This window comes from Notolabrus celidotus, chromosome 2, assembly GCF_009762535.1.
Source record: "Notolabrus celidotus isolate fNotCel1 chromosome 2, fNotCel1.pri, whole genome shotgun sequence".
NCBI lineage: Eukaryota > Metazoa > Chordata > Actinopteri > Labriformes > Labridae > Notolabrus > Notolabrus celidotus.
In genome coordinates, this window is record NC_048273.1 from 7629551 (window position 1) to 7684284 (window position 54734).

A 54734-nucleotide genomic window follows, 5' to 3' on the forward strand; every position below is an offset into this window, starting at 1 on the left:
TTGGCAGTCAAACAGACCATTGGTCACACTCAGGAATTTCACTGCTGCAGTCTCACTTAGTCTGGTGCAACCATTACTTGATGATGGCTAATGTTGGCTTAAAGTTGCAGATATGACTGAATTACTGGCTTGTTCTATTTTTAAGATGAGTTTTTTTGAGGTATTTTTGACAGTTTTACTCACAGGGGGTCACTCATATCAAAATGAACAATATATAAGAGCAGGGGAAAGGTCAAGTTGAGCCGTACATCATAGACCTGAACATCTTATCAGTGCGCTGCAGCTGGAAGGACACGTATAGTTTAGTTTAGTTTGAATTGTGCAAAACCAAATAAGTTATTGACAGCCAAGTAAAGCTCTGAAAAGTACCTGATGTGAACATTTACACCGACATTAGAGGGTTGGAGTTTCTCAAACTTCTCTAAATTACATTGTACAGTAGAGCTGGCCCAGTCTGCAGCGGTTGATAACTTAGCTTCTTCTTCCAGCTGTGTGAAAATGTCTTGGTATTTTAAAGAAGTTGTGTCTTACTGTCACTTGTTTTTACAGCTAATACATGCACCAACCACTTAAAGATCTTCATGACACAAGGCAAACAGGTTTCATCCACAAAGTCAGCCACATCAACGCTGAGTCAGAGTTCCTGACAACACAAGATCACTCAGAGGTTTGAGGGGCAGTTTAGCCGAAGCAGTCACTGACTCAGTGATGTAGGTCAATAGACTGTATAAAATATGGACGTAGTATCCGTGACGTCACGCATCTGTTCCTGAGAGCTGTGTGGAAGCCAATCGACGGCGGCAGCCATATTGGAAATGCAGAACTCAACCAGGCAGAGTGTGACGTAAAGGGGCGGAGTTTGAGCGTCCTATGTGTGTCATGTCCTTATTTGGGCAAAAACTTGTAATCTTAAAGGTGACATATTATGCTCTTTTTCATCAAAATATATTGGTCTAAGAGGTCCCCAAAACATGTCTTTAAAGTTTATTGCTCAAAAAACACTTTGAAATCAGATTTTGGCATGCCTGAAAAACCCTCTTCTTCAACCCTATTCAGAACGGTCTGTTTTCCCTCTGACCACGCCCCCTCAGGAAGTGGATGTGGCCTCAGCTCTCCAGCACGTTGATCTAATGTTTACATGTTGGCTGAATATACAAACTGCTTACAAACCGCGCTACTTCAACCCTCTGAATGTGATCCAGAATCTGATCCTGATGGAGAGGCGCCTGCAGCAGGACCTTTCTGAACCATTGGTCACAGATTTTGTGTTTCTTGTTGTTTTATTTGTCAGTATGTCGACGTATGTCTTGGTACACAGCTACGAACATGTAGCTATGTGGCTATGCTAACTAGCGCTAGCACTTTTCCATGAAAAATAAAAATCATCCACTAGATCTTCAAATCTGCAGACGTGGGGAGCGTTGATAGAGAGATTAGCTTTGTAGAGCCAAGCCGTTTTTTGAACCAGGCTGTAAACATGTTTATTAATGCTGCAAAGATCGTCTTTTCCCATCCTTGTCTATGTGGTTTCTGGTGTTTCTGCAGCCAGCCTCAAGCAGATTCTCGATGTATTGCAATTTACAACACTTCTGCATGGGCTTCATCGTCTGAGACTGGAGGTTGCCCCTTGTGTAGGTCACAGTTTTGTGTTAACATTACTATAAATACAGAGGTTATTAAGCCAGACTGAGTCCAGTTGCAGCAGCAGAACCTCCAAGTGTGGAGACATGGACAATGGTGTGTTACAGTTGCGCAGAGATTATATTTTTAAACATTAAAGTGGAATATATTGTGTTATTTCTTATCTTGCATAGTGTCACTTTACCTTACATAAAGAAGTTAGATAGTGACCTAAATCTCACATCAGAAATCTGTAATATTGGGGCGCTGTTGGCCTAACGGTCGAAGCGTCCCACATACAGAGGCTACTGTCCTTGTCGCAGGGGTCGCCGGTTCGATTCCCGGCCGGTCGACCACTTCCTGCATGTCTTCCCCCGCTCTCTACCCCCTACATTTCCTGTCTCTCTTCAGCTGTCCTATAAAATAAAGGCAAAAAGGCCAAAAATATAACTTAAAAAAAGAAAAGAAAACTGTCATATCAAACCTCTCCCTACAGCGATGTAATGTATGGAAAGCAACTTTCCTAATCCACAAAATTCTGTGCAGCCAATTTTCTAGATTTGTCAATTCAGACGATCAGAGTACAAAACAGTTCAACTTTTTAAAAGGAAAGATTTTAAGAGGACTTTCTTCAATTTCTGGCCTGAATTTCATCTGCATGAGCAGCTCGAAGTTCACTTTTCCATCATCGAAAAAACTGTGGTTCTCTGATTCTCTGTCAGACAGACAGAGATGCATGCAGAAGCAATGATGCACAGATGCAATAAGATGCACTGATCTGTAACTGTATGCTGATGATAATGAACATCAGTCTTGTTGGTTTAATGTGCAAAAGGTCACATTTTCTCCTGCAGCTCAAGGTCCACATGTGTGTTCTGGAAAAAGAAGTCTTTAAAGTTTTTCAGTGACTGTTTCATCCTCTGTTTTCTGGTCAAAGCTTTGTGGTTAAGTTATCATCTCCAATCAAAAGTACCAGGTTTGTTCTTATGCAATCCTAATTTAAGTGTCTGAGTCCATAAAGTCAAAACGCAGTGTGCTCTTTCATCTGCGAGCCACGTCTGTTGTTGGCAAAAGAACATGACACCCAGGGTGACAGAGGGATTACTTGTTCTATATTTAGTGTTTATGTACATGAATATTGGCAGGACAACTCTGTACATGTGACACACACACAGTGATACAGTGATAATAACACAGATCTGCAGCACAGAACACATTTACAAGATGGGCTCTAGAGCAAACACCGGCTGAGATACACAAGGGAATGTCCGAACTACGACAGCTTCCTCATAAAACTGGAATTTCCTCGCAACAGTTATTATTGTCATCAATAAAAACAGACAATCAAAAATAGACAAAAAGTATGAAATAATTTAAATTCCTTCTAAAACATGTAGTGAATATGCAGAGAGAGATCTATACAAAGCAGGGAGCTCCTGTATCTCCTCGGGTCAACGTGATCTGAAACTGAAGGAACACGCGGATATGACGGACAAAAGCAAATGTCATGCAGCAACAAAGCAACGTACGAGATGAAAGATGATCTCTGAAGTTCTGCCTCCCCGGTGGCGACGTGATGTCAAGGCCTGGAAACGAAGCACCTCACGCTACGGGCCACCCAGAGGTGCCACGATGAAATGTAAACATAAATATACAGGTTGATTTCTCTCTCTACAAACAGTTCAGTCACTGCCACAGGCCCGTCCGCTGTGTGAGTAGTCAGTCTGTATACACTCTTTAGTAGAATATCACTTAGAGTTAAATAAACTTATTTAATATATATATTTATAATAGATTTATTCTTTGCAGAGTCATTTAGCAGTATTTCCTTGTTTTCACCAGTTTGCTCTGGTATTTCACTGAGTGACCGCTGTGTCCCACCACGTAAACGTCCAGCAGGTAGGTCTTGCCCGGCTCCAGACCTGTAATGGTCTCTGTGGTCACAGCCTTCTGCAGATTCGGGCTGTGGAAATACTTGCACAGGACCTTTTCTGACTTCCTGCGGGTCTCTGGCCCGGCACACTGGTTCTGTTCCCGGCGTCGCTGCTCCTCGCCATAATTGTCAGCCACCTCCTTGCGGTAAATGCAGTATTTGTTGCGGTCCTGTGTGCCCAGCCAGGCCACGGTGGCGGAGGAACATGTGCGCAGCTTGTCGAAGGCTTTGATTCGTGTATCCTCTGGTAGTGAAGGGAAGGGCTGCTTGCTGCTGGGCCGTGTGGTCGCCAGCACCTTCAAAGTAGACGCGCCTTTCCTGCTGCCTCTCAAGCGGATCAGGTACTTTGCTTTTGGCTTTCCCCGCAGCTGGAACTGCCGAACCCCCTCCACGTTCTGGGAGAGCACCAGCTTGCCGTCACGCCTCACCTGCACCTGCACGGCGTCCAGACACGTGTGGACAAACAGAGTGACCCTCTGGTGGGAGGACACAGGAGCAAAGCGCAGGAACTTGCTGCCCTTCCTCTTGATGAAAACGTCTGATACTTTGCCGTCCTTCAGCTCCACTGTCTTCTGCCGGGCCTCCTCTTTAGTGCGGGCGAATGTTCCCACGTACGCCGTGCTGGTGTTGGTCGCAGAGTTCACGGCAAACACGTCAAAGTAGTACTGCGTGTCCGGCTTCAGGTCGGACACAGTGAAAATGTTCTTGTTTCCAATGCACAGCTTCTGAATGTCTGATGCTTTGGGCTTGATCGTGTACGACCGTGAGATCTTGTTGCTCACGAGGCCTCTGTCTTTGCCAAAACCGTTATCAGGAACAAACCCAAAGTGTGCAAAGTCAAACGGGCTGAAGTCTCGACCCGGCTTCGGAGCCAGCATGAATGCATCATCAGTGCTCATCTTGGCCTCGGCTGCACACATGCTCTTGAAGTTGTGCTCCTTGTTGATGACGACACAGTACTGCACCGGCTGACCCATCAGAGAGCCGGTTGGCGTCGGCTTCCAGGCCAGGGTGACCGTGGTGCGTCCCAGCGCGGTCACATCCACCCGAGGGTCGTACGGCAGCTCCGGGTAGGGCTGGTCTGACTCTGGAGTGGTGGTGGCGTACACCTTGAAGTTGCTGTCCTTTTCTGTGGACAGCAGCTCCAGCTGGTAGAGGCCTGAAGGCGTGCTGGTGGCAACGTAGGACTCCACATCGTTCCCCTTGTAGGTGAAGAGCTCCGTGCCCTCGTCTACGGTCACCTGCTGCTTCTGCTGGTCTAGAGGTTCAGGAACTCCTGCAAGAGGAACATAAAGAAGGAACAACATAAGCACTTTGATACAACTCAAACTGATCTTGCTTTGAGCTGGTCGTCACAGGTTTGGTTCAAAACAAATGAACAGAACTAAATCTTTGGATGGAGATCTGCTGTCTTGAGTTCAACAGTTATTTAGCTTTGTTTAAAATGAATCATTTATTATCTCTAAGAGTGCAAAAACATTGAAGGTGACTATATCCTGGACCCGTGATCTAGAAGGACAAAACCTCAAACTCCATTGGGACATTATTTGGACCAATATATTTATCTCTTCAAGGAATCCTGCCCACCAACTCATTCATTATAAGTTTGTCCATAAATACTATGCAACACCTTACAGACGTTTCCAAATGAAGCTTGTAGATAGTCCAAACTGTACTAATTGTAACCAAGGTACTGTTGGCACATATGTCCCGTGGTATTTAATCTTTGGTCTAAGGTGGTTAAGTTCCTTGAAAATATCTTAAAATTTCCAATCCCAATACAACCATCATTACTTTTATTTAATAATGGCTCTGCTCTCAGAGATACAACCAGATTGGCCTTAAGGAAAATCATATTTGCAAGTTCAACTGCTGCTAAGAAGACCATAATACATTCCTGGTTCTCTACTGAACCTCCATCTCTAAAACAATGCTTTAAAGGTGACATATTATGCTCTTTTTCATCAACATATATTGGTCTAAGAGGTCCCCAAAACATGTCTTTAAAGTTTATTGCTCAAAAAAACACTTTGAAATCAGATTTTGGTCTGCCTGTAAACCCCTCTTTTTCAGCCCTGCTCAGAACAGGCTGTTTTCTGTGTCTGTGCCTTTAAATGAGAATGAGCTCTCTGACCACGCCCCCTCAGGAAGTGGATGTGCCCTCTGCTGTCCAGCACGTTGATCAAATGTTTACATGTTGGCTGCATAGACATGGCTGCTCACAGACCCACGTTACTTCAACCCTCTGAATTTGATCCAGAATCTGATCCTGATGGAGAGGCGCCTGCAGCAGGACCTTTCTGAACCATAGGTCACAGATTTTGTGTTTCTTGTTGTTTTATTTGTCAGCATGTCGACGTGTGTCTTCGTACACAGCTACGAACATGTAGCTATGTGGCTATGCTAACTAGCGCTAGCACTTTTCCATGAAAAATAAAAATCATCCACTAGATCTTCAAATCTGCAGACGTGGGGAGTAAAACCGACCTTTGTGTTTATTAAGACAGCCTACAACTAGCATGCCTCCCTCCTAAGCTCCTTGTTAGCACACATGTGTGCAGGTAATGAAAAACAGAGGAGGAGTTGAGGGCTGAACAAGCTCTGAGCTCTGACTTCCGTTACAGACCGGATGGCGTTGTGACGTATGAAAAACACTGAAAACTGAAACGGCTCATTTCAGCACACATTTATAGAAAGGTGGAGAAATCAGAACAGGGGCAGAATGGATTTTTTTCATTTTCGGGGGGTTTGTAGACATGCCAGGGACACATATTTCAGGTAGAGAACCATTAAAAAGTCAATTTTGCATGATATGTCACCTTTAATTACTTTAGAGATGTTGCTCTCATAGAAAGGTCACTGGCTGTAATTCATGAGCATCCGCTGTTGAGTCGTGGGATCTCCTTATTACTTCTCTTTCAAATGTAAAGCTAAGACTGATGGGTTTCTTGTGTGTTTTTTTTTTATTATTAATATATAGAATATGAAACCTACACACATGAGCTATCTTATTGATGGATATATCCTTTCAATCCTCTCCCTCTTCTATTTTATTTGTTATTTGTATTTATAATTTTTTTAATTCCAAATGTATGGATGATGGTGTGGCCTTGTGTCACTTCTCTCTAATTTACCTTTTCGTTCTCTGTCATTATTTTTGATTTATATTATCTTTATAACACGGCATTGGTGATATGTAAATAGTTTGTTTGACGGCGATGTCATCTGCTGTGAAAAAAATTAAATAAAAATTTTGATCACAAAAAAAACAATCATTTATTTAAGTGAGATCAATATATTGCATTTAAAATATAACTTTAAAGGTCAGATTTGTTGCAAAAAGGATGCATTTCCTTTCATTTCGGCGATAGGATATCACTCTTTCCCTAGCGCCCAACAAGAAATGGACTCAAAGTTTAAGTTCCTCACACTTAATTTAAACAAAAAACAATTGATTTAAAAGTATGTAATCCAGGATTGCTGTAATAATAAACAAAATAAGCTTTGTGGAGATGTTTCAAGTTCAATAAATGTGATTATTTTGGCTGGTCATGGTTGTAATTTCATGTATTTTTTCTGTAATCGTGCTGTTCTTATCTTGTTTTATATATATTGTACATTTGCAGATGTTTCATGCATTTGTTGTGTGCACATGTCAATATGTATTCCTAGTAGGCAGTGGAAGTTTATGTTGGTACTTTATTGTTTCTATGTTGAGGTTTTTTTGTGGGCAAGGCGTAAAAAAAAAGGTTGAAACTTGCGTGGAGAGGTTTGAATAACAGGAACTATATCAATGAAATGCTCTGAAGTAATGAAGCACATCAAAAAGTTGAATGTGTTGACGCTGTGAGGTCACGACGCTCTGTGCGCCTCACGGACGATTAGCCTCTCACATGGCAGCCATGTTTTTACTCCAAACATCCCCAAAGATCACAGAGCAGCATTCACTCGGTTTTCCGGGGGGAACTGTGCTACAAAGATGTTCTTGTAGCTTCATCCGTGAGAGAGACGGTCCAAGCATAATATTATGTTTGTCGACCAGAGAGTGTGCTCAGAGGCGTACTAAAAATTAACGATCAAAGATCTAGTCCCACGGCAGGCGTGGAGCAAAAAGAGCTGGAAAGATGGGAAGTGGTTCATGTACTCAGCTCTGAAACCTCTCTCAAAGGCTGACTTCTACTCATGAAACCTCTGCTGAGTCTAAATGTGTTAATATCCTTCAGCTTACACTTTTATTTACTTGTATTATGAGGCAACATCTCCATGTTCACAGAGATGAGAAGTAATGAAGCAACGTCTCTGTTACTGAACTTTAACTTACTGTGCAGACTTTGAAGCTGGTTATAACACAAAATAAAATTAGTACTGATGCAATAAAACCATCCTTTGAAAGCAAAAGATATCATCAGCTAGACCATTTAGCTTTTTAAGAAAGTCTAATTGAGCCGGTAAATCACATGCCTCATGTGCAGATACTTTAAGCAGGCGGCCTGAGTTCAACCTGACCGGCGGCCCTTTACCCCATGCAAAGAGGTCATCTGTACAGATAGGTCAACAGGGGTCACTGATATAAACACGGATCCAAAGTTCTGTGTTTTACTTTTAACCCCCTACATATTCTTTTAATATGTGACCTTTTTACTCCTTAAAGCTGGGGTTGGCAGTATTGGAAAACTAGCATGAATTTGAATGTAGCATTTCCTCAGGACTCCGTCTAACCCCTCCCCTCCTCCCTCAGAGCTCCTCCAAAACGACAAACATTGATTGTTGTTTTGTTGGTTGTCGTGATCACCGCCGACAGTGACCGGTTATTACAACTAAACGTGTTCACGAATCGGCTCGTCATCCCTACAGCGTCCGGACGTACGCTACAATACATCTACATTTTCTGTAGGACTTACTAAATGTCATTAATTCTTCTGCTTGTCAGAGCCCCCGTGGTGAGAGCTTTTTAGACTCTGATCCGGACTACAGTCCTGAGCAAAGCACCTCATCGGGTCAGAGGGGACAGGCCCGAGGTCGAGCGAGAGGGGCAGTCAGTAGAGTCAGGGGAAGCAGAGGCAGGAGACGGGGACGGAGAGTGCACGCCGGGGAAATGTAGAAATGTACACGCAGGAGGCGGGCAGAACAGCAGGACGGGATTTGAATGGTTTAAAATTTTGGCACCCAAAAACGGTGATTGGTTGGTGTTCTCCCAGGTTTACTCCGGCTTTAGATAGCAGCTTTTCTTCGCTCTTTTTTAAGAACACATTATGTATTGATTGCCATCAGGACATAAAGATCATTTTAACCAGTATGACAAAAAGTGTATCTAAATCTGATTACCAACCCCAGCTTTAAGTAAAACCTGGATAACCCCTCTCACCTTCTCTATGATGAGCTGTGGCTGATGGGGAGCTCGTTCAGTCAGCGCATCATTCCACCACGGTGCAAGACTGAACGCTTCAGGCGCTCCTTTGTGCCCAACGCCATCAGGCTGTTAAACAGTAACGGAGGCCACAGACTGCACCCCCCCCCCCATGAACAGATCCATACCATCCCTGTATCGTCTGTCACACTCCATCGTCTCATCCCAAACTGACTCTCTTGACTGCAAATGGCATTATAATGCATAATATATTACATTATATTATCTTTGCCATATCATATTATGTTATAATTATTATTGTTTACTACAACTCACGGTCAAATTATATACCCATATTTATTTTTATTTATTGCTTAATCTGACATTACCAACCATAATCACACCATGTCAACCTGTCACTACTGAATCATTTTTAATACTGCCTGTAATTACTGCTTTTTAATCTAAATTCCATTTGTAACATTGTATATATCTAAATTGTGTTCTAGCTTTATTTATCTATTTTTATTTTTACTTATTTTATTTTATTTTACTTATTGGACCTTCTTTCTTGATTGTACTTCTGTCTGGGTTGCTGTATGTCTGGGGGATCAATAAAGTAATATCTTATCTTATCTTATCTTATCTGAAGATTTCCTGGGGAAAAAAATACTCCAGCTTTGATGCACTATAGGGAAATACGTTTTATTTATCACTCTGCATCTTCGCCCCTTTCCAAACTTTCCAACCTACGTGGACGGACAGCTTTATCTAGTGTATCTCTTTCCTGTATGCTTTTCAACTTCTGAGAATATTCATCAGCAGCATGTTTTATAAAGACCCCCAAATCTTACGACTCATGTTCTCAAATGTCTCACTTGATATTACCTTATTGCAACAGGCGATCTGCATGTGGACAAGCCTTGTTAGTGACATAGCTCCTTGGTATCGTATCTTGTTGTGTTGTATCCGAAATGGCAAATGGCAATTGTACTTATATAGCGCTTTTCTAGTCTTCCTGACTACTCAAAGCGCTTTTACACTACTAGTCACATTCACCCATTCATACCCATTTATACCCGTTCACTCACTGATGGTAGATGCTGCTACAGTAAGGGACCATCAGTGTTAGCTAATCTCATTCGTTCACATTCACACACCAATGAAAAACAGAGGGAGCGACCGACTCTACCCACTGAGCCACAGCCGCCCCTATAGAGTTGCGTGGTGTCATTTGGTTTCATGTTGTATCATATGGTGTCGTGTCATGTCTAAATGTCGTGTTGTATTGTATCTTGTCATGTCGTATCCCATGATGTCGCGTTGCGTTGTGTTGTGTCGTATCGTATCCTTTCATGTTGTGGTGTATTGTATTGCATTGTTTGTATCATATGTTGATTTTCTTTGTTTTGCATCCTGATCGATCAGCAGATGAATTCAGAACAGTTCTTAGCAGTTGGTAACCCTCATATCTGCTCTGTTTTAAGCTTGAATTGATGAGGAGAGAAAACGATCCACCTGGAGTCCAAGCAGGAGGGACATACTGGACCTCACTTTCTCTCAGATAATCTGCAGAGTGTCAGGTGCTGCAGGTTAGATCGTGTAGTTCATTAATTACCCATGGCAATCTTATACGGATAAAAGGAAAACTTTTTAGACTTGAGCAACCCACCCTGGGATCGTCTATGTGTGTGAAACACTGTGGTGACACAAAGGAGCCAGTTTTCACAACAGAGCTATGTCAATTATTGTACTATATTGTACGATATTATACTGGAAACGTTTTATTAAAACTATCAAGAGGTAAGAAGTGTTTTGGTTTGATAGTCTCGCTGATATGACAAGAGGTTTAGTTAGATCTTTGCAGAAACAGCAGGTTCAAATATCCTTCATCCTATTTCTTACTATTATGCAGTTTAGACATTTCTGAGTGTGTACTCTTTTACTTTGATGTCAGTAAAGACGCTTATCAGTACTTCGATCTTCATCAAGACCTAAGAGAGTGTGTATTTTTGACCCTGCTGGTCTTTAGCAGTGGCGGTTCTAGACCAATTTTACTGGGGGGGTCAGGCTGGGGCCAAGGGTGTTGTCAGAGGGACACATTCAACCCTGACTAAAGAGACTGAGAAGGGTGAGGACCAGCTGAGATCAAACTGGCAAAACATCAGTGCATCCCTTTATACTAGACACATATACTACTGTGTACTATATCAAAATGCAGACTGACAGCAGCTGTTTGGCTGTTTACACTCAACATGAGTCCCTTAGCGCTCTAAGGGACTGGAACCAAGTGCCACACGCATGTGTTCTGCCTGTAACATCGGCGCGATACCGAAGCTTTTTTTTAGTGTATAATATTATTTTGGTGTGGAGGGGGGGCCACAGGGGGGTCCAGGTTCAGTTTTACAGGGGCACAGGCCCCTGTTGGCCCCTCCCCAGAACCGCCACTGGTCATTTGCACCAGTAAATCATTCCGGGATATGAGAGCTGACATGAGCACAGACACACATGTGCAGGTGTTCATGTGTTAGTATTCAAATATATGCTCACATCATGCATGTATGATCTAAACCACAGCTTCAGTATCCTGTGTTGCCAGGACTCCTCCAGATGGACAATGTTTAGATAAAACTGAAGACATAAAGGTGGAAAGGCGAAGAGGAAGACCGACAGACAGCTTAAGTAAAGGGATGTAATGTCTTTGATTCAGCAGGGTGTCTAGAGTGGAGCCCTTCTCTGAAATTATAGACGTCAGCCTGGGCCGAGTCAGACATCATAAGTGGTCAGACTAGACTCTACGACTGAGACTTAATTAAAACCCACCAAAACACAAAGCCTAACATCACTGCGTTGCTTAATTGTGTGTGGGGGATAGTGATATTTCCACAGAACGTGTCATTAACCTCTTCCACTGCTGCCTGATGTCAATTATACCTGATCCCTCCCCGCTGGCCTCCTCTGGCAGCTCCTGCAGGGTGAGTTTCCACTCCAGAGGAGCGTCACAAGGTGTCACGGTCACAGACAGGGGTGTGTTGTCTTCCTCCACCACAAAATAGTACCTGTGAGTGGAAATAACAGGTTAAAGGAGCTGATATTGACACTGCTTTGACGTTATCCCAAATATTATGCTGGGTAAATGAATGAGTAGTTTCGGTGAGCTCATCGGTCTCTCTTTCTCTCTAAGCTCTCGATTACACCGACACCACTTTCTCATTTATTATTTACTTTTTGCATCAAGATAATGGATCACGTTTCAGAGCCACATCTCATGTCTCCTATCTGTTACAGTAAGTGATCCTCCACAGCCGGCACATGCTGGACTCCGCTGCTTTTTATGCTCATACTAAAACAACACGTTGACAGTTTTAATCACTGGGATTGCGAAACTCATTCAGCCGCTGTTTGACTTACCTCTTGGGTGTGTCCCTGAACAGGTAGCCACTGATCTCAGCTCCGTCCGGGATGACGGATGAGTCGTGGAAGAGCGTCTTGTCTCTGATCTGCATCTGGAAGAGGCCTTCGTCTCTCGTGGGCAACTTCTGGGCCGAAGCTCCCAGACCCAGCAGCACGAGCAGCAGCGCGCTCCAACCTTTACACTGCCTCATTCTGAAAGACACGGGGGGGAATAACTTCAGTTACATTCACAGGAAACAGACGAACAGTTTCATCATAAAACTGGGCTTGATTTAAAGGACCAGTTCACTGAAAACTAGAGCTTTTTAAAGAGTTGGTAGACCGAACTATTCGGGATGGTTTGTCCAGTGTAACAGTGTCTTTTCACTGTCTGTTTTTTCCCTTGTTCTTTGTATGAAACTTTTTTTGTTGCTGTCTTGGCCAGGACCCTTTTGCAAAATACATTGTTCTTCAATGGGAAAATTCCTTGTAAAATAAAGGTTAAATTGAAAAACAAGGGTAACTCCCTTATTTGCCTTCTTACCGAGAGCTAGAAGACGGACAATTGAAACACAATGTTCATAAATATGAATCTAGATCCAGTAGCTGACTAGCCTATCCCAGCATTAAGTTTTAGAAGAACTGAGCTGCCTCTTTCCAAAGACATGAAGAAGAATCAGTGGCCACATGGAGAACAAACTGCCCTCACCTAAGCTGTAGTTCATCATAGAACCTTCACAAACCAAAAACTTTGTTGTATTAATATAATAAATGAGATGCAAATGTGACAAGGAGCTTACTTTGAGGGGTTAAAGGCTTGTTTTTCAACTGAGGAGGACAAAGCCAGGTTAGTTGACTCTGTAGGTTTCAGCCCTTTTCATATCGTGAGTCTGCAACAGCGCAGTTAAGAAGCTCCGCCCTCTTTCCATCTTTCAGCTTCTTTTCTGATATCACAATGTCGAAGTATTGGTGTCACAGTGTTTGATTAAAATTCTGCACGATTCTCACCCTATTTTATAAATAAGAATTGCATTTTCCCATCCCCTTTTGCTGTTTTGGAGGGTTGCCGTTAGCCCTCTTTGGGAAGGGCTTGTGGCACGATGCCTTGTATATGTTTACCTCTTTGCCAGTGTGTGTTTTGCTACTTGAGCGGAATGTGCTATAGGGTGTTGCTGTCTGGTTGTGAGTCTTGATCTGGGGGCTGTCGGGTTATTGTCTTCTTGTCTTGTTTTGTTTGTATCTTGTGGATTGTTTTGGTGTTCTGTCTTTTTCGTCTTTTATCTTCTTTGTCTTGTACTGATGTGTGTTGTTGTTGTTGTTGTTTTGTTGTTGTTTTTATGTCTTTCTAGTTTCTGTTTTTTGTTGTTGATGTTGATGTCCACTTTGAAAATTAATAAAAATATATATACAAAAAAAAAAAATCTGCACGAGAGCGTGCACTTCATATAAACACTAAGCAGCAACCTCCAGAGACGAGAAATGAAGCTGATGCGAAAGTTCTAAAAACTGCAGTACCTCTGGTGTCCACTAGAGGCTGGCTGCAGAAACACCAGAAACCACATACACACCCATTCAGAGAAGACGATCTGTACAGCAGAGTTAAACATGTTAACAACCTGGAATAGACCAGAACCCCCTCCACCAGCCACATCACACCTGTCCTGCAGCAACTCCACTGGCTTCCAATTAAATTCTGCATCATCTTCAAGATTCTGTTCCTCACCTACAAGGCCATCAACAACTTAGCTCCTCAGTACCCCATTGACCTCCTCCACACTAAAATTCCCACCAGTAGTCTCAGGTCCTCCTCTTCCATCCAACTCACCCTCCCACCTGCTGGCTTGACCACCATGGGGTCGAGAGCCTTCAGCCGCTCGCCCCCCCGGCTCTGGAACTCTCTCCCCCTGGACGTGCAAAATTTCACCTCTACCACCACCTTCAAATTCCGCCTAAAAACTCAACTCATCCGCCAAGCTTACACACTCTAATCCATCTCCCTGGGACTGAAAGGACTTCCCCTCCCCCCCTTTCATTTTTTTGTATTGTATCTTTATTCTAATGTATGTATTTTTTACTGTTGAGTGTGGCTTTTATTTTGCTATGTTGTAAGGTGACCTTGGTTGTCCAGAAAGGCGCCTATAAATAAAATGAATTATTATTATTATTCTTAGTGTAACGCCGTACCTTGTTTAATCTCTTCAGATCTGTTAAACTGTTACTGCGTTAACTTAAAACTTAATTAAATATATTTCAGGGCTGTGGGGAAGAAATAGCACGGGACAACTTCTGCTCTGCGTCGTGATGCCTTTAATGACCCTTCAACAACGTTGGACAACTGCACATCAAACTTGTGACACATTTACTTAACCTCAGACAATATCACCCTGAGCAACCTTAAAGAAGCAGTGCAATATATGAAACAGTAGTCTTTCAAACTTCATTAAAGACTTAATGATATAAACACTTAGACCAAAATAAAATCTCATCTTACATTAGCTTATGTTTCTATCAGCACACATTGTACGGGGCTGAATTGTTTTAGTACTCTGTAGTTTTGAAGATATTAAGATGATGGGTTTTGCGTAATTAGAGGCGTGGCTGACTTGACTGATAGATGGGGACACTATAGTTGTTGGCAAGTAGGCCAAAGGCTTGCAACTCTACCACTTTGCCTCAGGCTGAGTTACTGAAGTTAGGTTGAGTCAGCATTTCCAATGTGGCGACTGCGGACAATAAGCTTAAAAAATCCACTTGGGTGATATAGAAACACTCAGATATGCACGTCTTACCCATGTAAGACCAAGGCTTCCCACCGCTGAGCAGGCATTGAAGGTAGCAACAGAGACAAGACTAGAGTGAGGTGGAATCCAACAGTGATGAGTGTGTGTGTGTTTACAACATAGACTGTAAAAACATGGACGTAGTCTCAGTGATGTCACCCACTGGTTTCTGGAGAGGCGTAACGAAGCCAAACTTTTAACCTCCCAGTAAACAGCTACATCCTGCCCACCTGTCTGTCAACACTACCAGACCTTCAACTAAACACATTCATGTATAAGTTAAAAGTGTATGAGTGTATGTACGAGGTCCTCCAAGGTGCCGGGTCAAGCAAAAACACCAGAGCCAGAGCCATGTGTGAATCTGTGTGAATCCTTTTGATGCTATGTACACATGAGCAAGTGTTTAAATCTGCAGAAATAACTCAGGTAAACAATCTGTGTGAGTCTCTCCTCAATGCACATTATCAATCACTACACATGGCAGCTGGCCTACACGTCACAAATGTCTATTTTTGCTGTGGAAGCTCTGAATTGCGTTTTTTCCCTTCACTCTGGTGTTAGCTTCAACACAATCCAGCTCTTAATGAGAGCTCTCCCTGGCAACACTGAGCTCTGGCAACAAACAGTACAGTGTTTTAATAGCTTTTTCCCCCACTACATATTTTATTTTATGTCTTAATGTGTTTTCTTTCCGTCTTTTCCTTTTGGATTTAACCTCAATTAACATTTAAAATTAAAACAGGCGACGCCACAGATACCACCTCGGAGTAAATCACCGAGCGAGAGAGACAAAAAGTACAGGCAGAGCGAGTAAAGTCCTCCGGGCCAGAGAGAGGAAGGGGAGGATGAGGATTAGACTTAAACAGACGTGTGAAGGAAAAGACATCGCTAAAAACTGCAGGGAACCGCACTATTTCATAAAACGCTTACCATAAAAATCCCCAAATCCATGTCATTTCAGTTTTACGGCTGTGAATATAAAAATGTTTAGCAGGCAGTCCACAGATGGAGCTGCGGTTGGGACGAGGTGCAGCTGAGAGCCTCTCACGTATCCCCTGTCTATTGATTTTGCCCCATTGATTGCAGCTGATGGGAACAGCAAATCCCCAGTGATTTAATCAGTGTAATGATGGCAGATTAGCCAGATACTTTACTGCCATTTACTGCAAGTGAGATGTGTCCTTTTAATGACCCCTCTCTCTCTCTCTCTCTCTCTCTCTCTCTCTCTCTCTCTCTCTCTCTCTCTCTCTCTCTCTCTCTCTCTCTCTCTCTCTCTCCCTCCCCCCGCCTGTCCCTTTCTGTTGATCACAGTTTTCATCAACAATTAATCTCTTTCTCTTTCGCACTTGTACACAAACAGTATCCCTCTTTAACTCCTGTCCCTCTTTGCATTTCCTCCTCACGCACTCACAGATAAGTGAAACCAGAGGACTCGGTCCTGCACGAATCTCCACCTAACAGACCCGGCTTTCTTTATACGTCATTGTTCAGCAAGCAGTGAGCAACAGCAAAATCCACATGAGCCTTTAAACTGTAGGATTAGAGCTGTTGTTTCTATTAAAGTAATAAAACTAATTCTACTGAATTGGTAACTGTAAACTTTCCTGATCTTTGGTTTACATTGGGCAGGGTTTTCCTCGGTTATGGTTACATCATTTATTCTGGGAGTCACATGGTAGCTGTTGGCTACTCATGCTCAGCGTTAGCGTAGCTTCTCCATGCCTTCATGTAATGCTAACAGCCTTGAATGACCACAGTTTCCTACTTTCACTGCAGGAGCTTAAAGGGTGCTTTGATCTAATACTGTCAGTTTTGATTCAGTAAGAATAAAGCATGCTACAGAGTATTCATTTGGTGTTGCAATAATATCTTCAGCCCCGTTCACACATGCACTTAACTCTTGAAATTTCCCTACATATTCCGGGTGTGCGAAATGTGTGATCAGTTAAATCTGTTCATAATAAGTCCCAGAGGAAAATGTTACTGTTCAAGGCTTTCTCTTCTAAGTCTCCAGAGACAAAATTGAGATTCTCACTTCAGCTTCATTCAAGTTTCAAATTGTTCTCATTTGTTTCTCATTAGTTTCTCCTAAAATTCACCAGGAGAAAAAGTTGAGACCATGACATGAGTCTTATTTGAGACTTAAATGAGAGATCTCATTAATGGCTCATTTTCTTCTCTTTTTTAAAATATATTTTTGCCTTTATTTGCCACAGCTGAAGAGAGACAGGAAATGTGGGGAGTAGTGAGCGGGGGCAGACATGCAGGAAATGGTCAACCGGCCGGGAATAGAACCGGCGACCCCTTCGACGAGGACTGTAGCCTCTGTATGTGGGGCACTTAGACCGCTAGGCCACCAGAAGTCGGGGTGAGTCGATGTGTGAACTCAGCAGGCATCAGTCAGGAAAAGTTACCTCTACCGTTAAGCAAAGTTTCTCTACTTTATACTTTTCACTGCTCACTTTTACCGTCATTTTTCTAAAGTGGAAGCATCTTTAAACATGTTGAAATGATATTAACACAGATAAAGTAACCCTCAGTGAAGACACCTCCTTTTCATGCACGTTACAAAGCCTGAATGTGTGAATGTCGAGTTCTTGAAACATATCTGGGCCTGCTGGAGATGAAATGATCTAGAAAGTGTCTGAAACAAAGTAGCTTTTAAGCTAACGTATGGATATACACTACCAGTCCAAAGTTTGGACACACCTTCTCATTCAATGCTTTTTATTTATGTTAATTATTGTCCACATTGTAGATTAATACTGAAGACAAAAAACTATGAGATAATCTGGTTTTGGCATAATCTGGATTACAACAGTAGTCAAATAGGGCTATCCATTGTGTACTAACCCTACCTCTGAACAACACAACTGATGGTCTCAAACACATTAAGAAGGCAAGTCATTCTACAAATGAACTCTTGACAAGGCTCATGTTAATTAGAAACCATTCCAGGAGACCACTTCATGAAGCGGACTGAGAGAATACCAAGAGTGTGCAAAGCTGTCATGAAGGAAAAAGGGGGCTACTTTACAGAATCTAAAATATAAAACATATTCTGCTTTGTTTAACACTTTTTTAAAAATTAAATAATTCCATATATGTTCTTTCATAGTTTTGATGTCTTTGGTATTAATCTACAGTGTTTACAATAATTAAAATAAATACAAACCCTTGAATGAGAAGGTGTTTCCAAACTTTTGACTGATAGTGTATAGCAGGGGTGTCCAAATTTTTTTCAAAGAGGGCCGCATATGATGTTGTCAGAATACCTCAGGGCCAGTGAGTCCTACCGAGACTTTGGAATCATAAAAGTTCTATATGAAATCTCCATTCAATAACAATTATTTTACATTTGTTCTCAATAAATCAGTAACTAGGAAGTACCATGTAAAGATTAGCAAACTTCATCTTCTTCTGGAGGAAAATGTTTTCCATTAGGGTCGGGCAATGTGGGAAAAAATAGTGTCTCATTATTTTCCTATGGCAGGATCACGATCTGGATTTCATCACACTTCTTTTTCATGTTGTTTTAAAGACTTTTCTGACCAGCAGACAACAATTTAATAACAAAATAATTATTTTCCTGCGTTCTGAACTGTTTTTATGCACCAAATTTTGCCTTTTCTGCACAATTTCATAATTTTGATCTTGTCTTGTGTTCTCTTTTGTGTCTTCTGAACTTTTAGTGTTCACCAAGAACATTTTCACATCATGATAAAAACATTAATTTGAAAACCTGTCAACTTTGGTACAAGAGTTCTTGTGTTTCTTCTTTATTGTCATCTTGCAGAATTCCCAGAGCTTTGGCTTTAGAGAGGTAGTCCATATGCCAATGTACAGATGATTCAGGTGGTGATTCATTTCTTTGCTATAAATAACACAATTTAAGATGGAAGCTTGGGGCCATAAATAAATGGACCTTGGGCCGTGATTGGCCCCCGGGCTGTACTTTGAACATGCCTGGTGTGTAGGGATATGCATAGCAGTTTTAAGCTCAACATTTATTGACTGATTAAATCTAAATCTTTCAGATAACATATTATCAGGTACAAAATGTCTCCACAATGATTGTCACATGAATCACTGATGTGCAGATGTCAAATAAATATAACCAACCCAAGAAAAATGGACTGAAGAGCTGCATTTAGAAGTTTTTTTTAAGTAGTTTTGTTTTATTTTCTATCAGATTTTAGTAAATGCATGATGACACTCTCAACTTTTACATTATGTGTCCATTGTAACTATTAAAAACCACATTCCCTGAGACTTTAAGAACACAAGCAGAGAAAAAAAAGGCCCTTGACAGCTCCTGTCAGAGTCTCTGTCTGTGCCGTTGTCTCAGCCGGCCTCCCGCTGCACCGCCAAACTTCAGAGAGCAGAAGGAAAGCCGCCTAAGTGGTACTTTGAGGTTTTGACTCACACAGAGAGGGAGATCCTTATCGCCTCAGCTTGTCCCATTCCACTTCAGAAGCGTGTCAGTTTGAACAAAGACATGTCTATTAATACCCAAGACAGCGGTGTGAGGTGGTGTGTACAGAGCCGCTCAGAAACACAGCGAGGGACACGTCCCCCTGCCCACTCCGTCCACCAATTGATGTCATCACACATAATGTCTGCTATCAGTCATACAGTCAGGGTTTTATCACCACTGTCATTAGCACATTTGATGTGTGCTCTTCACATGTGACACCGCTGATTTAAACCCTATGACTGAACCCTCTGCTTCTCCCACATGGACCAAACCACTCAGCCTGTACTGACAGAAAATACTGCCGCGAGATGACATCTGAATTCTAGAGCAGTTGTGTTGGGTCGCTGCGGTTGCATGGAACAGCGCAGAGTCAACATGGTCACACAGGCTCTGCTCTGGATCTGCTCTAACATGCACACAGAGTTCCCTTACCAAAATAACACATCAAACAGCCGCATCTGGAACAAATAAACTCTAATGTTTAATTAGAACGGGGGAAGAATGTATGATCGCAATTTGAGGAACGGATAATTTTAAGGCAAGGTCAGCCGCAATCGTGTCAACTTTGTTTTGCTGTTGCTTTTTATCTGTTATTTATAAATCTGAAGGTTTTTGTTTCACTTTTTGTGGAATTTGCCGAGGATTTTCTGGTGGAAAGCATCTCGTATATTGGAATTGGCAGGCTGTGGAATCTGCGTAATAGGATTAAAGGACGAACGCAGCTTCCACCAGCAGAGGAAATGGTGATGATCATTTTTCCCATGAGTCTTTGACACATCAAGAGTCTGAATCCTCCACATAAAGAACCAGAAAATGACCGTGCAGAAAATCTCCATGCCTTTTGTGATCTGCATTACCTCTTTAACAGCTTTGACCCTGCTCTCATTTTGGGTCATTACAGGCAAATCATGTGCAAAGCCAAACTAAACGTTCACACTGGGTTTTACATCCCCCAGCTGGACGCTTTGTTTTCTCTCACATCAATCAACCGCAGGATTAAAATCATTTTCTATCTCGCTGTGATTAAAGCAGAAACTAATACCAGTTACATGCGGCAGCTCAGCCACCTGATCAACTCAGTGCTTGCCTCTTTCAGCCTCTAACTACAGGAAGACAGTCATTATAAGCATGATTCCCATGTATGGAGATGCAGCAGAACCATAGACTGGAAAATAAAGGACATAGCCTCCATGGTTTGTAAGCTGCGTTCCATGGCCTTGAGTTCAGCACTTTGCTCATTAGCATGTTGCTTTTCTGGAGTCAGAAAATAAGGGTACGAAAGAGATGCAGAATGTGCTTGTGGCTGCTGGATTAGCTGATGAGATAGTTGTTGACTATTGCGTTTCTCATGGATTAAGACTTTATTTGTGGTTTCACTTCACAGATATCATTTGTAATGAGACTAACGAAGCTAAGGGAGAAACTTGGCCCTCACTCGCCCACTTATCCAAAGGAAAACTGGGTGCAGAGTGAAAGAAACAAACTCCTTTAACTGGAGAGGCCAACACCAACTCTAACTCCTTTGCACGAGCCACCACAAATAAACGGATGTATGACAAACACTGAACAAGCTATCAAACCGTGTCTAATGAGTGCAGACACAGATTCCTGCTCAGTAGTGCTAACATATCAGAGAATAAATCTACTCCAGACAGTTTGTTTTAGCAGCAGAACATTGGTTGCATTTGGCATCTCGGCTCAGACTTCATCACTCCTTGCAGATTTATTGGGGAGTGGTGAGATGATATCTTAAGCCCACCAGCTGGGTCCTGCAGGTGGATGCTGGTGAGGTGTCGGAGTGGAGAGTCTGTGCACGGCACCCAAAGGAGGGAATGGCAGAGAAGAAGTAGTGACCCCGAAATCTTGCAACTTCATTAGATCGCCAAATTGATAATTGTGAGAATAATGCATGCTAAAGTGAAATCAGTGCAGCTCAAGTTGCAGGCCATGCTCCATTTTTGGGAGTTCCTGGACGCCAGTAAGAACAATTAACCGCAAAGTAAGACATAACTTTATCAATATTTGCAAGAAAAAACTGAAAAAAAGTCGCCAATGTCAAAAAAGTGTGCTCTAAAGTGCCTTCACCTATAACATGTATAACTTTGAGCCTCATATAAATTCAAAGGATGAGGTATTTAAAAATTCACCCTCTTATAGTTGTTGAGAAATGAGGAATGAGTTACAGAGACCAAAGTTTCTTTTTGTAAGAGGCTATATATGTGTTTAATTCCTCTGCAGAGTGTGACATGTTAACACAGAGCTCTGTGGGGATCGACTCACTTTCAGAGCCAGCCTCAAGTGGACATGCAAGGAACTGCAGGTTTTACACTTCTGCTCCGGCTTCATGTTTCAGTCCCAGAGCTCGCCGCTTGGAGCTGAGGTTCAGCAGAACACAAACTTACATCCCAGCTATACTGTGTGCGTGTGTGCAACCCAACTGCCCCTGACCTCCCCTCTTCTCCCCTCACTTTATTTAACCGCGCTCGTTCTCTCTCTCCTTCCCTCCTCCAGCTTCTTGTCAGGACGGATAAGCCTCCTGCCTGCTGCCACATGGAGCTCATTAACAGAACGGGAGGGAATAAAAGACAGTTTAATTTCAACACAAATAAAGAGACATTCGGATTCAACCCAACAAGACGCCTGGCAGGACCTAAAGCCTCTGTGTGTGTTTTCTTTAAGGAAACTCTGATGGCAGGTTTATGGAGGGTCCTCAGCAGCAAGCTCCATCACTGCTGTCACTTCAGGGCCAACGTAGGGAATAGAGTGAGTAGGGGTACATAAGAGTGGGTAGAGGGGGCAAGGAGCCAAGGATGGAACCACACAGGACCTGGACCTGTTCTATAGGAAGGCCAGAATCAGAAAAAGAGTCTGGTGCTCTTGGACAGCTAAACAGCTCATTAATGAGTTGGTAGAGACTGTGGTGAAGGCCCAAGTCCAAGAGTGGAGATTTTTATCTGGTGTGTGCGTCCAAACCATCAAATTCCTCCTCTGCAGAGTCTAAATCATCACTTCGACCCGTCTCCTCGCCATCCACAACATCACTCACAGTTTGAGTTTCTGAATCATCACAACCACCAACGCTGGCACAATAGCATGATGGAAAAGAGGAGCCCAGTTTCCTTCTCCTCTCTCCCCCTACTCCTCCCCTCCCTGCAGCCTCTTTATAGTCCATCTCTGGAGCTTGCATTTAGCGTTGCATCCTGGAATGTCTCTGAGAGGAGGGTCAGGTCGCAGGGCCGCTTTCTGCGTAAAGAGCATTCAGATAGAGCTGAGGGGAGGGGGCTCTGACTGATGTGCTGGCATTGTGGCTTTAAGGGCTGATTAAAGATTAGAAGGGGAAAATGCCCCCATGGGAAAGCCATCCACCCACTGCCCATCATCTAGGGCACACACACACACACACACAGAGACGCATGCACGCTCGGGCCTGCACGGCTGCATCGTGGGAACAGAGTCCATCATGCCCCGTTATGTTGTGCTTGAAGGGGAAGCCTGTTCAGCAGCAAGTGTGAGCCGCTCTGCCTCCTGCTTGTGTCCATCTGAGAGGAGCACAATGAGGGGCTTTGCGTAATGAATGCGCCCGGGGAGCTGGGAGGAGAGGTGTGGATATGATGAATAATTTAACAAGGAAGGAAGTGCAAAACTTAACGTCCTTAATCTTCCACCACTGACTCCGAGGGTGTGTGACAAAAGGCAGCGCGGAGCAGACAGTATATACACCGCAGCCTGTCACTTCTCTGGACGCACACGGCCGCAGCAACACTGGCGGAATTCTTTCAGCCACAGAGTTTTCATATGCAAATCACGGTTTAGTTACGGTATGCGACGCAGACCTTCCCATTTTAAGACTTTTTTTGTTCATGATTCATTCTCCTGAGAAAGTAGAAGGGAGGCAGTGTGGTGGCTTCACCCAGCTACTAAATACAGTTATTCAAATCCCCACTCCGGGTATGTCTCTCATTAAACCCAGAGGAAAAAACACGGCTTTCACTCAGAGACCGGAAGATGGAAAACAACTCCCAACATGAGCTGAAGTGTCATTAATCTGCCTTTAATCATTTACATTTAAACATCTGAGGCGGTGTTTCCAAACTGAGTATGTCACAACTTAACTTAACATTAAAAAAAAAACATCCTCTTCATTAAGCGCTGCTCTCACAGGTGCGTAAAAGCACCCAATGGTGAAGGAATGAGACTAACATTTATCCACATAATAAAAGTGGATGTTTGACTTTACGCACGGATGGAGATCCTCGCGCAGAGCCCGTCACTAACTGATTGATAAATCGTCTTATTGGATGCAGTGTCACCCCTGGGAGCATGGGAACACTTTTCAGGCACAAAAGCAGGAGGATTTTTCTGAAGATCTTCGCGGAGCTCATCAGCAGCACCGCTCCATGTGCTGAGATATACATCCCAAACCCAAATAACACGAGATTCAAAGAGCATGCGAGTTTGGACTTGACTGAAATGTGTTTGAAAGTTTTTAGCTTCCCGGAGTTGTAAACCGCAAACCTTCCCCTCTCTCTCTCCCTCCCTCTCTCTCACCCTCTTTCTCTCTGGCAGACGATTCAAAGGCACCACTTTACTCCGGGAGTCCGTCTCTGAATTTATTTGGAGCTTTTACGCACATTTAAAAAATAAAAGCCGGAGGAAAGTTACACAAAAGGAGAAATTAAGTTTTTTTTTTTTTTAATGATGTAACTATTTCCTAGAAGCCCGGGATCAGAGGAAAGATCATGCAAAAAATATCTACATGTTACTCACCTTCCAGAGTCTCAAACTGCGAAGTTATCAGAAGGATGGCGTCCTCAAACCCGCTCTGATATCGCCACGGGTTTCTGTAAAAAAAAGTGTCTCTCAAGTACAGCGATTTCACAGGAAAATGAAAACACAAGTTGTCCTCTGCAGTGTCCGGTAGTTCCCTCAGTTTTCACTTCTATTGTTGGTGCCTATCAATCGGATTAGGCGACCGCTCTGGTGCGTGTTTGCAGTTTTCTTGCGGATTTAACTGGTCTCTAGTGGGCAGGAGTGTGTGTGAGAGTGTGTGTGAGTGAGTGAGAGAGAGAGGGGATCCTGAGTGCTGGCAGTGCGTCCCTCCCCTGCCGCGCTGCTGCTATTGAAACCTCCTCTGGATTGGAGGCAAAAAAACTGGTGCGAACTTCTTCCCTCTGCGCGCTCAGTAGGAAGAGTCCAAGACTCAGAACCAGCCCACTTCTTCTGCACAGCACTAAAAAAAACAAACCAGGGAGCAGACACATTCACTCTGACTCTAAAACTTTAAACACTCACTTCTTAGGTACTGATCTGCCCCTCAGAATCCCTCCTATAGCTTTTATTTTTAGAGTCAAAAACAAGTTTAAACTTTATTTTGGAGCAGCCTGAGCTCTGTGTTGCTGTTCAAACAAGATGTAACCAGAGTATGAATCTGCAGACAGCGGGGTTCCCCCCCTCTCATCTTTTATTTCCTAACTGTTTACTCTGATGCTCCCTGCAAATTATTACTTTGGGGAGTAATGCCTTGAACAAGTCACGCAACCCTCGGGGCTATACAGTGAGTAGGCAAGTTTTGTCACGGGCCCTGATACCTGTGTATGCAAAACACAATCAAAACACACCTTTCTCTTCACAGCAGCTTTAAGGAGGCGAGAAAAGCGCAGAGAGCTGCCGCTAAGTGGAGTGGATTTACGCACAAAGGCCTTTCACTCATGCAAAGTGCTGATCAGCTGTGGAAGTTCCCACAGAGACATCAGTGTTGTTGTGTGTCCCTGCGCTTCAGCAAATATTTATTCAAGATAAGAGCCATTGAATGCCACGGAACTGAATTGCCCCTGAATTTATGGCTTGATGGGGGTCCAGTGCAATCTAGATTTAGAGGATGCTGCCGTTTCCTCCCAGGAGCATGAGAAGGAGGAGGAGGAGGTGGACTGTCTTTCATGTGGTGTGAAGCTGCAGGTTTCTTACGCATGAGCGGCTGCAGGTTGCATTGAGCTTCGTGTAGGAGCAGCACAGATACATCAGTTCAAGCAGACTCGGGAGCACAATATAATGTGCTTAAATCTCTGATTTAAAGAAGTATTGAAGGAGAGGTGAAACATTTGAGTAAAGCTACAATACTTACAAAATGACTCTTGTAGCAATGATTTTAAAGAGAAGGAAAAAGGAAACAAAGAAGAAACACAAAGTTCCATATTTTAGAATAAACACATAAAATAATATTTGTGTACTTTTTTTTAAATGTAGGCCTACACACTTGAAAGTGCCTTTTACTATCAGCAGCAGTAGATTTGTAGGACAGCAGAGCGTGTTCTCTGTCAAAGTCTTGGTGCAACAGCGTCATCTAGTGGCCACAGAGAACACTGTGCAGCATTCACTGAGGATTTTTCTGAATACAGCTTTTTTTTCCAGAAAAGTGATGATTTTTTGTTTCTTTTCTACATTTTATTTGTATTGATTTAGATATTTTAAATGTTTCTACTTCAGAATTTGTTTGACTCTCCATACTGGGCATCATCAGTGGCGGTTCTAGACCAATTTTACTGGGGGGGCCAGGCTGGGGCCAAGGGTGTTGTCAGAGGGACACATTCAACCCTGACAAAAGAGACTGAGGAGGGCAAGGATGGCTGAGAACAAACTGGTAAAACATCAGTGCATCCCTTTATACTAGACATATATATTACTGTGTACTAGATCAAAATGCAGACTGCAGGGGGGCCACAGGGGGGGTCCAGGTTCAGTTTTACAGGGGCACTGGCCCCTCTTGGCCCCTCCCCAGAACCGCCACCGGTCAATCATAAGTCTCCTCTTTGTACTTTTTGTATCTTTTTCTCCACTGCAGTTTTTGCCTTGTTCCTTTTCATTTTGTCTTGAATGTACCTGAATTATTTTCCTTGTTTTGCACTTTATAAAAAGGGTTGCTATGTTTTATATTTGATTATTACTTTGGGCTTGAAAATACTGTATAACAAGTGCTTGAATTCTTGAATTGTGCATCACAAACCTCTTCTTTCAGTCAGCCTGATTGCTCGTCAGCCTCAAACACACTCAGATCTTTTTATTCTTTAATGAATTCTATGACTGGAAACTCCTGCATCCATGTAACCCACACACGCTGGAACATGTGTGTGTGCGTGTGTTAAGGTTATTGATGCCTGGACTCGTGATTAGTGCTGCTGTGACTTTCACATCCTTGGGATTAAAATAGATGCCAAATTGAATCTGCTATTAGCCACACCAGCAAGCTGTGAAAACGAATCCTCTCCGGGGACATGTACACTCACAATGACCCGCACACACACGCTCTCACACACACACACGCTCACACACTCAGTGACCAAGCTTGATGCCAGAATGTTGAAAATGTATCCACACCAGGGACAGTTTAGTACAGATGGAGGGAGGAGGTGCAGAGCGCTCCTGTAAAGTTAATCCCTCTGCTCTGTTTCACTGCAGGGACACAAAAATCTCATTTTAACAGATTTATTGAAGAAAACTCACAAAACACATTTTGACCTTCATTCTTCTTGAGCCAAACATGCTCTCTTCCAGAAACACAGTCACACACTGAACACGCACATCTGGATCTTCATGCTGTCGGTCACTGAGCAGATCCAGCGGAGAACCAGGGGGGAGGAGGTCACTGCTTTGCTCAGAGTCAGTGTGATAGTTTATAAATGACACATGTTACAGATAGAAATGTTTTTGTGCTTTTGTAGAGGGAGAGGGTCTCTGAAGGGTTTACTGGAACTACAGTCTTCTGAGCAAAGAGTCCATGTAGCCGTGTTTCCACCAAAAAGAACAAGAACTTTAAGTCCCAGGAACCTTTGTTGTTTGCCTTTCCACGACGGTACAAAGACATGCAGTTTTGACAAACAGTCTCATTTATAGCACAGGATTCTGCCGGTTACACCCATGAGTGTTGTGTTTGGATATAAAAAAGTTTCATTTTATTTATAATAAAATAAAATAAAAATTTAATTTATGGTTGATCCAAAGCTTGCCTGCCGGTCCTCTGGGAATTTTCTCATTAAAGGGGAAGAGCTAACCGGCACGCATTGTGGCTAACAGGAGCAATGGTGATACTCTAACTCAGGGGTGTCAAACTCATTTCAGTTCAGGGGCCACATACAGCCCGAGTTGATCTGAAGTGGGCCGGACCAGCAAAATCAGAACATAACCTATAAATAACGACAACTACATTCTGAAAATGTTCTCATTTAATAAACTATCTTTCTTTTTCCATGATGAGTCTCATAGTGGGTCGAATATTTAACTCTTTAAGCCCTGAAACCTGCTGCGAACACACCAAACACACAGGTTACCCACTCACCTGACACACACAGTGTACTGTTTACTGAGGTAGAACAGAGGTTATAATAATGAAGAAGGTAAAGTTGATTATTTTGGACCCCTCAGCTCCATCATGAACAGTGTGCTTGCTGGACAGTGTTGTATGCAGGGGTGTAGTGCTAGTGTTAGTAGTTAGTGGATCATCTTATAGTGCTCTAAAAAGTCTTTATGAATCGACCCCCAAAGGACACATTTGAAGTATTAGTTACTTTTATTGAAAAATTGCAGTTAATGTCTTCTCTGTCATTTTTTCACTTTGCAAAGTTGTTCCGCGGGCTGGATTTGATCCTCTGGCGGGCCGGTTTTGGCCCGCGGGCCGCACGTTTGACACCCCTGCTCTAACTCATATGACACCACTTAAAAAAACTGAAATATCCCTTTAATTACAAGTAGCGTTGTGCAAAATTCACTGGGAGGAGTGATAACGTCGGTCTCTGTTTTAAACTCACTCCTGCTCGCCTTAGATGTCTGCATGTTTTCTATTTGTAGAAGTAATCACTCTTACAAAACAATCATCCTCATGCACGCTCTACCCAGCCTATCTTTCCTCCCCAACTTGTTTCCAACACAAGGTGTGTTTCAAATTGTGCATGTCGGACTCAGATCATCTTGTACTTTGCATGTAGGAACAGCAAGTTCCTGGCAATCTCTGGACCTGAACGTTCTGAAATAGTTTGGAAAATGTCAGGAGTTCATGTGTGAGAGGTTTTTAGATCCTGACTGGAAGTGAAGGAAGTGATTGAAATAGATAAACATTTCAATCTCAGTGATTTTAGTGTCTTATTTGAAACGCAGGTCCACTCTGTTTAATGATTGAATTTAGCAAAGTGAGTGAAATGTGTTTGGTAATTTTGCCACAGCAGGCCTTCATCTCAGAGATGTAACCTGTTAAAGTGACTGATGTTGTACAATCAGAGTGAAACATGCAGAGATTGAGGGTTTAGGTTGTTTGGATATGAAGTCAGCGACCTCTTGTTTTGTTCCTGGATTATTTGACAGCAACTCTAATCACAGATTGCATTTTCCAGCTGCATGCGTTTGAATTATGTGGAAACGTGTTTGCTGTAATGCTGTGTTTAAATGTTAGCAGGTCAGAAAGTAACAACAGATGCATGCTGGGAGTCATTACACACTTCAGTGTGTTTGCTTTGAGGGATAAATGTCGCTGACTGCGGCCTCACACACTGATCTGCTTACACCCCCCCACACACACACTCAGGTAATCCATTAAAGCGGGCAGGATGGAGAGTTATATCTTATTGAGCTGGAGCACATTCATACGGCACTGAGCAGAGCGAGGAGGTGTAATCTTCATCACTCTCCTCACATCCGTTTACTGTCGTCACAGAGGCTTTCTGTCTCTCAGAGAGGAGGATGAGGTGGGCTTTTAGCAGCAGAACACCGAGTTCATCATTAACCAGCAGAGCTCAGAGAGAGAGAGCTGCAGGCAAACATCCGCTCTGTAAACATTTCTGCATCAGTTTCTCCCCCTGATGTCTCCGCTCTGAGGGGGGAGGGGAGGGGAGACAATGAGGGAGCGCTGACCCAGCTGAAGATGCTGAAACCTTAACCAGTGTTTGGAGAAGTCAGCTCTGTGTGCAGAAACTGAGTCTGAGAACATTTTCAAACTCTCTGTTTCTTCATTTGCTCTGTGATTCAAGTTAAGGTTCTATTTTTGCAAATTTAATGTTGACAAGTGTGGAAACTATTGATTCTTTTCAAGCAAAGTACACTGGAAAAAAATGCCCCTCAAAAAACAAGAGAAAAAACGTATTTCAAGGGACTTTTACTTTGAAATAAGCAAAAAAATCTGCCAATAGAACAAGTAACAATTAGCTTGGTAAGATTTCTTAAAATAAGACATAATATTTAGAAAACTGTGATCTTAAAATTAGCAGGGAAAACTTATTTTAAGCAATATTTTACCAGTATGTTAAAGCTTAGTGTCTCAGAATAAGACAGGAATGATAACAATTAGTATTTTTCACTCAAAAAAATATTTTTGCACTAATACATTTCAAGTCAACTTCTTAATTTGAGTTGTATTATAGCAGCACTTCTCTAGGTTTAAGACCATCTTGTACTCGAAATAAGATTACAAAGTTTAATTTGAGTATTTTGAGATATAATGTCTTCTCATAGTGAGCTGGATATACTAATATTCAGTCATGTTGTTTTTTAGGATAAGCCAGCTATGCTCTAAAGGAGGTGTTTCATTGTGTGCATGTAGTTTGAGGATGTATATTTTTATCTGATTTAGAAGAAACAGTGCCTGAAAACTGAAACCCACCCTTAAAAACAACAACTTTTCTTTCTTTTATCAATGGAGCTGTTTTCTGATAGATTCTCCAATAAAATGCATTGACTTAAATCAAGTAAAGCTTTTGTCTTAAATCAAGATTATCCGTCTTCTACAAATAAGATCTCAGCTTGAAAAATGTCTGAAATGTAAAATAAACCTTGTTTCTTCTAAATTAAAACTCAAAACAAGATCAATTCAAGATTGTTTGACTTCACAAGATATTTAAGATGTCTTAAATCAAGCCCCTCTATCTTGCTCAAATGTTACTTGTTAAGTAAATGTATCTTAAATCAAGTGGGAGAAGACATTTTGACTAAAAATGAGACAATTTCACTTTGTAAGATTTTGAGTTTTTGCAGTGTGCTAGTCACATACACATGAGTGGGAAAAAGCTGATCTTTACAGCAGAAATAAACATGTTTACAGCCTGGTACAAAAGACAAGTGTAGTCTGGATAGCTCATTTCTCGATGTGCTCTCACTGTGAGGGGGGTGAATTTTTTTCTAATGTGCCAATTTCAAAGATATTGAGATTACTAGTCTTCCAATGAGAGGCACAGCTGCCTGCGGGAACTCTGCATCTGTTGGCTAGGAGGCTCAGACTCCGCCTCTTTACGTAACACTGGCTCCACAGCAGCAATATGGCTGCCGCGGATGTCGAAGAGGCATTGACCTCCACACTGCTCCAAGTCAACCCATGACCCGTTTTGTTGGTTAGTTAGCAGGCTTAAGTTAGTTGGCGTCTTGGAGCTGGCTTCCCACAATGCATAGTGCGACCAGTATGCATGTGTTTGTTTTCCTATGCTGTAAGAAAAGGAGGCCTTGACGTCACAAAGTAAGGGCAGCTCTTTGATTGTGGAAAAATGCAACAATTCATCATCTGAATCAGAGCAAAGCAAACAACCTACAGGTGTGAAGCCCTCTCAGTTAACCACAGTAGATCTCTCTCTCCTGCAGACTTGCTTGAGTTGAACTTTTCCCCAGTTCCAAGTCAGCGGCTGCTTGTAAAGCTGTGATTTTAAAGCAGCTTCTCCAGCACTGCTCATGCGTGCCATCCTGTCCCATGGATCCACTGGACTGAATGTGCTGTTTTCACACCGCAGTGACACTGAAGGCATCATCCCTGCGAGATAGGGAAGGAGGAGAGGCAGGAGGTTACAGTTCAAGGAAAGAATGAGGGAGGGAGGGATGGTGATGGGAAGCCGGGCTGTGTGAGGGGAAATCCTGTGTGAGGATTGAGTCCATTGTGTGCCCACCTGGCCCTCAGCAGATACCTCTGTCAGCTAGGACAACATCAACCTGTGAGGGGAGATAAGGCCTGCCTGGAGGGGTTGTCCCTTTAGAGTGTTTTTAAAGTTTTACTGTTTGTGCGGTGGAGATAAATACAGATAAACACACAGAGGATTTTCTAAAATGACTCCACAGGCCGTCCTTTCATTCACTCATCCTGCTTCTGTCTTCAAAAGCTCTCTGGCTCAAGATAGAGAGAAAGAAGGACTAAAAGCCACAATTGAAACCAGATGAAAGAGGACGAGAGTGAAGAGCGCATGTCGTGTCAGCGTCTAACTTCCTCTCATTATCCAATAAGAGAGCAGCAGTGTCAGCGTCCAACCTCATCCCATTATCCAGAGAGGGAGCGGCATGTCAGCGGAGCTTGAAATACTCCGGGGACAGGGAGACGTAAACAAAGAGAGCAAAGTTTAGATTCACACACACACACACACACTCAGAGGAAGACTCAGACAGGAGTGTGTGCCAGGCTTTTTAGTGAAACTCTAGATGGAGCAGCTCCAGGCGTGGTATGCTGATGTAAACACAGCCGGGAGGAGGAGGAGGCAGAGAGGAGCGGAGGAGGATCTGCTCACTCTGCTTTCTGTCTGCAGGAGAGGAGGACACTCTAACAGAAACATTACATCATCATCCGTAACACACCGAACCACTGACAGTCTCACATTTACTATCCAAACAGAGAGTTACAGTGATGAGCAAACACACCTCTGATTCTTTCCATTGTAGCCTTTTATATTCATTTAATGTTTTAAAAGTTACTGAACTCAACTTTCACACCCAGATTTCAGAAGCCTTCAACATAAGAAAACATGCACAAGCTTCCTATGACATTATTTCAGCCCAAAGTCAATGAGTTGTTCCTCAATGACTACTACAGGGCTGTAGCTTTGGTTAAAGGCTACCATCATAACGCTCTAAAGCTGTACTACCAGGATGTAAAGGAGCACAGGTGATGATGTCATCAGGTAGCACAGCGTGGTTTTTAGGGGTGGGAATCGAAAACCGGATCCGACTTAGAACCGGTTCCATCCATCCAGTATCTTGACCGCTTATCCCGTTAGGGGTCAAGGGGGGCTGGAGCCTATCCCAGCTGGCTACGGGCGGAGGGTACACCCTGGACAGGTCGCCAACCTATCACAGGGCTAACACAGAGAGACAGACAACCATTCACGCACACACTCGCACCTACGAGCAATTTAGAGTGATCAATCAACCTGGTGAGCATGTTTTTGGACTGTGGGAGGAAGCCGGAGTACCCGGAGAGAACCAACGCATGCATGAAGAGAACATGCAAACTCCACACAGAGAGGCACCTGCCCGACCGGGGATTTGAACCAGGAACCTTCTAGCTGTGAGGCAACAGCACTACCCACTGTACCACCGTGCAGCCCAGAAACGGTTCCAATTCATCAATTCCATCGGAATTGTACACACCTCAATATCGATTCTTCTTAACGATTCTTTTCCCAGCACATCGCGGTACGTTGCATTACCTCACACACTCTGCGAAGTAGAACTCCTTCAACCACGAGCAAACATGAAAAAGAAGAGCGTTTTTCCTCTCCAAATTCAAAGTCTTTTCCTCCAGGCTCCAGGATGTCCAGGGCGCACGGTCGGACTCACGTGGCTGAAAATGAGGCACAGAGAGCGGGTAAAATACCTCCGCAATGACCCCCAGAGGAAAACCTTCTTTCCTCTCCAGATTCAGTCTTTTTCTCCAGATCCTGACACGCAGCCGAGATGAGGTCAACCTATTATTCAGTATGTTCAAGTTGAATATGTTCAGTAGAGTAGAGCCACTGCTCCTCAGCGTCGAAAGGAGTCAGCTGAGGTGGTTCGGGCATCTGATAAGGATGCCCCCCGGACGCCTCCCTTTAGAGGTGTTCCGGGCACATCCAACTGGGAGACTGGTAGACCCAGAACACGGTGGAGGGATTATATCTCCCGCCTGGTCTGGGATCGCCTTTGGATCCCCAGGAGGAGCTGGAAAGTGTTGCTGGGGAGAGGGATGTCTGAGTCAATTTGCTTGGACTGTTCCCCCCACGACCCGACCCCGGATAAGCAGAAGAAAATGGATGGATGCCTGGATGCCTGGATGGATGGATGGATGGACTCCTGGATGGATGGATGGATGGATGGATGGATGGATGGATGGATGGATGGATGGATGGATGGATGGATGGATGGATGGATGGATGGAATATGTTCATGTTCAGACTTGTGCAGACATAATTTTGGAAAACATAAAATGGTTCCTTTTGGAGTGGAAGACTGTGTAGAACTACTTTTTTTCCCCCTAAAAGAAAATACTCAGGAATGGTTATGAGAAGTGATAAGGAATTGGATTGATAAGCAGAATCAACGATGGCATTGACATTGATCAAATCTTATCAATTCCCACCCCTAGTGGTTTGTCAGTATGTTGATCTAGTAAATGGAGATAAAGTTGTATGTAGGCTGTGTCTGGTTAAACTGACATATAACCACTACACCAGATACATGAGGAACCAGAACAGGCATGAGGACGCTAACCTGCAGGGAGGCCTGAAGGCTACTGGAGTTAGCTCTGCTAGTATTATTATTATCTCTCTCTCTCTCTCTCTCTCTCTCTCTCTCTATCTATCTCTCACACACACACACACACACACACACACACACACACACACACACACACACACACAAAGGCTCTACCTCAGCTGCTTTTTGCACATTAACCGTTTACTTAATCATTTACTTATCTCGTATACTGTCTGCACCTTAATATCATTTGCACTGTTATCTATTTCATTTTCATTGTCCATTTTTTAAACTGTCACTTCACTACCTGCACTGTGTACATACGATGTTTTTATGGAACTGTATTTTATTATGTTTTATTGTATTTTATATTTAAATTTTAGATATTTAAAAGCTGGAAGAGAGAAACAGCATCTCGTTTTTCCTGAATGTCTCGTATATAAAGTGAAAATTGACAATAAAAACCTTTGAACCTTGAACCTTGATTAGTCACTCTGCAAACCAAGTTGACATCATTTACCCGCAGACTCTTAGCCGTGTTATATAAATTCTGTGTGAGATTTCTGAGTGTTTTTTTTTCACCTTTAGTTTAGTTGGTTAGTCAGAATTCAGATTTTGGTTTAAATGACATCTTCATTCAAACAAACATGTTCTTAATGACATAGTCAGAGAGAAGTCCTGAATGCAAGTTATCCCGTTCCAATCTTCTCTGATGATTTGGTAAACAGAGAGATCATTTTAAGACATCACAATGTAAAGTCTGTGTTTCTCATTTTTCTGCCAGCTTTCAAAGACGGGGTTCACTTTGATATTTTACGGTCCATAAAACAGAGCGAGCTGGAAACGTACATTAAGAGTAAATCATGCATTTCAAAAGTGCATACATGTATATCAAGACAGCTGTATTTCATACGAGCTGTAGAAACTTTTGAACATTTCATAATGTTGTGCAAACAAATGATGACGATGCAAAAATGTCTCTTAATGCGATAACCAGAGTCTCTGAGTTTTCATCACACGGGGGAAAATGTTGCAATCATCACAGAGAGCGGAGGAAGCCCAACGAGGTGCTCAGACTTTATTAGATTTGTTCTTTGGATGTCAGGGGGAATTTCTACCCAAACAGCGGAACGTCCTGAGTGTGTGTGGAGGAAGATTTTCAGCCGGTCCCAAAAGAGACTTTACAGGAAAAGACCATAAAATCCTCTCAGAGAACATTCCAGCAACAATATCACAGCCTGCTGGAGCAAGCCAACTTTATAGCTCTGATATGAAGCGCTGCAGAGGGATGAGGACACACACACACACACACACACACACACACACACACACACACACACACACATACACACACACACAGAGCCCTGGAGAGAACATTGTACACATGGAAACCCAGTTTACTGGAGTGAGAAACAAATAAATTAAATGCATTATAAAAGACGCACCATTGACTTTAACACGGACACAAGAGACGGCTGGTATTAAAATGGCTCAAGAATTCCGTCCCTCAGTCCCAAGTGTCTTTGGAGGAAACATCAGGGACATGTGGAGCGTTAGGAATGGAAACACTGCTCCCTGCTGGGCAGACATGGCAACCCCGCAACTGTCTCTGTTGGATCAGAAAACAGTCTGGAGTGTTTCATGTCTCAGTTTGTAGAACAAATCTTCTTCAGTCAGGAACTCCCACAAGATAGAAATGTCCTTTTTGAGTGAGGCCCGGCCAATAAAACAAAAAACCCAACAGACAGAGGAAACATGCATCACTCCCATGAATCCATTAATCAAGCTCAAACAGAGTATTTAATTTCTTCATGTATGTAGTTTTTAAAAAGCTGCCAGATCTATCTGCAGGAGGAATGTCTCATTTTGTAAACAGATATGATTAAAGCCCCCCTCCACTCCCCCCCTCACCATCCTGAACAGAACTGTGTCTACTGTGGACTCCTTCAGGTTCCTGGGATCCACAATCTCTCGGGACCTGAGGTGGACCTCCCACATAGACACAATCAGGAAAAAGGCCCAGCAGAGGATGTACTTCCTGCGTCAGCTCAGGAAGTTCAACCTGCCCCAGGAGCTGCTGATCATGTTCTACACCTCCATCATCCAGTCTGTTCTGTGCACCGCCATCACTGTCTGGTTTTGGATATGCAACCGAACTACACAAACACAGACCGCAACGGACTATAAGGACTGCAGAAAAAATCATCGGTGTCGACCTGCCCCCCCATCCAGGACTTGTACCGGTCCCGGGCCAGGAAACGGGCATCACTGCTGACCCCTCACACCCTGGACACAAATTCTTCAAACTCCTCCCCTCTGGCAGGCGCTACAGATCACTGTGCGCCACAACAACCCGCCATAAGAGCAGTTTCTTCCCCCAGGCTGTCACTCTGATGAACACTAAAACATAACAGTGTCATAACTGTTGGATGAATACTCTCTGTAAATATACAATGCAACAATTCTCCAATCAGAATTCCATATTTCTATTTATTTTAATATTTAACTACTATTTTTTTTAATGTAAAAACTACCTCTGCTACTCACCACTGCACTTTTATCATATTATTTTAGTCTGTACATATTAGTCATGCCTATTTGTTGTTCTTTTGTATTTATAACTGATGTTATTGCTATTAATATTATATTTATATTTGTATTTTTATTTGTATGCCTTATTATGCCTTATACAAAGAGAGCACTGTTTACCAAAGTCAAATTCCTTGTGTGTTCAATCATACCTGGCCAATAAAGCTGATTCTGGGTAGGAGTCAGATGATTTGATCTACAGCATGCTGCTGAAAGGTCTTTCATGCCAAAGCTTTATTCTGAGTTTCACACTGGACATATTAAAAACAGAAGGATGGAATTATTGTGAGAGAACACTACTAACATATGAACAGGACAAGACCAACAAAGAGCAAAATCAGCCTGCTTTGCCAACAGGGGGGCGCCAAATCGAGGCAAATCAGAAGTCCCTTGTGGGAGCTTTAAAGTGTTAAGATGGAAGTTTGCAAACACTGAATATAAAGCTCAGACTTCTGGTACTTTTGCATTTGTTGCATGATTTCTTTTTTGGTTCTCTTTTGGTCTTTGGCTCAAATAATGGTTCTATTGTTAAGCTCCTCCATACAACACTCACATGCATTCATCCATTATCTTTAAGGGTGAACGGGGTTGGTTGTCACACGGGTTGGTTGGCACACTCGTTATATCTCGCCATCAGAGGGCGCTGTCTCTCAAATTGGGGTATGGACATTTCCAGAATTAGGATCAGAGCTCACCTACATAGTCTTCTCTGGAGTAAGACAGCTGAACTTGAGGTGAGAGGACTTTTTGTGTTTTTCATGTCAAATTGTAAATATTCAGCTCCTCAGTATTTTTCTTCTAGGCTTTTAAACGATGGGTTTATAACAAAACAAGTGTTACCCTTACAAAGTGTGAGGGGAAAGCTATAGTTTAGATTTTTATTAGCTAGCTAACTAGTTGTTAGATGGTTGTTAGCCTTGATGCTAGCAAAAAATTCCAGTTGGGGTTGGTCGTCACATTCTCTTTGGGGTTGGTTGTCACATGTAACAACCAACCCCTATGTTGGCAAAATCATGCATGGTGAAATGAGTTGGAGTGCTCAGACCCTACATTTGCCATCACTGTAACTCAGACAGTGACTGCATGTAGCCTAGTTGAGTCGGCCATTATTGTTCGGCCTATTTGTTTTGTTCTTTATGTTGTTATATAGGCTGGCCTAAAGATGTGTTTCCTGTTCATGTTCCTCATTTTATGTTAAAATGCATTAAGTTATGTAGGCCTATCACTTGTCAGTGCAAATTTCAAATTTAGTTCTGCCTTCTTGCTTTTTAAAAAATATTTTTCCCATTAAAATACCATTGTGACAACCAACCCCATAGTGTGACAACCAACCCCATAGTGTGTGACAACCAACCCCATAGTGTGACAACCAACCCCATAGTGTGTGACAACCAACCACATAGTGTGTGACAACCAACCACATAGTGTGTGACAAAACAACCCCATAGTGTGTGACAACCATCCCCGTGATTGGGTTGGTTGTCACAATGTGTCAGAGTGTCCTTGATAGTTAATTGCCTCTTTGTTACAATGAGTTGGAAAATGAGAGGGATACAGATTTCAAGCCAACACCTCAAGCTTCAATTTAATGTAGGAATGACTATTGAATGATGTTTTGATGATGAGCAATCATCAAAACAGTAAAAAGTGTGACAACCAAACCCGTTCTCCCCTACCACCTTTTTTCTTTTTGTCATATTTTTTTGGGACTTTTGCGTTTATTAAATAGGACAGCTGAAGAGATTCAGGGAACGTGGGGAGTTGAGAGAGGGGGAGGACATGCAGGAAATGATCACGGCTGGGAATCGAGCCAGCGACCTCTGCGACGAGGACTATAGCCTCTGTATGTGGGACGCTTAGGTAATTTAGACTCACCAATCAACCTGCAATCAACAGCGCTACAACATATATCTCAAAAAGTGTTTGGATTTCATTCATCCATTATCTATTGCTTGTCTTGTTTGTAGTCGCAGGTGGGCTGGAGCTTATCCCAGCTGCCAGCAGGTGAGAGGAAGAGTTCACCCTGAACATTTAGAGAGAGCCAACCAATCACACACATACTCACAATCACTAAGTAACTCAATGGGTGTGTATTTGGACTGTGGGAGGAAGCTTTATGAAAAGGGAGCCCATTCATGACATGATGCATACTCCACAGAAAGACCACAGCTGAGAGTCAAACCAGGAACCATCTTGCTGTGAGGCGACAGCACAAACCATGGCACCACCATGCAGCAACTAGATTTTCAGCGCCATTTGTAACACCCTTTCAGTTATCATGATAACCTCTGCTTCATTTAATACCTGTAACGTTACATTTGAAGTTCCTTTTGGACTGGCCATACTTTTGAACCTTCTCTGACATGTGGTAATGCAGCAACTACACCAGCGCACTTTAACATGCAACAGGCAAAGGTTGTGTTTCTGTTGTAGTGGGTCACAGTAGTGGGTCAAATTTGGAAATATTTCATTATGCCTTTTTTATTCTTAATACTTTATTAAACTGGTGTGTGTCCACCTGGACATTTTTCATGACAGCAACTCTAACCTCTGTCTTTACTTTGGTATCTAAATACCAACCCCTTCATAACCTCAGGACCATCTGCACCAGCTGCCTGTCTCCTCTCTCCTTCTCCAACCTTCTCTGAGCCCTCAATGGACAAACTGTCAGGCCGGGCTGCAGACGAGTCAACAAAGCCAGAGGAGGGCCGCGCGGGGGAGGGGACTGTTTACTGTGTGTCAGATAAAGCAGGTTTAGTTTGTTTGAGCTCCAACCACTGTCACCTGGACGGAAGAGACACACGGCTGTGCACGTCACACTCTTTCTCACAGATTCAGACCTCTCAGGAATATTTGATTGAGCGGTGCTAGTTAGTTTGAAAGACCATCTTAAGTTTGCAAGTGATACCTCATGAAGTCATGTTGATGTGAGGGTTGTGAATGAGAGCTTAATAAAGCTCAGTGGGAGCTTTAAATGTTTAATTTCAGTGACTTCTGAGGTTTCTTTAGAGGGAGGCATACTGCAGATTTGAACACAGCTGGTTTTCTACGTGTGTCATGTAAGTACTGCTCTCACCACTGGGGGGCAGTAATGTGTAAACTGAACTGTTCCAATCAGCACCGCAGCCTGAGGGAAGAAGATATGGAGTTTACATTGAGAGGTGAGAGAAGTGCAGCATAGTAGTGATAGGAAGTTCTGCTCTTTTGAGAGAGCGGACTCTTTTGACTCGGCTCCCAAAGAAGAGTTGGCTCTATCGACTACCGAACGGCTGTTAATTTAGGATCTTTTGTGGCCGTATATTTTACTTTAACTTTGAAAAGCTGATGGTTTGTGTTGAAAACAGTTTTATGTTGTGTTTTTATGAAAAACCTTATAATTGCCCAGTTTTGTGCATTTCTTCTTCTTTTGTTTAGTATTTTAATCAAACTTTTTTATTGCAATAATTTACTAAAAACTGGAAAGATATCCACAGAACAGAACCAGAACCAAACTTAAACAAACAGAACCAGAACCAAACTCAAGCAAACAGAACCAGAACCAAACTCAAGCAAACAGAACCAGAACCAACTCAAGCAAACAGAACCAGAACCAACTCAAGCAAACAGAACCAAAACCAACTCAAGCAAACAGAACCAGAACCAACTCAAGCAAACAGAACCCGAACCGGAACCAGAACCAAACTCAAGCAAACAGAACCAGAACCAACTCAAGCAAACGGAACCAGAACCAGGACCAACTCAAGCAAACAGAACCAGGACCAGGACCAAGTTAAGCAAACAGCACCAGAACCAACTCAAGCAAACAGAGCCAAAATCAACTCAAGCCATCAGAACCAGAACCAGAACCAAACTCGAGCAAACAGAACCAGAACCAACTCAAGCATACAGAACCAGAACCAACTCAAGCAAACAGAACCAGAACCAACTCAAGCAAACACAACCAGACACAGCTCAAGCAAACAGCAAACAGGTCCATGTTCTAAGAATGGTTTTGTAACAGAATAAATGAACAACAATTATAAGGCTTCTCATAAAAACACTACGTAAAACCGTTTTCAACACAAACCATTATTTTTTGCAAAGTCAAGGTAAAATATACGTCTTCAAAAGATCCTAAATTAAGAGCCGTTCTGGAGTCCAAAGAGCCGGCTCTTCTTTGGGAGCCGAGTCAAAAGAGCTGGCTCTCTGAAAAGAGCCAATCTCCCCATCACTACACTACAGCACAGAGGACATGTTTATACCTGTGTTCATTCAACCTGTGCAGGCAGAGTTTAAATAGACGTTCAATAAATCAGTTAACAACAAAAAGGCTTCAAAAGAATGCAGTTTTGTCCATTTTAACAAGGTGTAATGAGGAAATCAACAAAGTTATACACAATGAAGACCTTCAATTTGAATTAATGAGATATAGAAACGATGGCTCTGTTTTTGTACATCTCTGTTCTTCCTCCACCTGCTGACTCCCCACCAGGCATCTGGAGTCCAGGGACACATGTCATCATCGACCTTTGACCCCCAGCTGCAGCTCTGAGCTGGCGACACTCGAGCTGCCCTCCTACTATGTACAGACAACACATGTAAACACACACACACACACACACACACACACACACACACACACACACACACACACACACACACACTCACAAAGAGATTAACATCTAATCACATTACCTGCAATAATGCAATACACTGCGGACAGGTGCTTTCATATATTGAGTCGGAAAACTATGTGTGTGTGTGTGTGTGTGTGTGTGTGTGTGTGTGTGTGTGTGTGTGTGGAGGGGGGGGTCTTCTTTGTTTCTCATTTAAACAGCATCACAGACATCCCCATATGTCTGAGACCCCTGTTGTTGCCTGACGTTACAGTGTGTGTGTGCCTCTGTGTGTGTGTGTGTGTGTGTGTGTGTGTGTGTGTGTGTGTGTGTGTGTGTGTGTGTGTGTGTGTGTGTCCTGTGTGTCCTGTGTGTCCTGTGTGTCCTGTGTGTATTTGTGTGCAAATAAGCGGGCTATGGAAGCAGAAGGCTGCAGGCTGTTATCTGCTCCTATGAATGTTTGCTGTAAAAACAGAGCTCTGGCTTCTGTGCAACAACCAAAGGAAATTTACCCTGACATTAAGATAATGCCATGGCTTTCTCCAACACACACACGCACACACCCACACACACACACACACACACACACACACACACACACAAGCTGAGAACAGAAGAGCAGACAGATGTGATGTGGACACAATCACTGGAGAGCACTCGTGGGAATATTGGGAATGGGATTAGAGACAAGAGCGGCTCCAGTCAGAGGAGAGCACACGGGATGTAACGCTGATTAAAGCTGATGAAAGCGGAGATAAATGAAGTGTTGGATTGATCTTTTTAGTTAACACGACGGCTGCAAGGTTGCATACAGTCACATCTGACGAGAGGAATCACATATATTACACATATTATGTGTGCAGAGCTCGACAGATGTGCCTGCCTGCTCTCAGTCCTCCAGCCGCAGAGGCACAAACCACCTAATCAGCCCTCTGCAGCGGGCCATAAAATGCAAATGTGTGCCACTCTGTTAGCAACCAACTGCTCATGCAATCTCACAAAATAACACCAATCATAAACCTGAGGATCCCTCTCCAAACATTATAGCCTGATGCTCCTCTGATGCTAGTTTCACCCATTTTAACCCTGCTGGAGAATGCACACATTTTGAGATATATAACACGTTACACTGCATGTATACAACTTTAATTACCATCTTTTTTCTGCAGCATTGCATCCTCTCACTGTTGCACTTTTAACCTATTATTGTTTTATTCATGTGTTCTCTATAAAAACAGATAAATAAATGATTTCCAGACTTCAATATTTGTGTGGAAAGCCTAATCATCTGAAGTAAACTTACTGAGCCTCAATGAACTTAACTCTCCGTACTGGTAATTTATTACTCACCACATTTAAACAGCACCTTATTTAAATGTTCATCTTTGTACCTGTAAACCAGTATACTGTATGTTTATCTAATGATGCATGAATTTCTGTGAATGTGAACTGATAATAACATCAAACACGACACAAGTCACATCTTGTGTTGATGCAGACAAATTTAGACATCAAAGCTGATTTTGATGTTAAAGCTTGTGTAAGGAACTTTTAAGTGGTGTTGATTTGGTGCCCCCTGTGGACAAAGCAGGACTGTGTATCTCTTTGTTGAGCTTGTTCGTGTCTACTTGGTGTTTTCTGACAAAAAAAAACAATCCTTCTTTATCTCTCTCTGGTGCAGTACTAAATTGGCTTAAGTCCTATTTAAATTACACGGGACTATTTTGTGTCTATAGGTAAATATCATAGACTGTAAATAAAAATGGACAGCGTTGCTCCGCCTCTTCCCGTTGTACAGTTCTGAAGCCAAAAAATCCCTCTCCTGGGCGCCGCCATTGTGCAGCCAGAGCCTGTGAAGTCACTGTAGTAAGCTCCGCCCTACAGCGTAGCGTCACAAGACGCTGTGTGTCCTTTGAAGTTTCACTCCACGGCGGCTGTGAATCAAAGGAAACCAGGAAGTAAAACCCCGTTTTTTAAACTCTAATAACTAACGAAAAAGAAACTTTTCAGGAAAAAGAGGCCTTGGACACAAAACACTCAGAAAACACTCAGATGCTAACTACATATCACCACAGCATACGGATATGAGAAACATTCGTACAACGTGTATTTATTTTTTAAAGTTTGACTGCTCCCCCATTCAAATGAATGGGGGAGACGGATTTTTTGACCTATACTGCAGCCAGCCACCAGGGGGCAGACACACTGCTGAAAGCCTCACCACCAGCCAGCGGAACCTCTCCCTTGGTAAATACACATCTGAGTGGATGAAAATGGTGTGTGGAGTACCTCAGGGATCCATTCTGGGGCCTCTGCTATCCAACATCTACATGCTCCCTTTAGGTCAGATAATAAGAAACAACAAAATAAAATACCATAGCTATGCAGATGACACATTTACATCACCATATCACCAGGGGATTATAGTCCCATACAAACACTGAGTAAATGCATTGAACAAATCAATGACTGGATGAGCCAGAACTTTCTTCAGTTAAACAAAGAAAAAACTGAAATGGTTGTTTTTGGAGCCAAGGAAGAAAGGTTAAAGGTTACTGCGCAGCTCCAATCTGCAACGATGAAATGTTCAAACCAAGCCAGGAGCCTTGGTGTAGTCTTAGACTCAGACCTTAATTTCAGCAGCTGCATTAAGACCATTACAAAGTCAGCCTACTATCACCTTAAGAATATATCTATAAGGATTAAAGGACTTATGTCTCAGCAGGATGCAGAAAAACTTGTCCATGCATTTATCTTTAGCAGACTAGACTACTGTAACGGGGTCTTTACAGGACTCCTAAAAAGTCCATCAGACGACTGCAGCTCATACAGAATGCTGCTGCTCGAGTCCTAACAAGGACCAAAAAAGTAGACCGCATCACTCCAGTTCTTAGATCCCTACACTGGCTTCCTGTCTGTCAGAGAATAGACTATAAAATCCTGCTGATGGTTTATAAAGCACTGAATGGTTTAGGCCCAAAATACATTGCTGATTTGCTGTTACTTTATGAACCATCTGGACCTCTGAGGTCCCCAGGTAATGGTCTGCTTTCAGTCCCTAGAGTCAGAATGAAACATGGTGAAGCAGCGTTTAGTCATTATGCACCACATATCTGGAACACACTCCCTGAAAGCTGCAGGTCTGCTCCAACTCTCACCTCTTTTAAATCAAAGACTAAGACTTTTTTATTTGCCACTACCTTCCTATCTTAGCTTATTTTAACCCACTTTAAATGCACATTTTAATTTTATTTTTAACATATTTCTATTTTTCCTTTTCTTTTCTGTTTTATCATATTTGTCATTTTAATTATGTTCTTTTATGCTTGTCTGAATGTTTCCAATGCTTTTAATGTTTTAATGTAAAGCACATTGAGTTGCCCTTGTGTATGAAATGCGCTATACAAATAAAGCTGCCTTGCCTTGCCTAAAATGTGAAATGTGCAATTCACCTTGGTAGAGAAAGATTGTTTTTCGCAGCATGCTAGCGTTAGCCTCATCTGTTCCCTACTCCGCCGCTAAGATGGGAAACTTTTAAGATATCTGTCGTGATTTCACCAAACAAAAGCCGCTGAGAGGTTGAGATTGGGCCTTGTACTGTCTTTTATGCGCTAAAGCAAAAAAAATCACTGAAATCTGAAAAATACATTTTTCTTTTTTACTAAAGAAGATGATAAACTCATGATGACCTGCACAAAACTGATGATTGAAGTGATCAAAGACAGATAGGGATCATCAACAAAAATGTGGGACCAAGCTCAATCTCTTCCTTCTCCTCCAAACAGAAGGTAACAGGTGGCTTCAGTTAATACAAAATCCCCGCTCCTCTCCATATGATTCGCTATTTACCTAATCAATGAGACCACACAATAAATATTCCTTTCAAATAATTCATAGCTACTCAAAAAATAATAGAATAATGAAGAGGCATCAGCATTAGTTCCAGTCTGTTTCTGAGCTTTAAAGGCCAGAAATGAAAGCTGATGACATAGAAGTGATCCAACATTCATGCATCTTTAGGCAACAATGGCTTCCTTATAAATCAGATCCAAGACTAACTTTGCAAAATGTGTGTTTTTTAAAATGCATTAAAAATACAGTTGCTAAAATAATGTAAAGCTTCTTATTTCCTTTTTAGAACAAATAGTTTTACTTCAACCTTTAATTGCCAACTTGTTTTCAATGTATACATCTTTATGCTATGGTTAATTGTTGTTTGTTGTTTTACAAATCCAAAAAAACCCACATTTTAAAAGGGAACACCCACTTCCATGAACCCTGTGACGTTACAGTAGGGGTTGTAGGTGTGACCGTGTGTACGAAGCATGTTTAAGATAAGAGATAAGAGCATCTAAGCGTCTACCGTCACTCTGTCCATGGATGTGTTTGTAAGTTTGTGATCTGATGAGGGTGCAACATCGTTACCGACACCTCTGACTGAGTGTGTGTGTGTGTGTTTGTGTGTATGCATATGTGTGGGTGAGATGACTGTTTGCAGAGGCTTTATCAGTCAGCAACACAAAGAGCTATTCAGGGCCCAGAGAGACACAACAAAGGGACAATTTACTGCAACAAAGACACCTCCGTCCTGCAGGCCATGCTGCGTGCAGATCTGAACACAAAACCTCACATCAGCTGGCATTAAAACAGCAGACTGCCAGGCTGCATCAGGACCGCAGGTAGAATCACAAACATTGATAAGGCAAAGGGGAATAACCAGCTCACTGAAGTTTAAATGAAAAAACAAAACTCTCTTTATTTGAGCAGAATTCAGAAACATGGATTGATTTAGTCTGGCACAGGTTATTAAAGTTACTAACCATAGACCTTTCTGGAGTCCCTGAGCTCCCTTGTCTCGTAGGTTCCTCTGGATCTCTGCTGCTGTTCACGTGCCAGAATCCAGCTGCTACAACTACTACTATCCGTCTCACCACTATCATCTCTCTCTTCATCTCCCTCTATCCCTCTCTCGAACTCAGTCTCAGCAGATGTGTGTCTAACATGAGTCTGGTCCTGCTGGAGGTTTCTGCCTGTTAAAGGAAGTTTGTCCTTGCCACTGTAACTTGCTAAATGCTGCAAAGTGCTCTGCTCATGGTGGATTAAGATGAGATCAGACTGAGTCCTGTCTGTAAAATGGGACTGGATCTGATCCTGTCTTGATGTTGGGTTGTTAATAATTGTTAATAATAGCCTCTTTTTTTTGGCTTCTGGAGTTTACCACATTACCTCCCTGAGCTCACTGTAGTGTTTGGGATGTGTTGGACAGTCCTCCTACAGCGCTGATGCATCCTTGTTTCTAAATCTATATTAGGTCTGCTTCCTTTACACTTTCTAACCTTCATTACAGAGAGGATACAGGAACTTATAAGCTTTGGTTCCAGGAACTTTTCTTACCATCTGCTCCTAAGGTCAGAACTGAGTTTGCTGCTCCCTTTTTAGTGGTCTGATTGGATCCTTTACAGGCAGACATCTGTTTGCTTCTCTGATATGTTCATGATTGTGGTCGGTTAAGACAACTTAAGCTGTTTGACTGGTTATTTAATGTCTCTCAATGTATAATCATGTATCTTTTATCATGTTTGATGTGCAAGGCTGCTTGACAACTTTGCAGCAGCCTGTCGTAGTGAGGTGGAATAGACCTTTGTGAGTTTTTCCTGGTAAAATAAAGATAACATTGATCAAAAAAATAAGTGCATGAACTTATCTGATCATGCACATGTATGTCTCATATCAGACTGAGTAGATATACACTCTTGCTTTTGACCCCGTTAGTGGTTTTGTTGCTGCTGCTGCTGCTGCTGCTGCTGGTTATTAGGCAGCACCTGGCCTGCAAACAAATATCAGATTTCTCAGTTCTCGTAAAGCTCGCTCTCTTTAGGTCTCAGTCAGAGACCGTGGCTGTCACACCGCAGCTGCAGTTGTCATAGCAACAGGTAATCTGCATCTCCCCTTTGTGTGCTTGATTACTCTGTTTGACTGGAGTCTCAGTCTGTGTGTGTGAAGGGCTGGGCGGGCGGGGAGCATTGATCAGCTCATTCTGTTTGACAGACCTATCCATCAGCACTGATGACTCTATTCTGGGATGTATGGGGTGTGTTCATCTCTTATAATCCAATCTGAGCATACAGGAAGTGTGTGTGCTTCCAGTGTAACACTCAGCGGTGGTGTCTTGTTGCAGAGATGACATCAGGCAGAGCTGCATTTAACGTAATCTGTGAGTAAACTGCGAGATTCAAACAGTGATAGAGAGGTCAGATTAATCACATGATGTCATTAAAACCATTAGGACCTGAAAGCTGCTTCATGCAGAGAAAAGAACACACAACCATATTTAACCAAAGTATCAACCTCTGCAGGAAGTTTGGGTTGAATTTATTTGCTTTTGTAGATTTTTAGTTGGAGGGAATCAGGTTTGTGTCACCCAAAGCCTTTAATAGAATCAGAATCAGACAGAACTTTATTCTCAATGTATCTCAAGAATACAAAGAATTTGACTCTGGTATTTTTTGCGTACTCCCTAATGTGCAATAGTGCAAGGATGAAGGTGGCTCTGCCCATGAGGTAGCTGGTTTATGACACAGTGTTAAGTGTTCATCAGTATGACAGCCTGGGGGAAGAAACTGTTCCTGTGTCTGGATGTTTTTGCGTACAGAGCTCTGTAACGCCGACCGGAGGGGAGGAGTTTGAAAAGTGAGTGTCCAGGGTGTGAGGGGTCTGCAGAGGTGTTACTGGCCCGCTTCCTCATCCTGGACCGGTACAAGTCCTGGATGGAGGGCAGGCTGACTCCAATGATCTTCTCTGCAGACCTGACTGTGCGCTGCAGTCTGTGTCACGTTTGGAGGCAGAGGGAAACCAAACAGTGATGGAGAGAGACAGGACAGACTGGATGATGGAGGTGTAAAAGATGATGAGCAGTTCTCGGGGGCAGGTTGAACTTCCTGAGCTAATAGTTCGGGGCATAACATTTTAAAAATAGTCATCAGTAAACATAAAGTTTACAAACATACTGTATAAAACCTATGACTGTGGATAATACAAAGTCTGGCAAAAATGTTCATGTTTTTGTTTTTGTATTTGTTATCCAGTCTCGTCTGAATGATCTAAAACTGGTTTTAAATACAGATAAATCCAAGCTCATGGTTTTCTCTCACACAAAGACGCTACCACAGACCACTACAAATATTGTTACATCCAAAGGAAATCCTATAGAGTGGGTTTTAAACTACAAGTACTTGGGTTTTATGCTGGATCAGGAGATTTCATTTAAAGCCCATATTAATAATTTGCTTACTAAACTTCGTGTGAAGCTTGGGTTCTTTTTTCCAAACAGAACCTGCTTCTCTCTCAGGGTCAGAAAGAAATTAATGACAGCGACCTTCTTACCCAATCTTGACTACGGGGCGTGCTTTATCTGAGTGCGTCATCTTAATGTCTCCAGTCTTTGGACATCGTTTTTCATTCGGCACTGAGATTTGTCACTTGCTGTAGTCGTCTCACCCACCATTGTGATTTGTATGTGAAATCAAATTTTCCTTCTCTGAGTGCACGCAGATACAAACACTGGCTGACCCTAATTTATAAGGCTCTTTTAGGCTTGATTCCTCACTATTTGTGCGCTTTATTGCAGAGAAAAATCAGTTCCTATACCTTGCGTTCTTGCACTACTCTTGTTTTAAGTGTTCCTCGGGTAAGGACTGAATTTGGAAAAAGAGCTTTCAGCTTTGCTGCCCCCATGGCATGGAATGCTCTGCAGACTAAACTGAAGCTCTCTGAGCTTATTACACTTTGAGCCTTCCGTTCTATCCTGAGGGACAGACAGCGTGAGAGCACTGAACAGTGCCTGTGTTTTAAACCTTAAATTATTGTTTGTTGTTTTGTTAAAGTCTCTGCACCTCTAATTCCTATTGAAAAACACTATGCACCTATAAATTGTATGTTTTAACTTGTACTGTCATTTTCGTGTAGCTGTTTTTTATGACATGTGCTGCTGACCTCTTGGCCAGGTCACCCTTGTGAAAGAGATCCTGATCTCAATGGGTTTTATCTGGTTAAATAAAGGTTTAATACAAAAATAATAATAATAATAAAATTTGTTTTGGTTTTTTTTTGTTACCTCTGTATTTTGTTGTGCTTAAATTTAAAAAATGGAAATAAAATCTAAGTGATAAAAAAAAACAATAGTCATCAGGGAAAAGAAACCGTCATGCTTTGTGACATTTTATGATAGCCATTTGTAATTGCAAGAATCCTGCACACTGTCCAACTTGCAAATGAAAATTTGAATGGAAAAGTTTCGATACTGGACCTCTATCAGGCAGAACAACTTAGAAATGGTGTGGCTAACTAATTCTAAGACTAACAACTATAAAAGACAAGCAATCAAGCAAAAACAAAGTCAATTAAACAATTTGAATAAACAAAAACAGAAGGTTAACAGTAAATTAAAAGTGTAAAGTAGGAACTTAATAACTTATCACCCAATCTAGTGAAGCAAAAAGATCAGAAAACACTACCCCAACTATTTTTTCATCTTTTTTCATCTTATTCATTCCTAAAAATTTAAAAAGGTCAGGTCAGTTCTAACAGGTAGAAAGGTCCAAGTGTAATCTGACTCAAAAGATGGAGTCCTTTGTACCAATTTGCCTGAATTAAAAATAGTATTACGGGGCGCTGGTGGCCTAGCGGTCAATCGGTTTCATCTCCGGATGTCATTAAAACAGTCATGCAGTGATGCATTTCTGCAGCCTGATGATGAACCACACAGCTGATGGAATAAATGACATGAGATATCTGTTTGATTTGGCTGTCCTGGTGTAAGTGAACCTCCTCTCTGCTGACAGACATCCAAACTCTGCATGAAGAGGGTGGAGAGGCTTTGTAATGACTTGCATAGTCGTTTCTAGCCCATTTTGGGGCTAAATTGAATCCAAGCACCCCTACAATTTGAGATTTATTTATTTTTACTGTATGTCCTTTTTAACAAGCTAGAAAAGTTTCAAAACCATACATAACTTGGTTGAAACGTAATATTTTAACAACAAAAATACAACAGCTCCACTGCGTTTTACATGTTGTGCATTGCATTTCAAATGAAAGTCCAAAAAATAACTCCAATGTCAATTTCTGGTATTATTGGTACTCACTACAGGGGGCTGGTTTACTCCAGAAACATACATACTGTTTATGTATATGTTGAGGAGCTGCTGTATTAAAATGAGTTGTCTTTCCCCAGAAATTAGGGTTACCATATGTTTCTTTTATGATTTCAATCCATTTCTCTTTTACTGTGGCTCAGCATTTAAATAACCTTTATCAGATTTGATGGTTTAGTCACAGACTTTCCCAAAAAGTGTTATACTTTTCTTTCACAAATGTGCGGATGAAATTGCATTAAAATGTACAAAACAGTGAAATTTATCTTGCAGCTCTCTGAGTGCTCAGCACCCCTAAACATCCGATCCTAGAATCACCCCTGATGACTTGTGTATTGTTTATATGATGAATTATACTTTCCAATGATTATACTTTTCTTATATTAACTTTATACGGTACCAGTTTATTTCTGTCCTTCTACATATATTTCTCTCAATATGCCAATGTATTTCTCAGCCTCCTGCTCTCACCACGCCCTGATGAAGACTCCATGGGAGCTGTGTTTTTAAATATATGCATGTATTCATGTCTGTTTATTGTGTGCATTGCTTGAGTTATGATATGTTGCTTGTGTGGACTTAAGCTGCAAAACCAAAGTGCCCCTTGGGGACGTGAAAGATATTCAAATCTAATCTGATTTATGCAGCAAACAGTGACGAGTGAGGGCTGTAAAACTGGTGCTCCATGATACACAGCGACCTGAGTTTGTAAGCTCTGAGATGAGGCGTGCAAGTATGAAATAAAACATCAGTGGCGGTTCTGGGGAGGGGCCAACAGGGGCCAGTGCCCCTGTAAAACTGAACCTGGACCCCCCTGTGGCCCCCCCTCCACACCAAACAAATATTATACAATAAAAAAAAAGCTTCGGTATTGCGTCGATGTTACAGGTGGAGCACATGCGTGTGGCACTTGGTTCCAGTCCCTTAGAGCGCTAAGGGACTCGTGTTGAGTGTAAACAGCCAAACAGCTGCTGTCAGTCTGCATGTTGATCTAGTACACAGTAGTATATATGTCTAGTATATAGGGATGCACTGATGTTTTTCCAGTTTGTTCTCAGCCGGTGCTCGCCCTTCTCAGTCTCTTTTGTCAGGGTTGAATGTGTCCCTCTGACAACACCCTTGGCCCCAGCCTGACCCCCCCAGTAAAATTGGTCTAGAACCGCCACTGTAAAACATCACAACAGTCTCTTTGATTCAGGATTTGATTCTGAAACAACAGACCTAGCTTCAATTTTAAAGGGGACATATCATGCTTTTTTCATCAATATATATTGGTCTAAGAGGTCCCAAAAACATGTCTTTAAAGTTTATGCTCAAAAAAACACTTTGAAATCAGATTTTGGCATGCCTGAAAAGTCCCCTTCTTCATTCCTCATCAGAACACTCTGTTTTCCCTCTGACCACGCCCCCTCCGGAAGTGGATGTGCCTCGGCTCTCCAGCACGTTGATCTAATGTTTACATGTTGGCTGAATATACATGGCTGCTCAGAGATCGCGTTACTTCAACCCTCTGAATCTGATCCTGATGGAGAGGCGCCTGTAGCAGGACCTTTCTGAACGATTGGTCATAGATTTAGTGTTTCTTGTTGTTTTATTTATCAGTATGTAGACGTGTGTCTTGGTACACAGCTACGAACATGTAGCTATGTGGCTATGCTAACTAGCGCTAGCACTTATCCATGATAAATAAAAATCATCCACTAGATCTTCAAATCTGCAGACGTGGGGAGTAAAACCGACCTCTGCCAGAAAGGCAGCAGGACCTTTTATGAAGGATTGGTCACAGATTTAGTGTTTCTTGTTGTTTTATTTGTCAGTATGTCGACGTGTGTCATGGTACACAGCTACAGCTACAGCTACAGATACAGCTACAGCTACAGCTATGAACATATAGCTATGTGGCTATGGTAATTAGCGCTAGCACCTATCCATGATAAATAAAAATCATCCACTAGATCTTCAAATCTGCAGACCTGGGGAGTAAAACCGACCTCTGCCAGAAAGGCAGCAGGACCTTTCTGAACCATTGGTCACAGATTTAGTGTTTCTTGTTGTTTTATTTGTCAGTATGTCGACGTGTGTCTTGGTACACAGCTACAGCTACAGCTATGAACATGTAGCTATGTGGCTATGCTAACTAGCGCTAGCACTTATCCATGACAAGTAAAAATCATCCACTAGATCTTCAAATCTGCAGACGTGGGGAGTAAAACCGACCTTTGTGTTTATTAAGACAGCCTACAACTAGCATGCCTCCCTCCTAAGCTCCTTGTTAGCACACATTTGTGCAGGTAATGAAAAACGGGGGAGGGATTCAGTATTATTTTATACAGTCTATGGGCTGAACAAGCTCCGAGCTCTGACTCCGTGACAGACCGGATATTGTTGTTACGTAACAAAAACACGGAAGTCTGAAACGGCTCGTTTCACACACATTTACAGAAAGGTGTAGAAATCAGAACAGGGGCAGAATGGATTTTTTTCATTCTCGGGGGGTTTGTAGACATGCCAGGGACACATATTTCAGGTAAAGAAGCATTAAAAAGTCAATTTTGCATGATATGTCACCTTTAATATCTTTACCAACTGCTGAATATAAAAAGAGAGATTCATCAAGAAAATGCCAAGATATCCAAGGCACACACTTGATCTGTGTACCCTGAGAAGCTGAGATTGAAGTCAGGGTCTGTGGCTCTTCTATCGGCCCCAAACTGATATCCTGATATCCTGTTTCTGTGCACAGAGAAGAATCTGAACTTCTAAGGTTGGACATTTAAATCAATCTCCATCAATCAATCAACCATTATTTGTATAGCGCCAAATCACAACAAACATTATCTCAGGATGCTTTTACAAACATAGGAGGTCTAGACCACTCTATGTCAAATTATGAACAGAGACCCAACTTCAAGACAGGGTAAGACTCAGTCTGACCCCACCTTAATCCACCATGAGCATTGCACATCGCAGTATTTAACTAGTTACAGTGGCGAGGAAAAACTTCCTTTTAACAGGCAGAAACCTCGAGCAGGACCAGACTCATGTTAGACAGCCATCATGCCTCAACTGAGTTGGGTCTGGAAAGACAGATAGAGGGGAGTAAGAGTGAGAGGTGATAGTGATGAGACGAGTAGTAGAAGCTGTTGCAGCTGGAGTCCAGTACGTCCGTATCAGCTGGAGTCCAGAACGTCTGCAGCAGGAGGACGTCTACGGCAGCTCAGAGGAATCTACGAGACAATGGAGCTCAGGGACTCCAGAAAGGTCTATGGTTAGTAACTTTAATAGGACAGGCAGAGTTAAAGTAAGGGATGAAGGGGTTGGGGGGAAGGGGGTGAGCTAGGATCCCAGTGTGTTAGTGCACCAGTTCCCCCGGTAGTCTAGGCCTATAGCAGCATAACAAAAGCTGGTCCAAGCCTGAGCCAGCTTTAATTATAAGCTTTATCAAAGAGGAAAGTTTGAAGCCTACTCTTAAAAGTGGAGAGGGTGTCTTCCCGGGCCTTGACTGGTAGATGATTCCAAAGGAGAGGGGCCTGGTAACTAAAGGTTCTACCTCCCATACTACTTTTAAATTGATGCATCACTTTTTTTCCTAGCAATGCTTTATATCCAAACACTCATGAGATGATGCACTGTAGATCAACCTACCAGGGGATATGATTAAGATTTACTCCAGCTCAATCAGATACAGAAGTGAGATGCAGGAGAAATGTCACACAGGGGTCAGAACTTAAACTCAGTCTGTTTTCCCTTCTATCTCTCTTCTTTTTTTCAGACTACTTCCTTTAAGTGGACTAACATGCAAACACTTAGGCTTTAGACCACAGACGTAGATGTAAAATATTGATGTATAGTTTCAGTGATGTCCCTCAGTGGTATAGCTTTCACTCATGGCAGAGAGGTGGAGCTGACGCAGGCTTTTAGCCTCCTGACAAACAGCAACAAAGTGCCCACCTATCAGTCACCACGTCCTTAATTATGCATGTCTCTTGACCTTAATGTGATCAGAACAGATGAGTTATGAATAAAACACTCACCTGTGCAGTATGCATGATGGAGGAGATGAGACTTTTTGTTGTACCAGGCTGTAAACACGTTTAGTCCTGATGTAAAAATGAATATTTAGACTTGGATGGGGTTTGTTCGTCTTCTGCAAGGAGCCTCAAGTGGACACTCGAGGAAATGCATTTTTTTTGTTCTTTCACATTAGCTTAATTGTTCAACACCAGATGTTGCTGCTTGATTTGGACCTGATAAATAACATTGAATAAGAACATTTATTTATTTATTTATTGTATGTAGTTTTATCTTTCTTTATTTATGTATTTTTTTATTTTTTTATTTATGTATAATTTATTTTTTTACTTATGTATTTTTATTTTTTTAATCTATTT

General features: G+C 42.4%; 1 protein-coding gene across 1 annotated transcript; it reads right to left on the minus strand.

The window, feature by feature from the left end:
• Positions 1-2710: 2710 nt before the first annotated feature.
• On the minus strand, positions 2711-24687 carry ndnf (neuron-derived neurotrophic factor). Its single transcript, XM_034678222.1, has 4 exons — positions 24318-24687; positions 12312-12506; positions 11835-11959; positions 2711-4829 (listed from the first exon to the last, which is right to left on the minus strand). The coding sequence occupies exons 2-4, from the start codon at positions 12503-12505 to the stop codon at positions 3436-3438; spliced, it is 1713 nt and encodes a 570-aa protein (XP_034534113.1). The 5' UTR covers position 12506; positions 24318-24687; the 3' UTR covers positions 2711-3435.
• Between the last annotated feature and the right edge of the window lie 30047 nt (positions 24688-54734).

Excerpts from the sequence above, each read along its gene's own strand:
- ndnf (XM_034678222.1), bottom strand. The coding sequence starts at position 12,505 with ATGAGGCAGTGTAAAGGTTGGAGCGCGCTGCTGCTCGTGCTGCTGGGT. Across the intron at positions 11,960-12,311 it reads TTCAGGGACACACCCAAGAG|GTACTATTTTGTGGTGGAGG; the intron begins GTAAGTCAAACA and ends TTCCACTCACAG. Across the intron at positions 4,830-11,834 it reads GGCCAGCGGGGAGGGATCAG|GAGTTCCTGAACCTCTAGAC; the intron begins GTATAATTGACA and ends TTCCTCTTGCAG.